This window comes from Phocoena phocoena, chromosome 4 (assembly GCF_963924675.1).
Source record: "Phocoena phocoena chromosome 4, mPhoPho1.1, whole genome shotgun sequence".
Classification (NCBI taxonomy): Eukaryota; Metazoa; Chordata; class Mammalia; order Artiodactyla; family Phocoenidae; genus Phocoena; species Phocoena phocoena.
Window position 1 is genome coordinate 23766489 of NC_089222.1, and position 71329 is coordinate 23837817.

At 48.1% G+C, this 71329-nt stretch overlaps 1 protein-coding gene across 1 annotated transcript; it reads left to right on the forward strand.

Annotated features, from left to right (window-relative positions):
* Positions 1 to 12868: 12868 nt before the first annotated feature.
* Positions 12869 to 43310, forward strand: PXYLP1 (2-phosphoxylose phosphatase 1). Its single transcript, XM_065875797.1, has 5 exons — positions 12869 to 12947; positions 28075 to 28233; positions 29587 to 29713; positions 37532 to 37671; positions 42373 to 43310. The coding sequence occupies exons 1-5, from the start codon at positions 12869 to 12871 to the stop codon at positions 43308 to 43310; spliced, it is 1443 nt and encodes a 480-aa protein (XP_065731869.1).
* The last annotated feature ends 28019 nt before the right edge of the window (positions 43311 to 71329 follow it).

The following is a 71329-nucleotide window of genomic DNA, read 5'->3' on the forward strand; positions in this document are numbered from 1 at the left end:
TTGACACTGATGCTGCCAGCCTCCCACTGACTCACCCAGCAGTTTTCTGAAAGTTTTTTTAGAGGCATGGAGTTCCTGCCCACCAGCACTGGCAGTGATGTTGACACACAGAGGACCTGGGGCCCCACGCCTCGTCATGACCGAGTCACGGGATGGGCCAGCAGTGAGCACAGGTTTTGTCAAAGCTTTGTAGGTGAGTGTGCTCCCAGCCTGAAAAAGGCCTCCCTGGGAGAAAAGCCTTGATCCGTTGCATGGATGAGCGCTCCATTCATGTATCCACCCAGAGCAAAATTCTATTTCCACGTAGTACTGTTAACATAGAACAAATGCAGCTTTCAGAAAGCATAAGTGGCCTTGGCAACCTGCACTTTCAGGCGTGCCTGGTTCACTTTGGACAGCTGAGATTCTCAGGACAGTGTGAGCTTTTTTTTTTTTTGTCCTTTAAAATTTTGACTTCATCACTGAAATCTTCAATTGTACATCACTTATAGTTCCAGTTTTACAGCCCTGCCTATTTAATCCTTTTGTGCTTTCCTTGACATTTTAAGAAACTTTTAATTGACACAGTTTGCTTGCAAAATAAAAAGAATCAGCTGTATTTTTTTAAGTGGCTTTGTGGTGAGTAAGGCATGCCAACTGCGTGTTCTCCCTTTTCTGTTGAGGTACTTATCGTTGCTCTTGACATTCTAAAATAAGAATGCCAGTTTCAGATGTGACGCTTCTAAAACTTAAGAAAGAGCAAAGCAGCCAAGTTGGCTGGCACCCAGACTTCTCGCCAAATGTCAGGAAAAAAATCACTGAAGAGTACATAAAAGTGAAAATCCTGGCTTGCTGAATTATTTATTTCAGTCTCCTCTGGTCCTGAGAAACGATCAGTAGCCCTGACAAGCTTATCCTTTATCGAGCTGGAAAAAACCTCAAAGGGAAGAATGGTGGACATGTGTAGCTCACAAATGCAGGGCAAAAAAACCACTTCATTATTTCAGGGATTTAAAAATACTAAGTCTGCAGATTTATCTGCCTAAAAATCCTTTTTGGAAAGAAACGATAGTTAAATACTTCATGCTGCATATTTCAGCACGTGTGAAATATGGAAAAAAAGTCTTGTCAGTAGAATATGTAGTCAGTAGTCTGAGGGATGCCGCTCTGCTGGTTGTACCCAAGCAAACTGATGCTCGTTAAACATATAATTATAACGACATGTGCTTTGATTGCTAGATCTGAAAAGGGCTGGTACTGTCATCAGATGACTGGGTTTGAGAATAATTTTTTAGAGTCATTGTGTGTGTGTGTGTGTGTGTGTGTGTGTGTGTGTGAGTGTGTGTGTGTGTTGTCAAATCTGCTCCAGCTGTGGGTTGTTACAGGCATCCCCTCCCTCCCTCAGTCCTAACAGAACTCCGATTCTGTTCACCATCTCCCTCCCTGCATGGGCCTCCGCCAGGAGGTGAATCCTGATTGGTTTCACCCAGTCTCGGCGGTCCATTCGTGGTGCTGGTGGTCAGTTTGGGACATGGGCATGTGACACAGTTCTGGCTGTTAGATGTTTGGGGAAGTCCGCTGGAGGGTTTCTGGGAAAGGCATCCTGGTGTCCAGTAGAAACGTGCAGGATCATCCCTTCTGCCTCTGCATATTGCCAAGGGTGATGCCTGGAGAGTGGTCACCATTTGTGATCCTTGGGTGGAGCCATCCTAGGGACACGACAAACACAGAGGATGGCAGAGAGCCCGGAGATGGAAAGATCCTGACTTCCTGATGATGCCTTTGAGTTGCTGAATTAAGCAACCCTGCTGCAGCAGTTCCTAGCACTGTGACTCATGTGAGAATGTCGATGGGTCCCTTTGCGTTAGCAGGGTTTTCTATTACCTGCAGCCAAGCCATCTTCCTAGATATATGAATTGTTTGAGATAAAACAAAAAATATAACTCAGAAAGAACAAAGGGGGGCTTCCCTGGTGGCGCAGTGGTTGAGGGTCCGCCTGCCGATGCAGGGGACACGGGTTCGTGCCCCGGTCCGGGAAGATCCGACATGCCGTGGAGCGGCCATGGCCATGAGCCATGGCCGCTGAGCCTGCGCATCCGGAGCCTGTGCTCCGCAACGGGAGAGGCCACAACGGTGAGAGGCCCGCGTACTGCAAAAAAGAAAAAAAAAGAACAGAGGTTACCCCAGCCATGTCTCATTTATATCACGTCTAGCAGTGATGTTCAGCCTGGTCAGTGACGAGCCTGATGCGGTTAATCAGGAGTGTGTGTGCTTATTCATCACACCCGCCAGAGGGAGCCCGCATGGAGAGGACCCACGTTCTTTAGAGCTAGTGGTGAGTTCTAGTTAGGGGATTGCTCTGGCTGCTTTAACAGAAATGACAATGACTTTCTTTTTCTTTTTAATTTTTATTTTATATTGGAGTATAGTTGATTTACAATGTTGTGTTTGTCTTGGGTGTACAGCAGCCTGGTTCAGTTATACATGTCCATGTATCCATCCTTTTTCACATTCTTTTCCCATATAGGTTATTACAGAAATAACAATGACTTTAAAAGACTGTGAGATTGATTTTTCTCTCCCAAAACAGTTTGAGCTGGTAGGCAGTTAAGGAGATGGATGACCCGTGGGGTCATCCAGGGTTCTTCTCTGTCATCTACAAGGTTGTTGTCTCCATGGGCATCGAGAAAGCTGGCTCACCACCATGCCAGGGTGGGGGGTGGGGGGAAGGAGGAAGGGCAGAGTCGGGTAGTGTAGGCAGCCTCCTTTTGACCCAGCATTGCACGTATCACCTCCAGTCACAACTCATTGACCAGAACCTGGTCACGTGATGACAGCTAATTGCAAGGGAGTCTGGGAAATAGCTCTCTCTAGCTGGGTGGCCACGTGTCCAGCTAAAACCTAGAGGATTCTGCTAGTAAGAAGGCGAGAATAGATACTGGGCGACAGGAGTGTCTGCCACATGTGTGCCCTCTGCGGTGAATAGGAAGAAAGTGACCAAGGCAGAGTGCTGGCGGCCACTCTCTGGTTGTGAGGCAGGGGTGCGTGCCAGGAGGGCCAGGCTCCCTGGGCAGCCTGGAGCCTTGTGCTGGTTGTGACCTGCCCTTGGCCTGTCTTCCGGTCAAACAGGGGACTTGAACCAGGTGGTGTTTAAAACCTCTTCAGACTGACCTGGTCTGTCTGCCGCATTGCAGGCGTTTATCTCTAGAGTGGGCACGGAGACAGGCGGCAGCAGGGTGAGGACCCCACGTGTGGGTGGTGGGTATTAAAGCCATAAGAGAAGTCACTGCTGACATTTACTGAGAGCTTATTAGGAGCCCGAAACTGGGCTGTGTCCCTTACAAGGATTAACCCCATGAGCCTTACACACCCTATGGGATGGATTGTTCCCATTTCATAGATGGGGCAGCTGTGGCTCAGGAAGTGTTAGAGCAGGGCTCTAAACCTGGCCAACTGACCCCGGAGCCCACATACGTAACTCCACGTCGTGGGAAGGAGGACTGAGGCCTGCAGTGGGACTTGTGGGGTGTGGCCAGGTCACAGTGAGCCCGGAAAGCAGGGCCAGAGAGCGCTGGGCCTGATGCAGCCCTTATCCAGGGCCAGCTTCGGGCGTGATCTGCAGCATTGATTGCTCCCCGCCCCCGACTGGTGACCCCGTAGCCAAGGAGGTGGGTGTTGCCACTCCGTGTCACATCTGGGCATGACGCTGTCTTGGGTTACGCCACCCCTTCCCAGCCCGAGGTAGAAGACAGGCTGTGCTTCAGGAGGAGAGCAATGTGGGTGAGAGAGGCGTCCGGGAGGGTTGGTGTGAGGCACAGCGCAGAATGCTCCAGGGGCGGCACGTTGCGTGGCTCTCAAGCATCCTTTAAAGTGTCACCCCTGCTGAGAGGGGCAGGGAGGCCTCAGGGCCTGCTCCTGTCCTGTACTCCCCGCAGAGGCTGGGAAGTGGGCATCAGTGGGTGAGCAGTCCAGTCCCTTGGTGGTGGGATTCCTTGGGCTCCATTGATAGGTGGGCCTAGGTGGGGGGAGTGAGGCTCTTGTAGCCACCCGCCTGTCGGCGCCGGGTCACAGGCCAGCTCCCCGTGGAGGAGCAGACCCAGGTGAGGTGAGGGCTTCCTGGCCCAGCCCTGGTGGGGCCTCTGGGCAGCCGGCTGTCCCCGGGTGCGGCAGACTCACTGCAGGTGCAGCTGTGGGGTGGTGCCCGGACTAATCCGCCTCCCCGCTCTGGCTCCTCTCACACACAGAGATACAAACCCTCCTAGAGTCAGGACAGTCTTCCTTAGTGCAGTTTCTTTGGTTCGTTCCTAAAACGCACATGTTTTCCTAAAATGCAGTTGTGAACCCGTCAGCTCCAATCTGCTCTTGAAGATTGAGCTCAGGAAACAGTACCACCCGCTCTGGGCCTAGGTGGGTCCCCTCCCCTCCCCCGCTCTGCTCCCCAATCATGGTACTGGTTTCACAGGCCAGATGTTCTATTTACTCATTGCTCCACTGACCAGACTGTGAGCTTCCCTTTTTTTTTTTTTAACACTTAAATTTTTTTTTAACCTCAAACATACACAGAAGCACGGAGGATCATATGATGTGCCCTTAGGATTCATCACCCAGCTTCAGCAATTGTCAGCAGTTTGCCAATCTTGTTTCAGTAATTCCTCCTTGACTTTCCCCCGCCGCTCCCCCTTCCAGAGTATTTTAAAGCAATTCCTAGATCTCATATCCTTTCTCTCATAAGTACATTTCAGCTGTGAGCTTCAAGATGGCAGAAACTGTGTCCTGTATCCTGTGTCCTCAGCACTTTCAATGGTGCTCAACACATATTGGCTTTGAGGAAATATGTTGTTTTGAATCAACGGATTGACTGGATGAGTGAATCGGCTTCGGCCTTTAGAACCCAGCCTGCAGGTTAGCTGGAATTTGAATAACTGGAATGTGAATGGCTGCTGGGAGCTCACAGCCCCCTTGGTGCTGTCCAGGAGGTCTGGAATCTATCAGGCTCTCACTCATCAGACTTTAAGGTTGGTTTATTCTTAGCCAAGCGTCTTTGATTTTGCAATTAGACTCCACTTTGAGGGGACCTTGGAGAGGGAGGATTACGAAGATGTAGCTTTTACCTTTGCTTGGTTCATATTTAGTTCACAATTATAGACTTGAGGGCTTTTTTGTTCATTATAATGCTGGATTTACTTAGGCCAAAATGATTAAGACCGAAAAAAAATATACCAAAGTATAGAATATATCTAAAGCATTTTCTTTCATACCGTCTTTCTATTCCTCGTAATGGTATTTTAACTACACATATGAGATAATTGAATGCATATTTTTCTTTCAAATGGTCATGGTCACGTTTCAAACCCCGAATTCTGTACACTTTGAAGGAGTCACCAGACGTGGCATTTCCAGCTTTTACAAGGTGAAAATCAGGCCAGGGCTTGGGCTTTGGCAGTCTCTGGTGGTAGAATGGTAGCTTGTAAAAAGGCCTTTGATATATTCCTTTTTCCTCTTAATTCGGAAATGCTATTTCCCATAATACAATAATGGGAACTGCCTATTTACTGGTGCTTTTTTTTCAAAATTACATTCTAAAATATTTTCTTTCACTATTCAAATCTGTTGTAAAGTTGAATTAAGTTAACTGAGTTTTCTGTTTGCTTATTTGTTTTCTTTCTCGCTGCTTCATCAGGGATTCCGAGTAATAATTCTATTTCTGGATTTCAGATATTTTCACCATGTGGGTTTAGCAGTGGGACCTAAGGCTGGGCCCAGTAGACATTTGATGATTGGTAACTGTTAATGTGTTCAGCCTGCAGCATGAAACAGTGGTTTCCACGGAAGTCTTTACAGGGATTGGATTTGCTCATGATGTCAAGAGCATCTTGCATGGAAGGTGATGGGGACTTGAGAGATGTTTGACGGTTAGGAGAGGTGGGAGCTGTACTGAAGTAGGTCGCCATCCCGCAGCATCTCACCCTGCCGATGTGGCAGTGACTCTTCCTGTGGACTTTGCTTTCTGGGCTGTGAGCAGGCTGTGGGGTTTCTGCTGTGGGCCCAGTCCTGGCTGTCTCTTGGCATGACTTGGACAAGTTCAATGGGTTATCTGGAGGAGCTGCAGTAGATCCCAGGGGTGTGCCTGCTCCGAACTCCTGTGGAGGGAAAATGCAGGAATATGACCGGAAGGAGACCCAAGGAATGCTTGATGTCTTGAGTGGCTGAGAGCCTCCTCGCTAGGGATGGGAAAGGAGAAAGGGTCTCTGGAGAATGGGGCTGGAGCTTGGGCCAGAGAGACAGAGAGAGCCCGTTGGCTGGTAATCCTGTCTTCTTAGGATGGGGCCCAACGGAAGCTGAGACAGATGTTCCAGGCTGGAAAACCTGTGGCAGGGCGGGGCACCACAGCTGAGTCAGCCCCAGGGAAGGCCGGCATGGTGGGGCGGGCCAGGAACGGGCTGCAAACGTGGCCGGCCGCCCGCCCTGACGGATGGGGCTGGGCTCGTGAATAAGGCAGTGACCCGTGGCCAGGGTTTGGAAGGGGAGCCACGGCATGGGGCAGAACAGCAGCTCCGGGAACGGTTGACTGTGTTTAGTTGGTGGGCAGAGGTCTGTGTGACTCCTCCAGAGCTGGGGGTCACACACAGCACATCCTTACTGTGTGCCAGGTGCTCTGCGTGTTATGATATTTACTCCTGCTCTTTATTTTATTTTATTTTTTTAATAAATTTATTTATTTGTTTGTTTATTTTTGGCTGCATTGGGTCTTTCTTGCTGTGCGTGGGCTTTCTCTAGTTGCGGCGAGCGGGGGCTACTCTTCGTTGCGGTGCGCAGGCTTCTCATTGCGGTGGCTTCCCTTGTTGTGGAGCACGGGCTTTAGGCGCACGGGCTTCAGTAGTTGTGGCTCACAGGCTCAGTAGTTGTGGCTCGTGGGCTCTAGAGCGCAGGCTCGGTAGTTGTGGCGCACGGGCTTAGTTGCTCTGCGTCATGTAGGATCTTCCCAGACCGGGGCTCAAACCCGTGTCTCCTGCGTTGGCAGATGGATTCTCAACCACTGCGCCACCAGGGAAGTCCTACTCCTGCTCTTTTATGCTCTTATCCCTAATCTTACTTAAAGATCAGGATCCTGAAACTCGGCAAAGTGAAGTTGTCAGGAGGACACAGAAGAAAATAGCGGCAGAGCAGGGAATTGACACAGATATGCTGGTCTCTGAAGCCTCATGTTTTCCACTATATCAGGGCTCCCCGGATCTCTTCCACTGAAGAAGTGAAGAAACACCCCAGGGCGGAGCCATGCACCGGGTTCTCACATTGGGGTCCTAGCTCCAGCTGCAAATGCAAACTTCAAAGCCATGTAATTATATCGTTATTCTTCAGCCGTTTTAAAAAAAAAAGAACAGAGCGTGACCTTCCTTTCCAAGTGTTCTAGGAAAATTAGCTCCAGGAGAAGGCATGTATGTGTTTATCCCAGGTTCGGTGTTAATGTGCTGCCCCCTTCCCCCTCCCCCCGGCCCCTAGGCTTTGTGCCACCAGGCTGGTCCTAGCACAGTGGCAGTAATGAGATTCTGACCATTATTTACCATTTGCAGTCTGCCAAGGGAGAGTCAGAAGATAGGGGCACCAGAAGCCCAGAACATATCAAGGGGAAACGGTGCGTGTCCTTCGATGGAGGCCTGTGTCATCAAATGAAAAGCCACAGATAACGTGGAGACGTCAGTAGCCCAAAAACTAAAAGCACTACGGCAGTCATATGATCCCAGCCATCTGGTTAACCCAACATATCCTCGGTATTTTAAATCTGGAGCTAAATATAGCTCCTTTTCCCAAAAGCCCTCAGCATATTGAAGAATGTAGATGAGATGAAGCTTTTGTATGTGGTGCCTGCAAAAAAAAGATGAGGATATAGGGATCTAGACCCTGGCTTAGAATTTCCTGGTAAAAACCCAAGGTATTTTCTCTTTATTGGATCAGTTAGCTTTTGCTTTACAGGTCTCAAGCTCCCCAAACTTAGTGGCTTAAAACCTTTACATATTTGCTGTGATCTGGGGGTTGGCTGTGCAGTTCTTTTAGGCTGGGCTGACTCTCCCGATCTGCATCTACAGGTGGTAAGGCTGGGCTGGATGGTCTCGGATGGCCTTGCTCACATGTGTGGTGATTGGCAGGCTGGTGGTCTGAAGAGAGCCTCAGCCAGGACTGCTTGCCTTGGCCCCATGTGGTCTCTCATCATCCAACAGCTCGCCTGGGTGTCTTCACACGGTGGTCTTGGTGTTCTAAAAGCAGCCAAGGAGGACAAGCCCTAATGCATAAGTACTTTTCATGCCTCTATTTGCAGCTCATTTGCTGTCGTCCCATTGGCCAAAGCATATACCTTGTCCAAGCTTAGAGTCGGTTTGGGAGGCATCTACACAAGGCCGTGGACACAGAAAGGCATGAACAGACTGGGGGCCGTCACCGCAACAAATCAAACCTGTCTATAAGCCTGAGATTTAACTTAGCAAAAGCAGTTATTTCCACCTGATGCCCACCTGAAGACGACTCTGAACTAGGCTGTGACTCACCCTCATGTAAAGAGGCAGTTCTAGTGGCCTCATCTGTCAGTAAGTGTGGTGGAAAATCTCTCAAGAGCCTGGAGGCAGGAAGTGCTTAAAGGTCAGACCCAGCCCAGCACCAGAAGAAAGTTCTCACCACCCACACCCAAATGCAGGGCAACCAAGAGGCAAGTCTGGTTCCCGAGCTGCTAAAGCAAGAGACACCACCAGGCTCAGAAATCAGTGGTGGGTGGTTTCCCCCAGGCAGCAAGGCTGCATCCCAGGCCCACAGTGAGAGGCTGAAGATGGCATCTGAACCAGAGCGAGCGACAGAGGGACGGGGGGGGATGAGAACAGGTGACCATTTTAGCACTCACATAGCTGGAGGAGCCAGCAAACAGGTTAAGAAACTCTTCCTCTTTCCCAGGAGGAGGGAGGAAGCAGCAGAGTGAACTGACAGAAGATCAGTAGGTAACGAAGCCATTTTCGTTACCATTTACTTTCTTTTTAAAAAATTTATTTATTTTTGGCTGCATTGGGTCTTTCTTGCTGTGCGTGGGCTTCCTCTAGTTGTGGCGAGCGGGGGCTACTCTTCGTTGCGGTGCACAGGCTTCTCATTGCAGTGGCTTCTCTTGTTCCAGAGCACAGGCTCTAGGCGCACGGGCTTCAGTAGTTGTGGCTCACAGGCTCTAGAGCGCAGGCTCAATAGTTGTGGCGCACGGGCTTAGTTGCTCCGCGGCATGTGGGATCTTCCCAGACCAGAGCTCGAACCCATGTCCCCTGCATTGGCAGGCGGATTCTTAACCACTGCACCACCAGGGAAGCCCACCATTTTCTTTTAATTTTTATTTATTTATTTATTTATTTCCTTATGTTTTTTGGCTGCGTGGGGTCTTAGTTGTGGCACATGGGATCTTTGTTGAGGCAAGAGGGATCTTTTCGTTAGAGTGCGCGGTCTGCTCAGGTTTCTCTCTAGCTGTGGCGTGCGGGTCTTTCTCTCTCTAGTCATGGCCGCGGGCTCCAGAGCGCATGGGCTCTCTAGTTGGTGGCACGCGGGCTCTCTCGTTGAGGTGTGCGAGCTCAGTAGTTGCGGCGCGCAGGCTTAGTTGCCCTGCGGCTTGTGGGATCCTAGTTCCCCGACCAGGGATCGAACCCGCATCCCCTGCATTGCAAGGAGGATTCTCTACCACTGGACCACCAGGGAAGTTCCTGACAGCCATTTTCTTTTGAGCGTCTACCATACGCTGGGGATTGTACTTAGCCTCGCAACACCCCGGGTAATTAGTCCCAATTTACAGATGAGGAAACTGAGTCTCGGAGAGATTAAGTAACTTGGCCCACGGTCGCCGAGCTCGAGGGTCTGACCCAGCTCTGTCTGCCTCCAGGGTGCCGTGTGCCCTTTCTCTGCACGTGCTGCTGATGTGGTCCCACAGAGAGGCATCTTCAGGCAGCAAGAAAAGCAGAACCCTCCTAACAGAACTCTGAAAGGCCCCAAAGGCCATCTGCTGGGCAGGAACACTTGAAGATGCTCGTGTAAAGGAAATGGAGCCCTTCCAAAGGTGGTATTAGCCTCAAAAGAAGGTGGTAGCATAACAGAAGGGACAGGAAAGCATGAAGGAAAGCCCCAGGATATTTATTTTGGGGGGAACAGGGACACCCAAAAGGAGACATTGCTCTGAACCTTCTCCACATTCTGTGATCTAATCTCCATCCACACACCCCACTCACCTTCCCCAAATTAAAAGGATCCCCTTATAAGAAGGTCATTGTAAAGTAGAATAAATCCAATCGGGAACAACTGCGTTAGTGAGAGAGTTCTGAAATCCACAGGCTGGTGAGCCGGAAGCAGCCAGCCGTCCTCAGGTAGCTAAGAAGCTGGCACATGCCAAGAGTTAACTTGTTCTGCGTAGATACACGGGTTGCAACTAGAATCAGTATGTGGACATGTGGGGATGACACTGTAAGGCATAAGAAAGAGCTTTAGAGGCACAGATCTCATTTCGTATCTTGTCATCACCACTTAATAACCTCATACCCTTGAGCTTCGATTTTCTGCTTGCATGTTAGAAATTACCAAGCCTGTCCTCAGAGCATGTCACGGGAATCCTAAGGGAATGGATGGTTTTGAGAAGTTAGAAGTTCCTGGTTCCCGGAGGAGTGGAGCAAAGGTTGGAAGCTGCCCAGGGGAGGCTGCTCCGAGGGAACGCTGACATTCCACCCGGGTGGGGTATATTTTGGAAATACTGGCCAGTGTTTGCAGCTGAATGTCGGTGCCTTCCGTGCTCATCCCTGCGGAGCTTGGCCAGGCAGCAGAACCTGTCCAGGGTGAGGGGTAGAGAGACTGTGACTTGGATTTGACTTAGGTTGTTTTCCTTTGGTCGGGGAGGGGGACGGTTGCTGTTGAACCATCAGATGAGCATTGCCGAGGACACCCCCAAGGTCGAGGATATGAGAGAGTAGACTATGACGACTCCCAGACAGCCCAGGCAAGGAACTCGCCAGCCTGGATCAGCGGCCCAGAGCCACCCAGGCTTGACGCTTTACATCTGGGATTGGGGTTTGTCCACATGAAGGCTTCACCCTCTTTGTTGCCTCAAGAGGGAACAGCTACAGGGCTACAGTCAGATGGACCCACATCCTGTCTCTCACTGTGACCTCAGCTACCTTGGGGGTTCAGTGCAGAAGTCCTGGCCTTGACCTCTCACCAAGTGTAGATTCTGGTGAGCTGCTTTCAGGGTCTGTGGGTGTCCTTGCAAACACCCCCAGGGGGAGGCCATGGGGAGTTTGAGTTTTGGAAACAGAAAACATTTATTTGGGGTCCTAAATATATTAAATCCTGGGTGGGATCAACCAGGGTTGTGTGTTGTTTTAGCCAGAAACGCCAGAGAGCTTGTGGGGCTTTTGAGTCCCCACCAGGGCAGGGAGGTGAGTGTCCCCAGGAGGATAGATCACCTTGGGACATGAAGTACTGGCCCCTGGATAGGAGCGGTGACTAAAGGGACAGAAGCAGTGCTCATTTGAAGGTATAAATTGGGATCCATTTGTTAACAGAGTTGCTGGACGCTGGACGTACAGGCTCAACTGTGAGGTGCAAGGGTATTTTCGTCAGTCTTTTAGCCACTGTTCTCTTGTGATAGAAAGTCTGACAGGTCTTTTAAAGGAGTGGTTTCTCAAACTCCCTTGTAGGGCTCTGGGTGTGGAGGTGGGTGAGTTGGGGGAGGGCAGCTGGGAAGCAAGAGACCCCAGGGCTCTGGCTCCTGCATCGTTCCCTGCACATGTGCTCTTTTTTTTTTTTTTTAACAGCTTTGTTGAGGTATAATTCACATACCAAACAACTCACCTGAAGGGTATAATTCAGTAGCTTTTAATATATTCATAGAGGTGTACAGTCCTCACCGCATTAGCAGGTGAGCTTTTATCTGATTGCTTTTCTATTGTATTTGAAGGAGAAAAAGATTCTGCCACTAAAATCAGGTTTGAAATAACTGTTATAATCTTGCTGTGGTTAAGAACCTTTTGTGAAGAGGCTGTGCTTTTCAAGTTCTATTTTAAACCCCAATGAGAATCAGGAAATAAATTTGGTATCTAAGACTGATGGGGTAAAACCCATAGCAACCATTCACTTTTTTCACAGGACGGACATTTAGAGCCTCATTCAGCGTTTTTTAAAAGTCCTTTTGCACAGTTCTAACATGGTCAGAGAAAATTAGAATGGTGAGTGGGGCTGCAGGGAGACCCATGGATGCAGCTGAAATAGGCCCAGTGGTCCAGGATCGGGGGAGGTCTCTAATTAGCAGATGTTCCTACTTGGCGTAGGAACAGATCCTCGACACAGCCCAGCTGTCCCTAAAGGCATTAAAGTGGGGCATGAGGCAGTGATTGACATTCAGGGTAACGATAGAAGTTAAAGAAGCAGGATCATCGTAGCAAAGTGTTCATCAGAAACGGTTGAAGATTTAGAAGTCGGGGGTCAGAATGGGGTGAGCATTTGCTGGTCCTTGTAAAGACTTCATGCGTCTGGCACACTGTAAGTGCTCAATAAACATCCTGTCCGTTTTTCTTTGGAAGGGCCATCCTGTAAAATCTCCTTCTCTCTTGAGGTCAGATAAACGAAGCATTCACAGACTGTTCCCACCTGTTAATTTGAAGGGCACCTTCTCAGCTGGGCTAGTTTGGGGGCGAAGACATCAGCAACAGTGCAGGAATGTTCTCCGAAGGGGATTCACGCTTCCCCGCCGGAGGATGGGGCTAATTAGATTATTTCCGGTTGGCAAACTTGGTTTTCCACCTTGGAACACGTGTTTCTTACCTCTCCTCTCTTCACAGGATGTGTTCCTGATTCGAGGTGAAACCATGAAGAGAAGATAAAACAAATAATAATGCTTTTCCGCAATCGCTTCGTGCTGCTGCTGGCCCTGGCTGCGCTGCTGGCCTTCGTGAGCCTCAGCCTTCAGTTCTGTGAGTGTGGCTGGGCTGGCGGGTCCCGGCCGGGGGAGTGCTTCTCTCTGAAATAGAAGGCCCCATGGGGAGGAAGCACATAGGTCCCAAAGCCTTTGTTCTTGCAGTGAACAGTGAGGTTTCAAACACCCCAGTCTTTTTATTGTTGGCCCTAGTGGTGGGAGGCTGTGATTCTGTGCCTGTGAGGAACAAGAGCAATCACTAAGCCTCGTGACGCGTTTTTGGCTTCTCCCTGGATTCCTAAACTCCCTGGTTATTCCTGGATCTTTAGTTCAGGTTCCCAAGGCGAAGACAGTGAGTGGTCAGCTCGTGTCCTCGTGCAGGTCGCACAGCAGAGGTGCCTGGCCCACCAGCTGGTTCTTTGGGGGTTGGGTGTTCGTTATTAGGGAGGGTAGGGGGATTAGGTCCCAGTACCAAACGCAGCCCCTGGGCAGCAGGGACCGTGCATGGGAAACCCCACATGGCAAGCACAGCTGAGGAAGCCAGTCCATGGGCCTCACCACCTGTACTCTGCCCTTCACTGGGAGCCTGTGCTCAGGCTGGGCCCCAAATCTATATGCCCCACTGCTCCCTGAGGGAGTTTGTCCTCAAATAACAGATCTGGTCTGGTACCTTGTTGGTTGTAACCCTTCAGTGGTGGGTCCCCGGGAGGCCCCTTGCCTTCATGGGGCCCCTCTCTCACCTTGAACTTTACGCCATAGGCTTGTCGAGTGGCTTGGCATTCTCTCCACATGCAGGTTGTGCTCTGTGCCCAGATCCTGCCGGCCCCTCTGCCTGGCCTGTCCTCCTCACCTTCCTTCCATCTTCTCCTCCACATGGTTCACTCAGCCCTTTCTTTTTCAGGAATGTTCCGTGACTCCCTAACTGGGTCTGGGCTTCCTGGCTGTACTTCCGGGGTGCCCCGAACCTGCTCCCCTCCTACACTAGCCGTGCGGCATCATACTTCTTAGTTCTTGTGTCTTTTCCATCTCCAAGACCGTCTGCTCTTCGAGAGCAGCACCCACATCTGTTTCCCTCTTTATCACGGGAACCGGCATTGCCAGCCACACGGGAGGTGTCTCAGGAATGTTTACGTGAATGGATGAACCTACACCTGCTCTGGAAAGCAGGCTGACCCTAATTCCCTGTCCTTCTGGTGCTGTGTACTTGAAGCCGAGAAAATATCTGGGCAATGCTGGCAATTGTGTTTTTGCTGCCATCTACCTGCCCTCCACTTCCCCCCTCACCCCGATGGGTGGGAAACAAGGGCTTGGCCTCCATCACTGCCTGGGGCATCTCTGTGAGGAGGTGGCGTGGCCGTCACTGTCTGCCTGATGGAAGGAAGGGCAGGTGGCCGTGAGAGCAGGATGTTCTCAGTGTGCTGGGGGACGTGGGAAAGACCTGGCATTTGGAATAAGTGGTTTGAAGGCAAGAGGCTTTGAGCAAGTTTCTCCGTTTCACCTCCAATCTGTGACATATTCCATGCACACATCTAGTGCATATGACAGGTACTTCTAACAGTAAAGAGAATTAAAAATACTCACTTTGTCCTTCCAGAATAGGGAAAGAGGTCAAGAGAAGATACTTGTGTAAAGTGTAAAGGTTCTCCAGATGGTTAATAAACTGTTTAAAAACAAAGAAAAGAATCTTTTCCAGAAAGTGTGTTAGGACTGTCATTCATTTAGTTGTTTATAACTTTTCATTAAAAACTTTCCATCCTGTCACTGGAGAGGTAGGATGTTACCATCAACCTCGATTGTTATTCTGAGACCCTGACAGGTTCTGAGACGTGAACGTGGGTTACTTGTGTTTGCTGGCTTTCTCTTGCATGAGGTGGTTCCCGCATCACTCAGTTGGCCCGTGTGTTTCGCTTATATAACTCTTCTGAAAGTACCTTCTGTTTTAGGAGAGCCGCTTTTCAGCCGTACTGTTTTTCGGGAAAATTTTGCAGGGTAAATTGGCCTGCCTGGGTCTGAGGTCTTTATTCTTGAATATATTGGAGTTCGGGAAGACGTTAAGACATGAACATTCTTTCTGCTCTTCTGCTTCTAGGTAAACTGTAACTTTGGAATTTATTTTCGTGTGGAAATTGAGTTACATTGCTTTATTTTTTAGTTGCTTTATTGGTTGCTAATTATTATGGTGTAAGAAACTGCACTAATTCGTAATACAAAGGTGTCTGCTTAAGTAACGCTTATATTTTCATCCTTACCCTGAAATATATGGACTTTTTTCTTTACCATTTCTTTTGACTTATTTTTGAATACCGGATTAGCACATATAATTGTCTTAGGTGATATATTTGAGACAATCAAATAGAACTTGGTTTTCTCATGTTTTAAATGAACAATATTGTTTTATTTGTTTTCTGAAATGATTGTATATTTTATTTTGTCTTGTTGATAGTTTTCTTTTTCTGATGTTTTGAATATGAGAAAGTTATGACCCAGGTTACAATGAAAAAAATCAGGTTGTTTAAAAAAAAAAACATTTCTTCCTCTCGGTACAGAAAGTGTGTATGTGAACCCACATATATTTATTAAGTGCTTATGTGTGTTAGATATTTTTCTACACTGTCGGGGTAGAGGTGGTAGGGAAAGGATACAAAAAAGATTAAAATACAGTTCATAGTTTCTCAAACTACGTTTATTTTAAATGGTAGTGATGACTCCCTGTATGGTAGTAGACACTAATGAAAATCATTCATTTTGTGTTTTCAAGTCCTTGATGTTTTTGACTTTGGAAATAGAGGGATTCTGAAATTCCCGATATTCAAATCGAGGAAGGGAACAAGTAAGGTATATACATCATTAGTTATTCTAGTTAAAATGTGTACAAGTGGAAAAATAACTTCTCAAATTGAGGGACTCCTTCAGTGCGACAGGAAAAGACCACTGGGTTATGAAAACCTGTGGATGATTCGTTATTTTGCTGCTTTTTCTGCTCGTTTGTAATTGTCCATTTTCTGCTGCGACCCACCCTTTCCTTCATGCTTATCCTGTGCTCATTTCACCACGTTCCAACCACCATTCCCAAAATGGCAGCGTGGCAGGAGCTCAGCCCGCAGACCCTGGAACCACAGCCTTGGGTTTGAATGCCGCTCTGCCACTTAGCAGCTGTGTGCCCTCGGCAGGTGTGGCCTCCTGGAGCCTCTATTCCTTCTTCTGTAAAATGGAGTTCATTGTTGCTACTTTGAAACCTTGGCGTGAGAACGGAGATTTTGTGGGAAACCCCTTGGCTCGGGGAAGCACAGTCAGTGTAAACAGTAGAGTCCTGTCATGATATATCATCACCAGAATCCAGGGCTCTTGGTGTCCCAAAGGCTGCTTCAGCCACTTGTGGAGAGAGCTTTTGAAACAGTATATCATGCATTTCTTTCTTTTTGATCAGAGTTCATTGGCCGTGATAGGAGTCAGTCTACACTGGGCACGTGTATCTTGGGCAGGGCCCTGGTTGACCAGAGCACGTTTCTAAGGGAGATGTCCAAGGTGGACTGGAAACGCAGATCCCCAGGTAGAAGAGGGGAGGGTTAACCTGCCAAAGTGAAAGCCAGAGTGAAGGCTGTCTTCAGTATTTGCAGAGCCCTATCTCTATCCAGTATCTGCAAGAGGAGTGAGACCAGCTCTGTGTGGCCTGGTGGCCAGGGAGACACATTTTAGTTAAGCATCAAGCGAAGCTTCCCGAACGTCATCGTCTGGCGGAGGTGGAGCGGGCTGTGTGCACACCCGGGAGCATCGCTCTGTGAAGAATAGGACAGTAGGCAGGTCCCTGGACCTGATCCCATTTAAAACCTCTTCAGACTCTGAGGTTTTGGGAATTGTATCTTTCCTTGTTGATCCAGTGCCATGAGTTTGCATAACTTTGTCCTTCAGCAAACGTTCCACTGTGTGCCGGGCCAGGGCTGGGCGTTTCATCTCCTAGGAGCCACAGGAGCTCTCTGTCTGGTGGAGGAGAATCCCGAGCAGATACTTGGAACACAGTGTACAATATGCTAGGACAGGAAAGAGGCAGCCCCACGAGGAAGTGGGAAAGAACGTGGACTCCAGAGCCAGACTGCCTGGGTCGAGTCCCTGTCCTGCCACCTACCAGCTGTGTGAGGTCAGGCACGTTACCTACCCTCTCCGTGCCTCGGTTTCCTCATCTGTAAAATGGGGATAACGAGAGTTCCTATTTCATTGGGTTGGTAAAGGATATTTATAACACACCTAGAACAGTTCCTGGCACATAATAATCACTCTATGCGTGTTTGTTAAATAACATGAATGAGAGATGACTCGTGACAGGGCGACATGGGCAGAGGAGGGACAAGAAGCTGATCCAGCGTAGGAGGTCAGGGAAGACTCATTCCCGGAGGAGGTGACATCCGAGCTTCAGCCTTGAGGGATGAGTTGGAGTTGTCCAAAAAGGAAGCTGGGAAGGGCATTCCTGGCAGATGGAGGTGGGTGTGCAAAGGCAGGGCAGGAGAGAGCAGGACCAGGTTAGTCACCGGTGGGTAGCTGTGAAGCTGGGCAAAGGCCTAGGCCACCTCCATCACCGTGTTATATCCTGAAAGTATGGGGAGCCACTGAAGCAGGGGAGACAGCATATCATTAGATTTGTCTGGGAAAGACCACAGTCTGGTACAGTGTTTGCAGAAGAGCGGTCTCCTGAGCCCCTTGATTACAGCAGCCCTGGGCGTCTGTTAAAACGCGTGTTCCAAAACCAGAAAGAGAGCACATTTGTGCCCCTCCCCAGAGAATCAGAATTGTGGGAGGAGAACTCCCTGGGGCTTCTAATGTACACAAAATGTGGGTGCTGCCCGTTCAGGGGCCGGTGGGAGGCTGATAACTGAGAGACAACTCGGGGCCACCTTCCTCCTCCAGTTAAAGGCTGGGAGTGGCTCCGATGAAGGTGTTGGCCCCGAAAGGGAGGAGCAAAGCTGAGAGCATCGGGATTCTGTGGACTTTGAGCTAAACCATCGGGCGGTGCAGCGGGGCCCGGGGTGAAGAAAGAGAAGGGAAGGCTCTGCCACGCCGTGTAGGGCTCAGGTGGTCCAGTGGGTGCTGCCTTCATTCACACATCCACGCAGCCGCTCACACAGACGGCCCCTCCACCTGGCTTAAGTGTGCCGAAGGCCGAAGGCAGTACCCAGCGCACATTCTGGGAGGTCGCCCGTGTGGAGCTGTTGGCGGTGGGTGAGGAGGCCCGGGGAGAGCAGTCTGAACAAGCGGAGGAGCAGGGCAAGCCCAGGCAGCTAGGTGGGAGCGGAGCAGGCGAAGAGCTGGGGCCTCCGCCTGCTGCCCTTCGAGCTCGGCTGTTGGCATTTGCGGCTCCAGCTCTTCGTGGGCCCCCCCGAAGGTCCATGGCGTATGGTGGCGGGCACAAATACACATAATCATAGCTGTGAGTGGGCACCTTGGGCTGGTCCTGCGTCCCGCCCTGCAAAGCTGCGGGGCTTTGTCATTCTCTCTTCTCTGTCCTGTGTACATTTTATGGAGGAAAGCATGTGTCCGGGTGATGTGTGTAAATTTGGGGATCCATGAAGATCTTGATATGTTTTGGTGGCAAAGGTTTGGGGATGCAACCCTTAGGATGCCAAGGCTCTAATGTACTGCGTATTTAAAAAACACAGTAAGATTCCTGCTGGGTTTTTATTTTGGTGAGTCGGAGTCCAAAAAATGAGAAATTTAAAAGGAGGGCTTGCATTTTTAACCTAAGGGTTCATAGGTTCTAAATAAATTCTTTATTTAGTATTTTTTAAATTAATCTTGATCCTTTTCTTGGAGATTTATTTTCTTTGATTTCTGAGAGTTTTAATGTCGCTTTTTCTTTGAATGTTTCATGCCCAGCTACCACATAGAGTTAAATATCTTTGGGTAGGAAAAATTCTGTAGGTAAATGACAAAATTAAGTCTGACAAATCAGCTTTTATCATAACATCTTAAGCTCATGTCATGGTTATTAGTGGAGGAGGTGAGAGTATCATGTACCACGCAGGCCCTTCCACGAACTAAAAATGGGACACATTTATGTCCGTGGGTTCTTTCTAGTTTTCTTCCAGGGTGGAAACATTGTTTCTGTCTCTCTCTCTCTCTTTTTCTTTCTCCCCCCCTGCTTCCCCCTCTCTCCCTCACCCTCCCTCTCTCCCTCCCTTCCTTTCTTCCTTCTTTCCTTCCCTCCTTCCTTGTTTCTGATCTTAGAGAATTTCTCCTAAGAATAGATGGAGGACAGAGATGTATGCTCAAAGATGTTTATTGCATCACTGCTTATAATAGGAAAAAGGGGTAGACAACCAAAGTGTCCAACAGGAAATACTGCTGCATCCATTATACCATGTTTACATAGACCTGTCTATATTGACTTAGAAGGTTGTCCATAATATATCTACTAACAGGGCATGTGGTACTTTTATGTGTGTGTGTGTGTGTGTGTGTGTGTGTGTGTGTGTGTGTAGTTAGCAATATTGATAAGAAGGGGACTCTCCCATTTTAGAGGAGAGGAAACTAAACTATCCAGGCTAGTTAGTAAAACTAGGAAGTGTTAGTAAAATGAGTCAGTGAATTCAGGAGAACATGTGCCAATCGCCAAGACTGTATGAGGAGAGAGACAAAGTAGGAAAGGAAGCTGCATGATGTTGACATTGGAGTACCCACTGAGTGGAGCTGAGCCAGGGATGCAGTGGGAGTCTGCCCAGGTAGTTTGCACTGATCAGCTTGGGCCCCACTCCTGTTGTCTTGGCAACAGGCCTCCAAGCTGTTGACATTAAACAAAAAGAAACTTGAAGTGAGGTAAGTGGTAATCAGAGGCAGAGCCCTGTGATCTTGGTAGCATCCCACCAGGGGGAAGGGGTTGGAGGGGGAGCTTTTTGAGACTGATCAGCAATGAGGTCTTGGGGGACAGAATCTGAACCCCAAATAAGAAGGTGAAGTCGGGAATGCACACAGAGGGAGCTCTGGAACAGTCTCACCATCCTTCCTGCCAGTGTGGCCCCGGCACACGACACCTCACTGAGGCCCGGCAGAGCCAGGCCGCCCGGAGTGGGAGGGACAGGGAGTTCGCCACAATGCAGGGCCCTCTCTGAATTAACTGTTTTGGGCTCCGGCATCACCTCTTGCCCTCCCTGTCTCCTTCCCTCTTTTTTCTGTATCATCTGAGGGGCTGGACCCCACTGGCCAGGGGTTTTACCTCTTGGGGAACCTGGAACCCCGCTCCGCTTCTCCCCAGTCTCAGGTATCTAGCAGAGAGTGAGATGGCCAGTCTTCACAGCGTCCAGATACCTGAGGCCCCCTTGCCCCCCGCAGTGCGTGTCTCTCACTGAGGTGGCCTCCCCAAGGCTCTCCCACCCACCTGACGGCTCTTCCCTTTGACCCTTTTCACAGGAGCGAATGACCAGCCTTGACCCACCTTTCTGAGCAGGTGGTTTGGTGGCCTCAGTGGGGTGCAGACCTTTGAGACACAGAAAACTTTTTGCTCTTGGGGAAGGGGGAGCAGTGTCCTTGGGCCACAGTGACCCTGTCGCCATTCCCACCGGAGCAGGGACAGGAGCACAGTTTCACCTCTGGCAGGACATCCAGCCACACACACACTGCACCATTCACTGTGGGTTCTCTGGGTGGGAAGAATATGTGTGACTCACTTCTTTTTATACCTTAGTATCGATGGCTATTTTAGGATGAACATGTGTTTATATGAATTATAAAGATCCCTTTTCATTTTGTAAAAAGATAAAAAAATCTCTTCTCGAGGGCGTTGACATTGGAAACCTACTTCCAGGTACACTGAGTTCTTAGCCTGAGTTCATGGACATCTGCATTGTCTCACATGGCTTCAGGGGTGCTGTGAACCCCCAGAAATCAAATTTAAAAGTAAGTGTATGCAGTCCCTTTTCAAGGGTGAAGATCATCGGTAGCTCTTATCAGATTCTCAAAGGTAAGGTAGAGGGGATCCAGCCCCTGAGATGGGTAAGGTTGTCTGAGGTTCTTTTCGTAGCTCTTTTTGGGGACCTGTCTTGAGCGTCTCTCTGATTTCTAGTCTCTGTCATGATTTGGAGTCCTTGGTGCTCGCAACATCTACCCCAAGGGACCCGGTTAGGTCAAGGCCAGTTACCAGTGGTCCCATAGGAGTGTGAGGTTTCCTGCCTCCTCCAGGAGTCCGCAGCTGGGCTCAGGCTCGGGTCGCAGTGGGTCTCCTGCCCCTGCAGTCTGGCCGTCCTGTGGACTTGGGTCTCAGTTGTCAGAAGGAGGTCAGGCAGGGAGGAGATAAGAGCTCGCAGACAGCCTAGGACAGGAACTGAGTCCTCAGCCGCATGAGGCCCCACCCTGTTGTGGACTCTGGTGGTGTAGTTCTGGTTTTTATCTGAGAATTACACACATTTTTATATTCAGTGCAGGCTGGAGACAGAAGGGGCATTAAAGACGCCTTAGTGGATTGAGGAACACAAAGGGAATTGTGGGAATTACCTGTCAGAGCAAATCATTCTTCTTTGGCAGGCCAGTGAAGGAGAGAATTCAAGAGCCTTTTGGACTATTGGGAGGAAGAAATCGGAGACATCAGGTGACAGGACTAGGGGTGTTTAACTTATGAGAAGGCACCATCTTGGATAAGCAGAATTATTTAAGGGAGTTGTGGCCCCAGGGCTGACTGAGGACAGACTTGAGTGGCACAAGGAAGAGGTGACTCTAGTCCCCTAGGGAGGTGACCAGCCCGGGGCTGAGGTCCCAGCAGGCGTGAGGCAGGCTGTGGAGCTAGGAAGGTGAAAAGCAGGTGCTGGGGCCACGCGTCGGCCCCAACAGGTTCTTTGCCGGCGCAGTCAGTGGTGAGACCTCTGGGGCAGCTGAGCGCACAGCCGTGGAGACAGAGGTCAGCCAACACTTGCCCACCTGCCCTGGGACACCTGTGGATCCCTGACACCTGTCTGCAACCTGCCAGGGTGTCTGTGTAATCAGAGGAAGAGCTGACAACTAAACAACAGCAGAATAACTAAACAACTAAGGCAGGGATGGCAGGAGGTGCCGGTTCTGAGGTCACCTGACTCCCTGTAAAACTGACTCTTCCACATGGGGACGTTCTCTCTCCTGGAAAGGGCCTTTATTGGCACAGTGGGCTAGTTGCCAGGTCCCATCCCTGGGGCTGTCAGGATATCAAGGGGAGGGTCCTGGACGAGGGGCATGACCGCGCCCACCACAGCACAGGATTGGCATGGGAGAGGAGCCACCCACTGAAGGGAAGGAGGGGCGGTGCTCTGACCCAGGCGTGGGCCCATGGTGCTCCGTCAAAATCTCCTTCCTGTAAAGGCCTGCATACAGCGGGTTCTTCAGGCTAGAGCTGCTGGGAGAAGGTCAGGAAGCAGGTGGATTCTTGTCCTCTGCGCTGGGCCAGAGCCCCCATGTGGAGTGAAGAGCTGGAGGCCGTGGGCACCGGCTTAGTGCCCTGGAGGAGAGGCACTGGCCTGTCTTCGTGCAAGTCAGAGTGACTCCCAGGGAATGAGCTGGCTGCACACACCTGGCTGTACCATGACCCGCTGACTGTGTGCATCGCTGGGCATCTGGAAGTAAATAAGGGGGCGTGAGGCCCGAGGCCAGACAGGAAGGAGCCCTCTGCCTAGCGGCCTGTGCTAATTAAGTCATGATCTGACCCTGACCCTGGACTCTGTGTTTCTCTCCTTTCCTCTCTTCCGTGGGGCCATCAATAGAATAAATAAAAATTAAAAGAAGCAAATCATCATTGGCTGAAACATCTCTGTCCAGACACGTTCATAGCATTGGCTGCTAAGCAGAGACTTGCTGGTAGGCCGTATTCACCTGAGGCTCTTCTCGAGCACTCTTAACACCCTCCCCAACTGGACCGTAAGCTCCTGCAGAAGGGCAGAGACCTTAGCCTTCTGTTCTCTGAAGAATTCCCAGCAGGTGCTCCATAAATGCTGGATGGCTGGATGGAAGATGCATAAACACCCGGCCTGGCAGGTCAGCAGGCCTGGCTTACGGGCTGTGGAACCCCAGGCCAGTCCCTTGACCTGCCTCTGCGTGAGGTCCATTGCCTGGTTGATGGTTGCTCTTCCTTGATGAGGTCCAAGGCTGGAAAAGGCAGCGTGGGCCAGTTGGCTCGAATTCTAGTCACAGCTACAGGGATGTCTGCTAATGAGGCACATGGATCCATCCTCTGTACATTGGGGAGGGTGCGGGTGAGACGGGGAGGGCCTGCGTGAGACAGCACGTGAGTGTTTTACTCTGTGCTTCTAAGAAGGTTGCTAGTTGCCTTTACGAGTGAGGGGGCCCAGGGAACTGCTTTAGAGGTCATGTTCTCTGCCATTATTTGACATTGAGACCTCGCTGGCATCTTCATATACAAGAAGGTTTATGGATGTGAGACAGGATGAAAATGACTGTAGGTGAGATGAGCAGGTAAAGCAGACATAAACGGGAGAGACTCGTATCCACGGGGTGGCTTATGAAGTGTTCTCTTCTGCTGGGAAATCGCACCACAAAGAAATTGCGTGCCCATTGGTGCCGAGTTAATTACCAATTAAAGGCGTCTCCTATTCTGTAATTCATGTTGGCCACAGTGATACTGGGGTCCCAGGGCACTCATCTAGGTTCATGGGGTTTTTTACACCTACATGATGAAACTTGTTATCCTTCCATCTCTTCGCCTGCCCGCTGTTCCTTCTGACGCTCCCACAGTCCTTTTATATTCTGAGCTGCTGTCATCTGCGTGGGATCAGCAGAGCTCCTGATTGTCCTGAGGGCATTGGAGGAGCTGGGGAGGCCTGCCAGGAGAAGCAGTATCCTGCAGCACCAGGCCCCAGGTGTGGAATCTGCTCCCCAGCCCCCGAGTCTGCCCCACAGCCCCTCTGAGATGAACAAGGCAAGCCCAGGACTCCTAATGGGCAAGTCAGGCAGCAGCCGGGGCAGAGGTGCCTCCAGCCCAGGTCTGCTCCTTTGCAGCCGACCTTTCCCCGGATCCCTGCGCGTCAGCCGTGGTGGGACCAACTGGACCGGGCTTCAGAGGTATCTCGATCCAGCCTCCTGCCTCTTGTCTGCTGTGTTTGTCCTCCCTCCTCCTCCTCTCCTCTTCCCCGTGTTGCCAGCTTAATTTCTGCCTTTCAGTCCCAGCTTGGGTGTCTTCTCGAGGAAACCTGCTTGGACGATCCCCAGCCCCCGGGCTGGTCAGGTGACTGCTTTCCCTTAGTGTTCCCACATGAGGATTCAAGAAGGTATTTCACCAGAAGCATGGAGCACAGTGCCTGGCTCAGGGCAGACCTTTAATTCAACAAGTATTTATGGAGGGCCTTCCCTGTGCTGGTTGCTGGGGGAATATAAACTTGAAAGAGACATAGTTCTGGCCCTCTGGACATTTGGGTTGGCGACTTGATAAACCGTGGACACCTCTGCTTACATGTACTGTAGTGTGAGCTAGGAGGGCAGCAAGAACCAGGTGGGCTCATAGAAGTGGGATGTCCAAACTACTTGGGGATTCGGGGTGGGCTTCCTGGAGGAGGTGACCCCTGGGATGAGTTATGGAGTTGGCCAGATCTGGGAAACAGAAGTTGGGGTGAGGTTCGAGGCATAAGCAAGAGGAGGGAAACATCCTGAAAAGCATCCTGTGGGAATAGGGGCAGCTCTGAGCAGTTCAGGACAATGAGAACCAAGGTAGGGGAGGGGACGTAGGGAGATGGAGCTGGGGAGACGTCTCACCCCGTGGCCTCTATGCATCAGAACTTCCCCTGATTGTCTGGCATCTGGAGGACCCTTCAAAGGACCCCACATGGACTCACGCTGTGTCCTCGTGACTCAGGAAGGTGCGAAACAGTGGAAGGTAATTTTAACAGCTAGTGGGCGAGGTTGACAGGCCCAGGTGCCAGAGGAAGCAGCAGATAAAAACTTTCTGGATGGAAGGTTTCTTTACCTGTGGCTTTCAAACCATTGCTTCCTTGAGTTGTGGGTGGTTCCTATCTTAGTCTGTTGGGCTGCCAAATAAAAATACCGTAAACTGGCTGGCTTATAAACAACAGAAGTTCTCACAGTTCTCGAGACTGGGTAGTCTAAGATCAAAGCACTGGCAGATTTGGTGTCTAGTGAGAGCCCACTTCCTAGAAGGTATCTTTTTGCTGTAACCTCACATGGCAGAAATGGGGGTGGGGGTCTCTTTTATAAGGGCACTAATCCCATTCATGAGGGCTCCACCCTCTTGACCATATCACTCCCAAAGGCCTCACCTCCAAATACCATCACCTTGGTAGTTAGGATTCAACATGTGAATCTGGGGGGACATAAACATGCAACTTATAGCAGTTCCCAGGCGGCAGCCCCAACAAGCCTAACCCCATGTGCTCTCAGATAAGCCAGCAAACTGTGGGGACTCTGGGATGTGCAGGGACCCATGCCCCTCTGTCCCTGTGTCACTCATATTATTATCATGTCTCCTTAGCTTCGCTTTTCCCTGGCCCAGACTCAAAGGGAGTCTGCCCGCAGGCATGGCCAAGGGGCCAGAACCTGGTACCACTTTATAACAGAGCAGAGTAAGGGATTGAGGGGTGCAGTACAGCCGGAAGGGCTGGGTCATTGACGTACTGCCTTACATTACATCTACTTCTCATCATTCTCTTGATCTGGCGCGAGTCCTCCCATGGTAAATGACCTCTGGACACCAGAGCTATGTATGAGCAGTTCTGGGGCCTTCTAGCTGTTAGGAAGAAAGTGGCTCTAGGACCGGTCAAAGGGCTAATTTGAGTTGGTGAAGGGCCAACTCTAGCTCTGTGGTTGTTGTTTTATCATAAGTAATGAACGAAAATATGCTTATTGAAAAAAAAAGTATATCTAGACATTATAGAAATATGCATATATTTCTATACCTATAGAATATATGTAACATATGCTTATTGTTAATCCATATCTACATATGTACGTGCGTGGATTTGTAAAACAATATAGACAGTTATAGAAAAACAAGTGAAAATACTTCTTCACACCCCATTCTACCCATTCCCCAAAGGCATTGTGATGGATGTCCTTGTAGACATTTTTCTGTTCATTTACATAATAAGAGTGCCTGTGTATTCATACGTTTATGGTTAATGTTTTCTTTCCACAAAAAGGCTTATATAGATATCCAGTGACTTGGTTTATTCACTGCATTTATCTTTGATTCTTTTTCATTCTTTTTAACTGTGGCAGAATATTCCACTGTGGATGTAACATTCTGTTCTGCTGATGAAAGATATTTAGGTCATTTCCCTTTTTTTGTTGTTGTTATAAACAGCGCTGCAGTGAATCTCTTTGGCCATACGTCTTGGTGATGGGAATTGATATCTTTGTCGAATAGATTCCAAGAGGTAGAATAATGGGGTCATGGATAAAGCACATGTAACATTTTAGTGGCGACTGCCAAATACTCCTTCCGAAAAGTCCTTCCGGTTTCCTCTCTCACTTGCAGTATATGGAAATGTAGGTTTCACACCCTTGCCAGTACTGAGATTATTGTTAAAATGTGAATTTTTAGTCTGGTGAGGTGGGGGTGAATCATATCCTATTGTTTTATTTTGTATTTCTTTAAGTATGTATAATGTTGAACATTTTTTTCATGTGTTTATTGCCACTGGTATTTATTTTTCTTTAATTAGCCTGCTTATATCCTTTATTGATTTTTCAGTTGTAGGAGATCTGTGCACTTTGGATATTAATAATTTGTAATATAGGTTGCCAATATTTCCCTCTCAGGGGATTGCTTATCTTTTACTTTTGTTTATGACATCTGTTTGCCAAAGGGAAGTTTTAAATATTTACAGAAGAATTTGTAGGAGTAGCTGGGAGTTTAAGTGGACTTAGACTGGGGATTGGGCCCTGTTTTAGCTGTTGTTCAAATGTATGCGTATATATCATACGATGATTAATAAGCCTTTTAGAAGTTAAATGATTCATGGGCACACCTATTTCTGTGTATTTCCTCAGTTGGCGATGCTAAAAATCCAACTGTTATTTTGTACGGAGTTCCAAATTGGGAACTCTTAGAAAGACTGGGGACCACTGACCCAGAAGATGGACTTACATCTGCTTATAAATAATTGGTAAAGTGTATGAACCAGGACTCATTTCGTTGAAAGTAACAGAAACCCAACTCAAACTAGCTGAAATAAGATGACTTTCTCGACTTACAGAACGGGAACATCTAATGGACACTTTGACCACCTCTGGACCCAGGGGCTCGAAGGGTGGACGTCCTCAGGTCTTCCTTCCTCTTTCTGACAACTCTCTTCATTTGTTGGTCTGGCTCATCTCTACTTAGCCTCATTTTCTTCCACTGCAGAGGCTGCCCATGAGCGACAGATGGTTGGGGCAGCCCCAGGTTTCCATTCTTAGAGATCAGCGTCCAGGAGAAAAGGAGCCCCTTTCCCCGTGTCTGTAGTGTACCTCTCTCAAGGAGGCAGGACGGTGTGATTGACAGTTCAGCCGAACCACATGCAAGGGAAGGAGTGGTTCACCAACAGAAAGAGCAGTAGATAGACAAACAGAACAGACTGCAGGTCCAGCAGACAGTGGGGGAGAACCTGGTCTGGAGGCAGGGGGGTGAGCTTGAGATGGCTTTCCATCCACCATGTACACCTTGGGCAGCTGCCTCAGCCTCCCCTTGGATCCCTGGCTCTCTGCTCTGTAAAATGGTCTCTTGAGGATTAATGAGCGGACGCCTGTGCTTGGGCTCAGGGGCCCACAAAGTGCAAAGCAGATGACATTAAATGAGATACGTCAGACACCTGTCCGGCACTTTGTAGGCACTCAATAGGTGATGGTTTTCCTCCTTAGTATTTGCCAGAATTCAGAGGCTGTTCAGAACGAAGTAATCGGGTTGCATGAAGTTAGTGTGTCAGTTCTTCCTTTACCACCATGGGTGAGGCCCCCTCTCTCTGGGGGGCCCACCTGGTGTTGCGTAGATAATTATTGATAAGGAAAGGATAATGGCATTGAGAGAAAGAGGCAGGGCTTGGAGGGGGCTCAAGAAACAGTTGAAGCTGACTTTTTGCTACATTGAAGTCCAGCCTAATTCTCAGGGAGTCGATAGTTACGGTGAAAATCCAGCTGCCCTCTGGGCCCGTCTAGCTGGCCTGTGCACCCTATCCCCTACCCCCGCCCCCCGCCCAGGACCATGTGTGTCGTGACCTGCTTTGCTTTCTCTGCAGTCCACCTGATCCCAGTGTCGGCAGCTAAGAATGGAGTGACTAGCAAGAATCGAAAGAGGATCATGCCTGACCCGGCGACGGAGCCCCCCGTGACGGACCCCGTTTACGAAGCCCTTTTGTACTGCAACATTCCACGTGTGGCCGAGCGCAGCATGGAAGGTAGGCCTGGCCGCGCTGCCCAGCGTGGTACCATCTTCAGCCAGCATCTAAGGAGCTAGACGGCTACGGCCCGAAGCTTGCAGTTGCCACCAGGCTGTGTCCTTGAGTGAGTTTCCAGGTCTTAGTTTCCTTGTCTGTAAAATGGGCCTAACTTGCCGTCCCTACTCACGGGGCTGCTGGGAGGGTTAGCTGACCTCTGAGCGGCACGAGGCTCCTGATGAGCCCTCCACAAATGTTTGCCATCATCCTGATGATCAGCGAGACAGCAGTGGGATGGAAAGGTGGCCTTGGCTGGCCCTAGGGTGTCATCCTCAGCTAACTCCTTTCCCGGGCGGGCTCTCTCTAGGCTTAGGACCTCCACAGCATGCCCTGCTGGTGTCCTGAAGTGAAAGTGTAGGAAAATATGATTTCTATGTTGAGTTTTGCCTTTTTGAAAGCGTGTCAAAGAATGATGGTGAATATTTATCTGTTTGTGCCCTGCTGTGTTTCACGAGAGGGAGATTTAAAGCAGAAGTCGTTGTTTCCGGTACTTCTGTGGGCCTCCCCTAGTCTGTGGATGTGCGTGAGGCTACATGAATAGCCTTTTTTCTGCTTTACAATGTTGTGTTAGTTTCTGCTGTATCACAAAGTGAATCGGCTATATGTATACACATGTCCCCATATCTCCTCCCTCTTGCGTCTCCCTCCCACCCTCCCTATCCCACCCCTCTAGGTGGTCACAAAGCACCGAGCTGATCTCCCTGTGCTATGCGGCTGCTTCCCACTAGCTATCTATTTTACGTTTGGTAGTGTATATATGTCCATGCCACTCTCTCGCTTTGTCGCAGCTTACCCTTCCCCCTCCCCATATCCTCAAGTCCATTCTCTAGTAGGTCTGTGTCTTTATTCCTGTCTTACCCCTAGGTTCTTCATGACATTTTTTTTTCTTAAATTCCATATATATGTGTTAGCATACAGTATTTGTCTTTCTCTTTCTGACTCACTTCACTCTGTATGACAGACTCTAGGTCCATCCACCTCATTACAGATAGCTCAGTTTCGTTCCTTTTTATGGCTGAGTAATATTCCATTGTATACACGTGCCACATCTGTATCCATTACATGAATAGTCTTGCCCACGTTTCACTGGAGGTCAGGTGACCCCCACCACACCCCAGAGCCTCCCCGTGACTTCCAGGGGGCTGGGGCGTAAGCAGCCCTCTCACGTTCCTGTGCCCTGCCCTGTGAGGCTGGTCAGGGGCCTCCCACCCAGCACAGCACCCTTCCCCCACGGCCACCCCTCCCCTCCTCTGCGAGGTCAAAGCGATGGACATCTCCTGGGCGACAACCAGACAGTGTGCTTCTCTCTTGCAGGTCATGCTCCGCATCATTTTAAGCTGGTCTCAGTGCATGTGTTCATTCGACATGGGGACAGGTACCCACTGTATGTCATTCCCAAAACGAAGCGCCCAGAAATTGACTGCACTCTGGTGGCTAACAGGTAAATTGCAGTTTTCCTAAAAGTCATTTTCAAGAATCTGTTGCCTCTGTTGAAATTAAAAGGCTGACCGGAGAATTACAGGATCGGGCAGTGGCCTACACTTGTCCAGTGAGTACTGCTTGCCAGGAGTCTGATCGTCAGAACAATCCTGCAGGGGAATCCCATTTCACAGTTGAGAGGACAGAGGCCCAGAGAGGTGAGAACACCTGCCTAAGGCCACACAGCAGATAAACTGAGATTTCAGCCCAGGCCAGCCTGCTATCTGCAGTCTCCCACCCTGCTATTCTTCAGTTTGAGAAACAACTGGGACGGGGTGCAGTAAGCACTGGGTTAGGAGTCCTCGGACCCTGGCGTGGCTGTCCCATTGAGGGGAGCAGGTAAGTCCCTTAGGCTCTCTGAGCCTCGGCCTTCTGTCTCTAAAATGGGGATGACGCTGCTGACCGGACAGGGATGGGCTGAGGAATAAGTGGGATGATGAGGAGATGCACATTACCAGTTGAAGAGCCACAACCGGAAGACATTTACTTCAACCTTTTCATTCTTCACAGGAGTAGAGACAGCCTGCCCTTGGTTGAGAGCCCTTACGATGAAAAATACTTGAAAAGAGAGTAGAAATTGTGCATGTGGACATGGCATGGCTCTAAGATGAGAGGCACAGTTAGCAATAAAGTGATGGGCCAGGCCTCAGCAAATGTGTCAGGGGACGCATAACCTCCCAAGCAGAGTTTACTGAATGAAGAGAGGAGGCGGGGGAAGTGCTCTGTGGGGATGACGTTCTTTTGATGGAATGCCTTGGGTGCCAGCCCGCCCCGGGCAGCGCCAGCCTGGTGGAACCATGGATTGCCTCCCTGCAGCCAAGGCTGTCCCTTCACAGTGGACTGCAGTGTGGACCCGGGAATTCCAGGTTAACCCTTTGCATCTCAGCCTTCTTACTGTCTAATATCAAGGGGAAGATGAAGTGAACCATTTTATGTAAAAACATCACGAAATACCATGTGACTCTAGGCTTTCATTTCCTGCTGGAGGCCACGAACCTCACAGCCTGGGGATTTACGTCTTCTTTTCTGTGTTCAGCAAGTACGGATGCATGTCCTTGTGTCCCATGGGCTGGGAAACACCCTGGATGGAGTCCAGCCCGTGTCAGGGCACCGGGCAGTCCCTGGCTTTCTTCCTCATCTCTAGCCCTCTGTGCTGGCCTTTCTGCTGGGACCCTCGGCCCCTGCCAACCACTGCCTGCCAGCCCCTCACCCTTCAGGCCTTTGCACCTGCCGTTTGGCTTGCTGGCCCCCTTCCAAAGCTCCTTCAAGGCCCCCTGAGATGGTACGCCTTCTAGGAGACCTCTCCCAGTGCGTCAGCAGGGATTCTCTGCTTGTATCAGGCACCGCCACTGCCTCAGTCAACCTGAGAAAGGGGGACGTAGGGAAGAATCTCAGAACAGGATACAGAATACTTAACGACCAGACCTTAACTGGCTTAGGACTAGGCAAGGGTGGAGGCCACTTGCTGTGCTGGGTATTAACCCTTTAGTTTCTGGGCTGGAGCATCCAGGGTGGCGGGAGGACACAGGGAGGGCAGCTGGGGGGAGTGGCTTTGCTCCTTCGGGCGTAGCAGAGTGTCAGTGTCCTGCCGTTGTACAGGACTTTGAACAGCCCAGGGACAGGCGGGCCACTAGGCCGCTGAGCTGGCCGGACCCAGAGCAGCCTCAAGGGCTTTTTGGGAGGTACCACGCTTCAGCCGGCAGCTCGCAGCTTCTACTCCCCTTTCTCTGGCTGGGCTTCAGGTACCCAGGCGTGAGAATGAGTCTGCCCCCCCAGGCCAGTCTGCTGTTGCCGGAGAGGTCCCTGAGCACTGCGAGGCCTTGAGGGCCACCTGGCTCTTCCCAGGGAAGGGCCCAGTGGGCAGGGCCGCCGGGCGGCGGTGCAGGCCTCCAGTGGGCCTGCCGGTGCTCTATGACTTGTCCTCTCAGCGTCGTTGTCTGTGCTGTGCCTGCACCACCGGCCCCTCAGGGCACTGAGTCTTATACCTTCCATATCACTGGTGCCCAGCCCGAGCCTGGCATGTGATAGTTGTTGGTTGCAGAAGGAATTCAGGAGCCCAGTGAGAATCACGGGTCATCATTGCCTATCATGTATCTGTCATAGGAGATTTGAGTCTTGACCATGAAATCCTCTGAGGCCCTTGTCACCGGTTTGATGGAGGGCAAATCCCCTCACCTCTCTGAGCCTCAGTATTCTGTCTGAGAGGGTGTGGATAGTAATACGGTAAGTCCCCTGCATACAAACAAGTTCCATTCTGAGAACGCGTGTGTAAGTCCGGTTTGTTCGTAAGGCCAACAGAGTTAGCCGAGGTACCCAAGTTTTACAGATGACACCAGACACGTGAACTAACTTACGTGATCGGACATGCGAACGTACGTTCGCGTCTTCGAAAGCTTTGGCGGTTCGTATGTAGGGCACTTACCGTACCTCCCCTAAAACATCCTCGTGAAGTCTACTAAGGTGATGGAGTAAAGCGCTGAGAGCCTGGTTCCCACCGAGAGCTTGAGAAATGGTGTTTCATTTACCAAAGCAGCCTGGAATCTCCCAGGCCCGGCCTCTTTTCCTCTCTGAGTGGTCGTGGTCACAGGGCCAGGTCGGGTCCCGGGGTCCCTCGTTCTGCCACTGCCCTGACGGGGCCACTTCTGGAGCTCCCAGCTGAGAGGTGCAGTTCCTGGGAACCGGCTGCCCCCGCTGCCTCTGCCTCGTTTCCCCCTGGCCTGGTCATTTGGTCTAGTTCTATTTCATACAAATACATTCTGTAGTTGTAGGAGCTACTTTGAGTCGTTTATAGAAAGTGGGTGGAGTATGCATGTTTAATTAATTAATGGCATTTAATGAATTCCATCTTTTATAACAATAAAAGTTGACTTGTCGTTATAAACGCACATTTAGTGTAAGAGTGAGCAGGACCCCCAGCTAAGGGGACCCACTCTGGGCCTCTGAACCCCCTGGGACTGTGGTATCTGGGTCACCAGCTGTGCCTGCTGCCTTCCCAGGTGCCAGTTCGGCTTCACGAATTATTAATTTTTATGGCCTCCTCAAAGGCGGAGCGTCCTGAATTGTGCCCATTACTCCCGTCTGGTGAAGGACACTGTCTGGGCTGGCGGCGGGCGTGCAGTGAGCTGAACCAGCAGGAGCCGGACACCCCAGTGTTTCCCTTCCTAAGGACACCTTCCACGACTCTCAGAGTCTTTGTAGTGGAAGCTGCCTCCTCGTGAGTAGTCGTGGGGCTCAGGAACGTTGTCTGGCCGGGAGGTAGAGGTTGACTTGAGAGTTTAGCATGTAGATGGCAGCCGAAGCTGTGGACTTGAACGGTATCACATACAGAGCCTCTGGAGTGAGGTAAGGGCCAAAAACAGAGCCCTATACGAGCACCAGCCAATTACAGCACGGAGAGAAAGGAGGGTCCCAGGAGGAGATGGAGAAGTTGCAGCGGGAAGGTGGCAGGAGAGTGATGTTATGAGAGCTGAGGAAGCAGAGTTTCAGGAAGGGGGAGGGGGTGGGTAATCACCTCAAACAGAGCGAAAAGGTCCAGAAAGCTAAAGACTGAGAAAAGTATACTAAGTTTATCTTTTTAGAATTTCGTTTTATTAATAATATAAAATAATAAATTCTTTAATTAGCATAAATTATAAAAATCCATGCTATGAACTTGTTATGGTTTCTAGCCATATAAGCTTTTTTGAATTGTGTTTCCTGGTAACAGTGTCACTGGTCTTATACCTCTTCTCTGCTCGTCTTAATGATCTGTACAGAACTCAGTAGTTGCTCAGATTATGGCTAAAGCACAATAAGTTTTCTTACAGGTGTGTAGATGAGCCTTGGGGTTCCATGTATGCTTTGTGGCATAAATAGGTGTGAAAATGCATATAAAAATGCAAACAAGACCTCTGAAGTGAATGGTTTGAAGGCTTAAGATGGTAGCACTGCTGGTTCTTTCCATTTTCAATATGAAAATAGATTTCCAATGAGAATACAGTAACGTGGGTTTTTCCTGAAGAAAAATTCATCATCACAGATATAATCATTTCTGTGTTGGTCAGGGTAAGGCTAGGCTGCCTGCTGTTATAATAAAGAGAACCAAGGAGGAATTCCCTGGTGGTCCAGTGGTTAGGACTCGGCGTTTTCACTGCCGTGGGCCTGGATTCAGTCCCTGGTCCGTGAACCATAAGCCGTGTGGTGCGCCCAAAAAAATAGAACAGAGAACCAAGAATGCATTGCCTTAGATAATAGAAATTTATCTCTTGCGTGAAGGTCTGAGATGAGTGTTCCAGGTTGTATAACTTGGCTTTGCCTGGTCATTCAGGGCCCCAGGTTCCTTCCAGGTTGTTGCTCCCACCGTGCCCTAGGCATGTCTACGTGACTGAACCTGGGTTACTACAATGCCTGAATAGTGGCCAGAGGGAAGGGAGAGAGGGTGAAGGGGCCACGCCCGTGATCTGAAAGCCTAAACGCAGACTGGCATACATCCTTCCATTCCACTGGAGAATACTTAGTCACGTGGCTCCACCTGACCACTAGGACTTCAGAAATGGGCTCTAACCAAGTTCCCAAGAAGAGGAGAACAGATTCCGTTACATAGCTGTTAAAGAATAAACAGAGCCAGAGAACAGGTAAAGTAGTAAAAACAGATCTTATTCAGGAGTTAATGCAGAAGGGTAGAACTGGACTCAGTTCCAAATACAGCACGGACAAGTGGGGTTTTATAGCCCAGGAGCAGGGTGTGGGTCAGTGGATGGGGAATTACTATGAGGAGACATCAGGGGTCAGGGGGTTCCGGCTAAACTCACTCCATGGGACTCTTGCTGAAGGCAGACCAGGGTGATCAGATACCACCGGGGGTGAGGAATTTGATCACGTATCAAGGGTGATCAGATATCAAAAGTGGGAGAGTCTGGCTAAACAGACTTAGCAGGATTTTTGCTGAAAATGGGCAATGCAAAGACAGATATAAATCCAAAGAAAATGCAAGTCCAGAGGTCAAGGCTTGGATGGGAAGAGGGTTCAGAGGAGATGAAAATTTGGTCAAAGAGAGTCTGTTACCAGTAACAGTCTCACTCACAACAGCCTTTACTTTTAATATTTCCATCAAAATCTGGATACTTTAATAAACACTATGGGAACTTGCCATATTCGTTGCTACAGATTAAGAAGGCTTGGACTTCTCTTGAAGCATCGAAAGTTGGGGCACTTCCCAGTTGAAATCATTTCCGTGTGCTTCTGAGGTATTTACCATGCACTGGGTACCCTCTCCACTGCAGGGATGGAGCAGGAGATGCAGTAGGCGGGACTAATCTCGGGTGGTTTTGGCTGTGTCAGCTTGAAGTGGGAATCTCAGTTGTCTGACCGGGGATCGAACCCAGGCCACAGTGCTGCCCTGGCCTGCTTTGAAGAGAGAAATCAGCAAAGAGACAAAAAGTAGTGAGGCAAGTAAAGTGTTTATTAGGAGAGAAGATACGTGCGGAGAAAGCACGGGCGGGCTCAGAGAGAGAGAAAGAGAGCCGTGGGCTTTTGGGGTGGGTTAAACCACTTATATGGAGGCAGTTCTGCGTTTCCAGTCATCTTGCTTTGTCTGGCTTGGAGTCCATATCTCGTCTGGCTCAGGGCCCTGCCCTGGGTGCACGTGCATCTTTTAGCCAAGATGGACTCGGGCGCTGGGTTCCCTGAGACGTTGACAGAACACCTTACAGTCTAGCACCCCCTCCCCTGAGGATCCTTTCTGTACATGCGTAGCTTGGGGGTCTCCTTGACCTCCAGAATGAGAAATATGTGGTCTCTTTATCTTTGATCTCGGCAGGACTCAGCTCCTCCTGGCTCCCGCCATTGTCTTTATCTTGGAGTATCTGTCCACAGGGGACAGACTTCAGCTGCTCAGCCTGGGGCCCGTCTGTCTCCTGCCTCAGGGTCTGGTCATTCAGATCCAGGACAGGCCCAGGGACTCAGGTTACCTGGTCCTCTTCCTGATTAAAAGTCTTTTGTTCTTCTCTTCCGTAAGTGAAGTTTTTCTTCCACGAATCGTCATCTTTCCATATCAAAAACACGTTTCCATGAATACAGTTAGATATTAATGCACCATTAAGGAGTCAGATTCCCTGAAAACTTTCAGTAGTGAAATTTCATTTCTAAAACTGGTAGCAAAGCTTTTCTTAGATCCTCACACATCACCAACCTGAGATAATGGCCCGGAGCAGAACATTTGACTCCTGTTGAGGGATAGCCTTTGTTTATGTGGATTTGTTTTGGCGGCCTCATTATCAGACTGGACATTTTATTTCACAGTTTGCAAATATTCATGTGTTTTAGCCTCAGGGAGAATAAATAACACATTCTCTGTTTTTATGGAAAGCCATAATGCCCTATAGCAATCCAGGGTGATTTATTAGACTATATACTGTATGTCAGGATTTGCATCCTCTAATTTTAAAACCTATTTCTAGAATGGATTTTTTTCTTTTTAGCTTTATGTTTTTGAAAGATAAACCCATTTTGGCAGCCATTGTAAAAGCACTGCCAAAGTTAATTAGGCTTTCAGACAGCGGGGGTCTGCCATTAAACAATTTATCTTTGCTTCTTTTCGTGCTCATTTAGTTTAGTCGGGAACTACTCTATCTGTCCACCTCTGTTCAGCTGGAAATGTATAAACGTTCATAGGCCATTTCATTATTTAAAGAAAAGGTGTGTGTACTCATAGGTCATCTCATTATTCAGAGAAAATGTGTATGTATTCATGGGTCATTTCATTATTCAGGGAAATGGTGTATTAGTGACTAGAACAATAGATCTTGATTTACCATGTGTACTTCATGGCAGAAACATAAGTAATGTCAGATCTCATAAATAACCTGGTGTGTTGTTTTTTTTTTTCACTATTCATCCCCACCCGACATGCAGTGAGATTACCGTATGTGCAAAATGCATAGTGAGCTGTAGAGATCTGGGTTATCTTAATCAGTTGATTTTCTTCACAGGAGATTTTCCAGAGGTCATATAAGTTAAGGATTAAGGGTTACCCCGGTGAAGGTCAGGATGCATTTTCTAGGAGGAAGAGGCAGCATGTGGAAAGTCTTGGAAGCATGAAAGAACAGGTGTGCAGGGCCCACAGAAGGCAGATGCCGTGCGTGGCCAGAGCACAGCACTAGGGAACCCTGGGCCTCAACGTGAGGCAGGGCCAGAGTAGACTGACGGCTGTGCGTGGCTTCTTGGGAAGGTGGCACCGTGGAAGAGCAGTGACAGTCGGGGTTGCCTTCTACGTCGACCTCACTGGCTGTGGAGGAGGCAAGATGTGACTGCACAGGCCAAGGAGGGGCCCATGCCATCCAGACAGAAGCTGACTGAGGCAGACCCTGCTCAGGGACACAGGGATACGGGAGAGAGGGGCAGAGAAGCCCAGGAGACACATGTGCAGGGCGCAGGGGAGGGAGAAATCGAGGAGGACCCACAGCCTCGGCTTGGCTGCCTCGGGTCGGGGGGTTGGTGGCCTCCTGGAGGGAGAGACAAGAGTGGGGCGGCCTGGGGAACCGGGTGGATGAGGTCAATGCTGACCTCCACGGTGGTGAGGATGATGGGCACTTCGGTGGAGGGCGGGGTCTCAGGCTGGCCTTTCGGAGTGGGGATTTTATGTGTAGGTGGCAGCGGGCAGGTAATCTTGAAACTGGACTGGACTGTTATTGTGGGTGAGAAAGGTCTTGGCTCACTTGGGATCCTGCTTGCTGAGGCTGAAATCATCACGGACAGTTTTGGAGCACGCTAACCACTAACTCTCTCTGTGTTGCCTCTTTAGGAAACCGTATCACCCTAAACTGGAGGCTTTCGTGAGTCACATGTCCAAAGGATCCGGAGCCTCTTTCGAAAGCCCCCTGCACTCCCTGCCTCTTTATCCCAGCCACCAGCTGTGTGAGATGGGAGAGCTCACGCAGACAGGTATGTGGGGCTGCCCCTCCCCTACTCAGTCTCCCACCCGCTCTTGTATTTGGCGGACGCGTGTATCGGGGCCTCCTGGGAAAGACACTGTGGGCGCAGAGGTGAGTAGGGCCAGCACCTCAAGTAGCTGTGTGCCCACCAAGGTATCTGATTCAACATGTGAATTCTAAATATTAAAAATAACCTTTTGGGCTTCCCTGGTGGCGCAGTGGTTGAGAGTCCGCCTGCCGATGCAGGGGACGCAGGTTCGTGCCCCGGTCCGGGAAGATCCCACATGCCGCGGAGCGGCTGGGCCCGTGAGCCATGGCCACTGAGCCTGTGCGTCCGGAGCCTGTGCTCCGCAGCGGGAGAGGCCACAACAGTGAGAGGCCCGCGTACCGCAAAAAAAAAAAAAAACAACCTTTTTTCTTATTACAAAAACTGTATATGTTCATGGAAGAGAAAGCAGGAAAGACAATTAAACAAAAGGAAGAAAATTTAAAGCACTCATAATCCCACCAAAGAAATGAATCATCTTTCTTCCTGTGTTTATATCTGCATGCACTCGTGGGCGTGCACACACACACACACACACACTCATTCTCACAGGTGGTATCTTCCTAAACAGTTGTGTAACCTACTTTTTCAGTTAACAATATGCTGAGATCATCTTTCCCTATCAATCAATGTCCATCAACAACGTCATTTCCGACAGCTTCCTATTATTCCACTGTGAATGGGCCATGACTCATGTAACCAGTCCCATGTTCTTAGCTACTTCAGACAAAACAGCTGAAAGGTTTTAATGCAGCAGATCTCAGGGAGACACGCATATGGCAGAGCCCCACTGTGCGTGGAGTTTGTCTGGCTTGTGTGTTCCTCGCAGAAGCCCATCTCTCCCTCCGCAGCCCTGTTCATACCGCTGTGTTGCCAGTCCACTGTCAGCGTAGGTTGGTGATTTAACAGTGGGGTCACCTTTGTCGGTACGAGAAGGAACTGGTGGTCCCCTCAGAGGTTCCAGCTTCCTACTTCCTCAGTCTGGGACCTTAAAGGACTCTTGTGTGGCCACCAGCCTTTCTGGAGGAATCAAGGCGACCGATTGGCCACGTTCTGTTTCTTGACCCACCAGCATCTTAGGACCTCAGCTTTGATGGAAGGAAGGTCTCTGTCCTGTACTTGGCCCTGTTGGTTTCGCCATGTTTTGAAAGCCATTATTATTGGGGATACAGAGTGACAGAGTGGGGCAAGCTTAAGTCTCTGGAGGACTAGCCTTGAATAAGGAGTTTTGTCAAAAGCTTTTCCTAATTAGTTCACGTGCACAAGCTCTGCATTAGTTTAAAACAGGAGTTCTCCTCCTACCAGATCCAGCACCCCCTTTTATTAACAAGTGTTTTGTGGTGCTCCCTGAACTATCCTAAAGTGAAATTCGAGTATAACTTTTCTATATACATAATTTTCAAAAACAATTATGTCAGGCACCCTAATTGTAATATGAAGTAGAAACAACAGGAAGCTAATTTATTATATAATTCTGTATATCTCAGTATAAATGCCTGAGCGCACCTTTGTTAGAAAATAGGATGAAATAATCAATTGCTTGCACTTCAGTGTAGGTTGATGTGTGTCACAGCTACAAATGCAGACTGATCAAGGGATGTGTATTGGTGACCCTACTACTCCGTGTCAGGACATGATTTTTTTTGACAAGTTGTGATCAAAACAAACGACACGTGTCCCTTAATTTATATTGCATTTCTGGAAAATTCAGTGGATGTTAATGTTATGCAAAAATGGTTTTGTGTTTATAGACACAAACAACCAGATTTGAGATTGAAGTATTTAAACAGGGTTTTCACATGAGGGAATGTCTTATACACTCAAAAGTTACGTGGAACAGAAAACAGTTCCTTGTGAAGACTGTCTGGCCCTTGGACCCCACCCACGAGGGATCGGAAACGTGCTTCCCCATATTATTGTGACAACCCAAACCCTCCCTGAGGGCAGAACCGTGCTTGCCTAGAACCACTGATTGCAAGTAATAGAAACCAACTCAAGCGGAAAAAGGACATTTATTATAAGGATTCAGGGTGACTCACAGACTCTTAAGGGCAAGAATATGACCAGACCTCCAGAAACTGGTACCAGCAATAAAGAAGCTGTCTGTCCCTACCTCTGTGGTTTTGCTGTGTGTCTGTCAACAGAGACAGTCCTAGCCACGTGTAGAGATGAATTTACACGTTCAAGTTCCTGAGGGAATCTGACGGGGTCCTTGAGGGTCAGTGTCTGTCAGCTGGCTAGGAAGTCAGGGTAACTGCATCGAGCATCTATTCATTCTAACCTTTCTTCCCCATTGACCTGTGATCATCATCATTTTCTAAATTAGTACTACCCTAGAAATCATTTTTGCGGTTGTTTGCTCCTATTCCCGCTTTCTCTTTTAGTGGTCACTTTTATCTTCTATTTGAAATTTCACATCGCTGTTAGAATCATCATTTGTAAATGGCACACACTTCGGGCACCCCACAGGAGCTGTGTAAGATGTGACTGTTCATAAGTGCCTACTCTGTCCCAGATGCTTCGACAGCTGCCACATGTAGGGAAGGGGCGGTGGCTGGATGACTGAGATGCTGTCCTAAAGGAACCTGCAGCTGCAGTGGTACAGCGCATGGAGACCCCTGAGGGTGTTGCTGCAAGTCGCAGGCTCTTACAGAGTAAACACGGGTTTTGGAGTAGACAGACCTGTGAAACGGGGCTCATAACATCTTCCCGACAGCACTGGTGGCAAGCTGCAGTAGACAGCATGTGTAAAGCGCCCAGCACAGTGCTAGCATATGCTAGGCTCAATGTATGCAGCTGTTGCCTTAGCGGTCCAGTGGCCTGTGCAAACAGGAGGGAATGATTAATTGGACCTCTGGGGAGCGGGGGAGGAGGAGGGAGACAGAGAAGGTAGTATTGGAGCCAGGATGAGGATTTCACTGGGAAGAGAAAGGGAAGGGCGTGAACAGAGGCATGCAGATGCAGGCCGTGTTTGGAGAGAAGGAGAAGCCCTGAATGGGTAGTGTTTCTACAGGAACATGTAGGGAGGAGGTGATGTGAGCACAAGGTTGGGCCAGGGCAGGGGCTGGAGTTCTGCTCGGCCACGTCCTAACTGTGAATGGCTTGGGCCTCAGTTTCCTCACCTGTAAAATAAGGAAAAGGGGGATAATGATAATATGCCTTCTTCGCTGGGTTTTCGTGAGGATTGAAGGAGAAAGGTTGGCACACAGTAAGCGCGCCAACCTTAACGTACATAGCCTCAGAATACAGGGTAGGCCCAGAGGGGAACGGGGGTAGACACACATTCTGGATGTTTGTCACTCATGGCTGGTCCCTTCGTGCGGGTCATTTGGAAATGCGAAGACCTGCCCCAGCCCAGATCTCTCAGGGAATTCTGTCAATACTCTTCATTCAAAGTAGGACCTAGACATCCTTCTTTTTATTTTTTCCTGAGCTATTCCCCTTCCTGGGCCAACACCGTTCCCTCTGTCTCACGCATTTCAGCCTGAAGTCGTCTCATCTTTGTGGTGGGGCTTTTCAAACCATTCGGGCATCTGAGTAAGTGGCATTACTGGTCATAGGGCCTGCCTGTGGTTGACACTCTCAGAGAATGCAGATCTTGCACTGAAATTCCATCCCAACATCCTGTTGGCTGCAGGGTGAGCTTGCTTTCATCTTGGACCACCTTCTCCTGCTTGAAGATAAGACATTTGCAGTTTTTTTCCTTTTCTTTTTTCAAGATACTATACTGTGGTATAGTTCCTGTGTGTAGTTCGAAACTATGACAACTAAAGGGTAAACTTAAAATTCACGCTCCTACCCATGTTCCACCTCCCCCCCCATTTCTGTGCCCCCATCATCCCCAGGTAACCATTGTGCATCCTCGCAAAATTTTTCTATGCAAAACACAGGCAGCTGCCAATACACGTTCTTATTTTCGCCTCATTTTTATTTAAAAGCAGCATAATCAACATACTGTTCTGCAGTTTGCTTTTTTTTTTCCCCCCAAATATTCTGAGTATCTGGGAGATCATTCCAGATCCATACAGAGACCGTATCCTTGCTGATGAGCAGGTAAAGCCCTAGCAGGATCGGGCAGAATGTACCCAGAAGGTGAGCAGAGAGCCTTCAGCTGGGACAGTAGGGAGGATGGTGTGAAGGAGGGGACGTCCTCAGAGTGAGGGGACTAGGCAGCCAGCAAGTGACTTGTTCTCCTTGCCTGACAGATTTCCATGAACTCCCCGGGCACATGGAATGTGAGGAATGATTTGTCCCAGCGCAGGAGGGAGAAAGCTCTCCTTAGGCCCCTGCCAGTTACCTCCTAGACGTCCACCAGTGCGATGGTTCCTACCCTCTGAGCCCCGCCAGTCACATCCCTCCTCCAGGGGAGGGACCAGTCAGAAGGGAGGAATCAAGGCAGATGAAGGGTCCTTGTGCTTCCCAGAAAGGTGTGGGTCCAGAGGACCGGGCCCCGCTCTGCTCGTCCCTTTGTGGATAACCCTGAGGGGCTCCCTTTGCACGCTGACGTGAGCCCGTTCTCGGGGCTTCTACGCACTGGGGGCCAGGCTCAAGGATGTAATCGTTCGCCGTCTGAAGCGTTCCAGAGTTGGACGGGCCTCGACTCCCCGTGCTGTTCCTCCTGCTAAGCTGGTAGCAAGGCAGGCGTGTGGCACTCTTGTGTTTCAGGGGTTGTGCAGCATCTGCAGAATGGCCAGCTGCTGAGGGACGTCTACCTGAAGAAACACAAACTCCTGCCCAGTGACTGGTCCACAGAGCAGCTTCGCTTAGAGACCACTGGCAAAAGCCGGACGCTGCAGAGTGGGCTGGCTCTGCTTTATGGCTTTCTCCCAGATTTTGACTGGAAGAAGATTTATTTCCGGCACCAGCCCAGCGCTCTGTTCTGCTCCGGGAACTGCTACTGCCCGCTGAGGAACCAGTACCTAGAAAAGGAGCAGCGTCGGCAGTACCTGTTGCGTTTGAAAAACAGGCAGCTGGAGAGGACCTACGAGGAGATGGCCAGGATCGTGGACACCTCCACCAAGCAGCTCCGGGCCGCCAACCCCATAGACGCCATGCTCTGCCTCTTCTGCCACAACGTCAGCTTCCCCTGCACCAGGAATGGCTGTGTTAACATGGAGCACTTCAAGGTGATCAAGAGGCATCAGATAGAGGACGAGAGCGAGAGGCGGGAGAAGAAACTGTATCTGGGGTACGCGCTCCTGGGCGCCCACCCCATCCTGAACCAGACCGTGGGCCGCATGCGGCGTGCGGCAGAGGGCCGGAAGGAAGAGCTCTTTGCTCTCTCCTCTGCTCACGACGTCACTCTGGCCCCGATTCTCAGTGCCTTGGGCCTTACAGAAGCCAGGTTCCCGAGGTTCGCGGCCAGGTTGATCTTTGAGCTCTGGCAAGACAGAGAGAAGCCCGGCGAGCACTCCGTCCGGATTCTCTACGACGGTGTCGATGTCACGTTCCACACCTCGTTCTGCCAGGATCACCACAAGCGGTCTCCCAGGCCCATGTGCCCCCTCGAAAACTTCGTCCGCTTTGTCAAAAGGGACATGTTCGTGGCCCTGGGTAGTGGTAGCACTAATTATTATGATGCGTGTCACAGGGAAGGATCCTAAAAGGTACGTGGTGCGGCGCTAACGGAATCTATGCCAATACAGAGGGATGGGAAAGGTCCGCTTCTAGTTCTTTTGGTTGCTAAGGGTACAAGGTGATTTTTAAAGGCCGGAAATCATGCTTGGGGGCCGCATAGATTTAGGGTTGAACAGTGAATATGTTGCTGTAATCGGGTACTTGAGTTACTTGGTACACAATGGCCAGTTCACAGAGAGAGGAAGGTACTTTATCATAGCCAGACTTTGCTTAGGGTGCCAGAACAATGCGTCAGTACCCAACGCCGCCAGTCCACTTATGTGTTCTTTTGATCTGCCTTGGTACTGTATGATGGAACCAGCAAACTTCAGCCAGAAGTTTCTTCATCTGGGACAGTCTTACCTTGTCCTTGTTCAGTGAACAATTTCCTGAAGTGATTTATCTAAAATAGGGGTAGGCAGACTTTTTCCGTAAAGGGCCAAATAGTAAATATTGTAGACATTGTGGACCCAGAGGCCACATATAGCATCTGTCACAGCTACTCGATTCTGCTCTTGTAACTTGAAAGCAGCGACAGACAGCACGTGAATGAATAAGCATGGCTGTGTTCATAGGCCGTACAGAGCAGGCACTGGGCCAGGTGTGGCCCGAGGGCTGTAGTTTGCTGATCCCTGTTCTAAAAGCTAGGCTCTACTACAATTGCACTTGCAGCACTTTGCCAGAGAACCAGTTGAATACCCAGAATTATTCAGTGGTGCCTCCAGTAACTTCTGCTAGAAACACAGAATCTGGTCTGTATCCGACATTATAACACAACCTGAGGGGAAGTAAACATTGAGTCAAGAGGAATCATAGAAAAACTATTAGAATATTACTTGATGTCCATGATGATTATGGTATAAGGTAGTTCTGAGTATGTCTTAAATATTTGTCTGCCGTAGTCTATTTGCTGTACATGCTGAAATTTTTGTATTCCGTTTAGTATTTTTATAATCTAGGGAAATATTTTCTAAGACGAGTTTGAGATGTGCTCTGATTCCTCTGACATATTCAGTTTACTGTATCTGCTTGGGGGTTAGAAGGGAGCCGGAAGCGGAATTCAGGCCCTTTCTTCCAGTACAACTAATCATGGCTCATTGCCTTCGACGAGCAGTAGAATTGGATCGATTTTTAAACCGTTTTCGTGTTTCAAATGGTACATTCGAATTGAGTTTTAAATAAGTTTTTGGAAGAAGTTTGTTACTAGATAGTTAAATAATCTTTATAAGGTATTTTATATATTAGAAGCAATTATAATTAAATCTGTGATTTCTGACTAAAATGGTGCTAGTTCTGTGTGAAGAAATATAAAGTGAGATTCCCCGATGTCGCTGGTATTCCAGCCTTTTCTGTTTGTTTTTTGTCCAGTGTTGCATTTGAATACATCCGTTTCTATTAATAAATTTTTGAAGATTACTCGTACACACAACTCATGGTTTGTACCTGTAAGTCACTCTGTCTCCTTTCAAGTGAGTTCATATGTTTTTTTAATTTATCTTTTTTTTAATAAACAAAAGCATTTTAAATTAGAAAGCTCTACAGCAGGAGTCCCCAACCCCCAGGCCACGGACCACAGCCTGTTAGGAACTGGCCACACAGCAGGAGGTGAGCTGCGGGAAGGCGAGTGAAGCTTCACCTGCCGCTCCCCATGGCTCCCCATCGCTCACATGACCGCCTGCACCATCCCCCATCCCCCCATCCTGTCCGTGGAAAAACTGTCTTCCACGAAACCAGTCCCTGGTGCTAAAAAGGTTGGGGACCGCTGCTCTACAGTACACGTGGGTAAGGGAGTGCCAGGCCCCAGCCTAGTGTGGCCAGCCACAGGCCAAGCTGGGCCCTCAGGGGTGATGGGAAAGGACAGCAGTCCTGCACTGGGCCACAGAGGGGCTGCAGCTTCCTTCTCTGACAGCAGCATCAGGGCTCGGTGGCCAAGAGGATGTGTCACAGCTGGTGGCCTTGGACTGGGTGAAAACTTATCCCCAGAGCTGCTTTTATTTTTTTTATTTTTTATTTTTTTTGCGGTATGCAGGCCTCTCACTGTTGTAGCCTCTCCCGTTGCGGAACACAGGCTCTGGATGCGCAGGCTCAGCGGCCATGGCTCACGGGCGCAGCCACTTCGCGGCATGTGGGATCTTCCCGGACCGGGGCACGAACCCGTGTCCCCTGCATCGGCAGGCAGACTCCCAACCACTGTGCCACCAGGGAAGCCCCCCAGAGCTGCTTTTATTGCTGAAAATTTTGTGTTATCTCTCGAGTATTTAAAGCCTAATCAGGTTTTTTTTGTTGTTGTTCCCACTCACAATCTATCTGAATCAGAACTGCTACACACAGCTTGAAGATTTAAAAATAAAGGTGAATCAGAAGATGTTTTAAAAGTCAGTTCGCAACATCTGTTGGTAAAGGTGGATATTTTGCATAAGAGCCAACATTAAAAGTGTAGATAGAGGTTTTGCCTCCCGAGACATTGGGTATGCATGGCATTAAAGTATCCTCCTCAATATCAACTTCTGAGACATTTCATTTCCATAAACAAACACTGAGCACCCAGCTGAGGTTTCCTTTAACAATATGTCTTTTAGATATATTTCTCATTAAGCTGCTTCCCATAACAGTATATCTTGGAGAGTTCCACATTGAGAGAGGGTGGTGGGGCAGGAGAGAGAGAGAGAAAGGGAGAGGGAGAGGGAGAGACGGTGGGGGGAGGAGGGGGGAAGAGAGAGAGAGGGAGAGAAAGGGGGGGAGAGGGGGGAGAGAGGGGGAGGGGGAGAGAGGGAGGGAAAGAGAGAGGGAGAGAAGAGAGAGAGAAAGAGCGAGAGGGAGAGAGAGGGAGAAAGGAGGGGGGAGAGAGAAAGAGAGGAGAGAGAGAAAGAAGGAAGGAAGAAAGAAAGAGGGAAAGAAAGAAAAAGGAAAAGAAAGAGAAAAGAAAGAAGGAAAGGAAGGAAGAAAGGGAAGGAAGGAGAAAGAAAGGTGGGCAACTCTGGGCAGCTCTTTTATAGCTATAGGCATAATTCATGATTTCATGATATAGATGAGACATATTTTTAAATTTTCATTAAAAATGCATGAAATTAAAATGTAACACCAAGGTACTGACGTAGGACTACAAGGCTTTTGAGGTACATGGAACAAAGTAGAGAGACCAGCAATTGTATGTGTTGATTAATATGACTAGAGTACATATTCTTTCTCTAAATTCACTTAGAAATAGAAATGAAGAACTTAAATGAAGAAATGAAGAACAGCAATCCTTAATTGCTGTTAAGCCTATTTGAGGGTCTTTGTAGCTATAGCAGAGTTAGATGTTTGAAAGATTTGAGTGATTCCTACTCACAGAGACTGACACGGGATAGGCAGGGATGCTTCCGTTTCTCTGAATCTTTAGAAAGCCTTCTGGACAGGTGGAGCTGTCTAAGCGTGTTTAAACACAACATATGTAGAAAGCGGAAGACAGCTGGGGTTCACGCTGCGGGTCGCGTTGATCGGGGCTCGCTCAGAGCTCCGGCCCGGGCACCAGTTAGCTACCATTGCTCGAGGCCCCTGAACTGAGCGCTGGGTTGCGCCCTGGAGAGTGCCTGCCCAGTGGCCAGCTCAGGCTCGACGCTTCATCAGAGCTTCCGGTCAGGCCTTCCGGGCCTGTGAAGCCCTACAGCCAGCTGAGAGTGGCCTTGATGAGAAGGTATCCCCGGGACAGCTCCTCCCAGGGCTGCAGAGCCCCTCACGGAGGGGTGGCCTGAGGCCTGGCTTCTGGAGAAAGTAGTAAAGGCAATATTTCTGGGGTCCTGCTTCCCTCGGGGGGGCACCCCACAAGCATCTCTCTATCAATCTAATTCTCCGAGGGAGGTCCTATTACTCCTAATTCAATGAGGAAACAGTCTCATCAGGGTGAAGTCACTTTTCAAAGGAAGAGCCAAAATGCAGATTCGAACCCAGGTTTACATGACATCAGTGAAACTTACAGCACATGGACGTGTCAGAGGTTTTCCTACACATTCAATCCTCCCAATAACCCTACAATATACCATATTTGCTGGCGAGTATCAGTGAGTACTAAAATACAGTGGGATTACAACAGCTATAAATTTAAATCTAAATGGTTAGGAGAATATTTCAACTCTGCTTCTGACCAAAAACTGGTTACAGTTTTTCTTAAGAAAAAACTACTTACATGAATAATTTTACAAACGCATTTTTGCAGTGATGTTATATTATACTCAGCCACTAGGGGGCAGCATCAAATAATTGTTAGACATCGTGACCCAGTCTTCCATTTGTAAAGGAGGTAGGTATTTCGGGAAATGTTTTAATAGGGTGACCAGCTGTCGTGGTTTGCCTGGGACTGTGGAGCTTCCCAGGATGTGGGAGTTTCAGTGCTAAAAGTGGGCAAGTTCCAAGCAAACAGGGACAAGTTGGTTACCCTAGTGTTACATGAGACATGCATTATTAGGTGGTACTGTCATTTCCACTTTTATAGAAAAAGGGAAGTGTGATGGAGTGAATTCTCTGAAGTTTCACACAGCTAGCTGTATGCAGCAGAGCTGAGGCTCAAAGCTGTCGTCCATTAACCCAAAGGCCCATGTCCTTAAGCAGAATATGATTACGCATCTCTGAACCATCCAGGACTGTTTGGTCACATGCAACAGAAAACTGTCTACAGTGGTTAAGCAAATAAAGCCTTCAGTGGCTTTATTTCTCCAGTGGCTCCACCACGTCATCAGGAACCCCGGCTGCTGTCTACATCTTACTGGCCAGAACGGGGTCCCGTAAGCCACTGCCACTGCAGAGAAGTCTAGGAAAGGGAGTATTTTTATTGGGCACATTGCTGTCTCAAGCAAATCAGGCCTTCTTAATAAGGAAGAAGGGGGAAAGTGGATACTGGTTAGAGAACCAGCAGTGACTGTCCCATTCTCCAAAGCCACCCCTTAGAACTGAAGTGTGGTGGATGCTATACCCTACCCAGATTCCCCACTTCAGGACTTCTTTCCCCAGTGGCTGGGAGTGTGCAGGCTGGCAGTGCCTCTTTCCCAGGCAGCCACACCCACTGACTGGGCAGGGCAGGGATTGAAAGACCTGGGGAAAACCCTGAAGGGCCATCCCAGCTTTGGTGCTCCCCACGGGGTCTGTTGAGGCCTTGGGACTGCACTGCAGCCCATTACTTCTGCCCCATCCTGCTTTCTTCCCCTCCTTCACAGTGTCGACCCCAAGAACACTCCCCAGTAAACTTCCTACATCTACATCTGTCTCAGAGTCTGCTTCCTGGGAACTGAGCTGCAGTGGAAGGCAAGCAAATCCTAGGGACTAAGGCCTCTGCTAGTCTGGGCAGTAAAGCTGGAGTCATTTATCTGAAAGACACGATGTAGCTATTGATCACAAGTTTCTTCCATCGCTGCCTATGAGAGGCTTACCATGTCATTGTGGAAGCTAAGTAAGCACATGTGAAGCAACAGGAGACACGGAGGGCTGTTACAGTAAAACTCAGCGTTTACTGAGTACATATTAGGGGCTGGACACTGGGCCAAGCACTCAACTGACAGAGTCTCTGTCTCAGAGTATGAGTAGGCATCTATGATCTCCGTTTTACAGGACAGGAACAGAGGCTCAGAGGCAGACACCTGCCTAGGATGGCGTAGCCACTAGTGAGTAGCAGACTCAGGACTGGGCTGGACTACAGAGCTCTCCCAGCTTCCTTAGCTCACCCCTTCCTCTACCCTCACACAAGTGAATAAGTAAAACTGGGAACTTGGGGTGTAGGCAAGAGTTTACCCAACCCCAGGGAATGATCGCTGCTCCAGATGTTCATGTTTCTAGCAGTTCCTAATGCAGCATTTCAAAGAAATTAGGATCATCTTATAATGGTTATCTTAGCCTGGGTTCCTTCGAAAAGCAGAGTCTGAGAAAAAAACCTTAAGTGTAGGTATTCAATAGGAAATGTGGTCCCCAGGAGCAAAGGTGAAGGACAGAGAGGGGGAAAAGGGAGGGGAAAGCCAGCGCGAGGATGCACACTGAGCTGACCATGGTGATAGGCCATCCAGCCGAGGGACCTCCCAGAAGCCCTGTGAAATGCACCTCCTCACTGGTCACCTGGGGGAAGGGGGGGTACAGTTATCCCTCAGCTCTGTCCGCAGCTGTCTCCCCCTCGCTTCTGGGTGGAACGTGCATGAGTGGGTCCACCTGAGCATCTGAGAAGCCCTCGGGCAGGAAGCAAGAGAAGGAGATGCTGCAGATCAAAGCCTGCAGGGCCTGGTGGTCACACAGTGGCTGGGAAAAGACACGAGGCCGAGAGGATTGGAACTGGAGCAGGCGATGCCCAGGGTGAGACAAGCCAACGTTCGCTGAGCGCTTTAACGTGCCAGGCGCTGTGCTGTGTTTCACAGGCATAACCTTGTTTCATCCTCACAGCAACCCTGTGGCTTAGAAATCATCGTTCTCATCTCTCATTTGTAAGAGGAGGAAAGAAACAGGGAAGAGGTCATTTGCCAAAGCCTCATCGGCAGGAAGTGACAGAACCGGGAGTCAAACCAGCCTGACCCCTGAGCCCTCGCTCAGGATCACTGTACCATTATATTAAACATTCCTCCTGGAGCCCCATGTGAAGTATGTGTGAGCGCTTACTGATATGAACTAAATACCTACTCAGTATTTCTGCCATATGTGGATTGTACCTTTGTGTCAGTGCAAATCAAATCATGCCACTCCTTGTTAAAAACCCTCCACTGCCTTCTAGAGAAAATCCAAGCTCCCTAAGGTGACTCACCAGGCCCTTCATGGTCTGGCTCCCACTTAGCACTTCAGCTTTATTACTTGCAATAGTACGTGACTGAAGGGCTTGTCCACAGAAGGTAGTTGTGATGTGTTTTTTTGCACACCTGAGAGAGAGAAAAAGGGTCTTTGTATCACCATGTGGGATGCCAGGTTTGCAGAGTCTCTGAAAGGCACAGTCCTGTCCAGAGCCACCCCCAGCAACTCTCCCTCAGGACCTAGCAACCCCCAGTCCTTCACCGTCCTCCCCTTCCCCGCCTGTGTCCCCTTCCCCAGATCCCAGAAAAGGAAAGCACTTTGGAACCACACAGACCGAGTTCAAACCCAGTTCTGTATCACTTCCCAGCTATGAGGGCTCAGGCAAGGTATCTAGTCTCTCTAGGCCTCAGGTGCCTCACCTGTAAACCAGGATGGCATCTCCCACGAGAGAGCGCAGGTAAAGCCCCGCGCACGTGGGTCACCTCCACAACGGAGCCTCCATTACTGCTCCCTTTTAACTGTGCAGAGTCACCGAAACCAGCTAGAACCAGAATGTTGTCCCTGCCCATTTTTTAAAGCCAGGAAGCCCACCTGGAGGCACAGCGTCACGCTCTACGCATAACTGGGAGATACAACTCCCTGAGCTCGTGTGCTTCTCTTTGGGAGAGGAAAGAACTTGAATCTTCTGAGTCCTGCCTTGGTGACAGTGTCGTATTTGGCACCTTATATAAACATCTCCATTATTTCTCAAGGGAAAGGAAGCTCACGGCTTGCCCTTTCCTCATGTTTCTGTCATCATCTATGTCTAACCTCCAGCCTCCTGCTTTAGTTAGAGTGGCTGTCCGTTACAGAAGCAGCAGCTGAGCACAGCGTTCAGCCAAGGAATGGCAGTCTGGAGGCTTTAGGCCATCGGTCGGGCCCCTCCATGGCCCCTCGGGGCACTGAAGGAGAAGCAGCCCGGGAAGCGACGTGCACCTCGACAGAAGACAGATCCTGCCCTGGGTGGCTCCGCTGTAGGAAGTTGCACCCGTCCCTGCTCCTGGGGCCTGCCAGTGAGGCACTCCTTCTCCATCCTCCCTCCTCCCCAGTGCTCAAGAACGGCAAGTCCTTTTCCTGGTGGGCAGCTGGCTGCTTCCTCCCAGCATAGAACCAAGTGTGTCTTGGCTAGGCACTCCCCACATGTTCAGGAGCCTTTCTTCAGAAGCTGGCCAGAGACGGGGTCTTCCACAAATGGTCAGGGGCACCCTGTGCCCGTGAAGGGGCGCCACAACGCCCTCTAGTGGCAACTCCGTCTGGCCCTGTTCTGCAGTTTTCCCTCTTTGCCAGCAAACTGAAGCTCCCTCTGGTGGCCTAGGAGTCAACTCTTCTCTCCACCTGTGTCCACAGTCTTCAAGATGTAAGTAGAGACACACTGTCTCCATATGGTCTCACCCCAACTGCCCTTTTGTCTAACTGATGAACCAGCTGTTTAGCAGTCTCATAACTGGCTCCCTGATGGACAACTGTCCATCTGAAAAATTAATCCTAACTGACTGGCTGGTTGGCTGATTAAGTTTCTAAGTCACAAATCATTTGATTGACCTACAGTCTAACTGACCTACTAAGCCTAAATAACTCAACACCACCTGATAAGCTTTTTTTTTTTTTTTTTTTTTTTTTTAAGGCCACACAGCTTGTGGGATCTTAGTTCCCGGACCAGGGATCAAACCCGGGCCCCCTGCAGTGGAAGCACAGAGTCCTAACCACTGGACCGCCAGAGAATTCCCTACACCTGATAAGCTTGAACTGCCTGCCTGGATGACTCACCCACTAACCAGCAGAGGACTGGCAAGACTGACGGCCTGGCTCTAACTAGGGCTAACACTTGGTTGGGAGGAGAGGCTGCCCCTTCCTCATACCTTGATTCCTCTTCGGGCTTGGAGGCCTACTCTTCTCCCTTCCAGAGCCACCTGAAGACTACAGAGGGGGCAACCAGGAAACTGACCTTCTGATCTACCTCTAGTGAGGTTCTTAACCAGGGCTCCACAGATGGGTTTCAATTCTGTTTTCCAAATAGCGTGGCTATAAAGATGTGTGCTATCTTGGAAGAGGGCTCACAGCTTTCACAGGATTCTCAAAAGAATCCAGCATACACAAATATCTTCAGAACTACTGCTCGGGGAAGATCCTCAGCAAACACATTCAGATAGGCAAAGCCCTTACCTAAATTCAAGCCCCATTTCTCTCTCACATCGGGCCAGGGTGGCAAGAAGGTAACTAGGAAGACTGGGAGAGTCATAGTGGACATGGATGTAGTAGGGTGGAAGAATAAAGGCTGAGCTGTGTGTGAATTTTCCAGAGAGAGGCCCAAGGATATCAATGTGTGTCCTTTTGGTTTGTAAGCTACCCTTAGCCCAAGATGCTGGGCACCCTTCGCTCTGGGCAGAGACTCTTTGAGCTGAGACAAAGGATACATTTACTAGAGCCTTTGTCTGGGGTAGGGAGCATGTGGGAGCGTGTGATTACGAGCTATGTGGCTGTGTGCATTTACACACCAGTGTGCTCACAGGGGTCGGCCTAACAGAGCCGTGTTTCTATGTGCGTGAATATCCTTTGGGTCAGGGTACATCTGAACAGTTTTGTGACTATCTACACATGTGTGCTCACTTGTGGACCCCCTCAAGCCTTTAAGGGAGGTTGAAACATTCTGGTAAGAATTTCACTAAGTGAGAATATCTACAGACACGCCAGCAGCCCACACCAGAAATCTGGGAATCCTCTACTCCTCCCCATCCTTGAACCCCCGTCATCCCCTCAGTCCACTGTCACCATCGGCCCCCATCACCTCTCCCTGGACTACTATTCGGTCTTCAATGCCCTCCCCTCGCCACTCCTCCGAACCGCAGCCACAGTGACCTTAAAAAATGAAGTTAGGATGGCAATGCGCCCCACCCGAAACCGACAACAGATTTACACTGTCGGGGGATAACGCCCATCTCCTCCGTGTGACTCGAGGGTCCCTGCATGGCCGTAGCCCTGCTCACTGGGAACTCTGCGCTCTCAGGCCCCGGGCTTTAGATGCGTCGCCCCTGGGCCTGGTCCTATGCCACACCCCGAGCTTTGGCCCTTAGGCCCTGCTCCTAACCCTCACATCGCGGAGATTATCACTTGCTGCTGCAACTGCCCAGTTACAATTGGCAACTGTAATTGACAGAGAACCCAAGTCTGTCTGTCACGTCCCACCTCGGGACCCCTACCCACAGGACAAAGCCTAAGCCGCCGTAGGTCGGAAGCCCACCACGCACAAGCGCACACGTCTCTCTCCCGCGCCGCGAAGCATTGGAAGCCGGGACGTGCAGACGGAAATGCGCGTGCGCATAAGGACCAGCAGGAACTACGACCCCCAGAATCCTCCTGACCAACACTCCATTTCCCACAAAGCCTCGCGGGGCCCACCCCGGAACTGCGCTCTTTTCCTGAAAGCGGAAGTTAGGGTGAGTCCGGCAGTGGAGTGGGTTTCGGAGGGAGTAGAACGGTGCGAGGTTTTGAGTATTGTCTACCTCCAGGGGTCGTTCGTGAGTCAGAGAAACCGGGACTTCAGAAGGAAAGGACCTGGCGAGATCCATCAGTGCATTGTTCCGTTCCCTCTGGCGCGCATGGTCAGGCCCGCTGCAGCCTTGCGCTCTGCACGCTGCGGCTTTGTCGCCCTCCCGCCGCTGCGTGCTCTCTTCCCACCTCTGGACGTCTCTGGGGATAGAGGCCGAAGGCTAGATGGTCTCAGGTACCCCTTATTCCCAATCCTGCATTGCCTATCTTGCACTGGGAAGAAGTGAAGACCTTGGCCGTAAGGGCATAACCCACAGGGCTCCCCTGTGGGTCCCACAGCTCTTTTGCTTCTTCCAGCAGTAGCTGCAGGAGTCGAAGCTGTGGGCAGTGGGGACAGGTGTGAACAGTGCGGGGGGGTGTGTGTGTGTGGAAATTTGTGGTTCCTGACCTGCTGTCCCGGTTCCCAAGAGGATAACTTTCCTGTGGACCCAGCCTTATGGCTATATAGGGTCCGTCCAGCACATGTCCTTAATTGCTTGGATTCTGGAGAAAGTCAGCCTCCTTCTTCAGATCCTCCAGTCCCAGCCTCATCCCTCAGACCCCAGCAACGCCTGTCTGGGCCCCACTGCGTTTTTCACCTTTTCGCATTTTCGAAAGTGTGACTGGAGCTAGACTGTCTGCTGCCAGGGTGGCACCCTCACATGGCTGTTGGCAGGAGACTCAGTTTGTCACCATGTGGACCTTTCCATAGGGCTTTGAGTATCCTCGCAACATGGCAGCTAGCTTCCCCCAGAGCAAGTGATCCAGGAGAGAGGGAGCAAGACAGAGGCATTGATGTCTTTTATGATCTACCCTTGTAAGTCACACTCTGTAATTTCTACCACATTCTATTTATTAGGAGTGAGTCATGTGTAAAGCCCATACTCAAGAAGAGGGAAATTAATCTCCACCTCCTAAAGGGAGGAGGACCAAATAATACGTGGACTTATTTTAATAGCACTACATTTAGTGAACCAATATTTTCCAAATGCCCAATGCATGATGTTACAAAACCATGATGCATGGGTAAAAAAAATCTATTTCAATTGCAAGATAGCCCAGCTGGTTTTTAATGTAACAGAGTATGAAAAGTTCATTGATGTAGCTACTAAGCTTTAAGAAGCTATCATTTGTTGAGTTTTGGTATAGTATCAAATAAGAATATCCAAAATTATCTGAAAAGGTTATTAAAATACTACCTTCATTTACAACTACTTATCTCTGTGAAGCCAAATTTTCTTCATATACTTCACCCAAAACAATATTAGAACAGACTGGAATGCAGAAGCAAGTATGAGAATCCAGCTGTCTTCTATTAGGCCAGACAAAAATGTAAAACAGTGCAGCCCTTCTCAGTAATTAATTTTTGTTTTGTTCTTAAAAAGTGAGTGTGTGTGTGTGTGTTTGCATTAACAAGTACTGGATTTATTATTGTAATTTTTAAATGATTTAAATATTTTAAAATCTTCTCAGTTTCAATTTCTAATATGGTCATTACTGATAGATGTAATCCATATAAACAGGGGACTTCCCTGGTGGTCCAGTGGTTAAGACTTGCCTTCCAATGCAGAGGGTGCGGGTTTGATCCCTGGTCAGGGAGCTAAGATACCACATGCCTTGCAGCCAAAAACCAAAACATAAAACAGAAGCAGTATTGTAACAAATTCAATAAAGACTTTAAAAATGGTCCACATCAAAAAAATCTTTTAAAAAAAATCCTTATAAACAAAAGCCTTTTGGCATCCTCAATAATTTTTAGAGTGTAATTTTGGCTCTGAGACCAAAAAGTTTGAAAACGACTGTCTAAGCAATCACAATGGTCCTGTCACCCTTGAAATGACATGTTTAAGTATGGGCACGTGGGGCAGTTCTGGCCGATGACACACGAAGTGAGGTGTAGGCATTGTGTTCAGTTTTCAGTTCAGGGTATTAAATGGAAACATACGTAGGGTCTTCAAAGGGATTGGTAATATTCTGTTTCTTATGCTAGATGATTGATATGTGGTATTTATTCACCTTCTTTATCTCTTACATATGAAATTATTTTGTATGTGAAATATTTTATAACAAAAAAATTTAAAGAACACGTGTAAGAGAAGATTCCTCTTCCTCTATGTAAGCATTGTGTCTGTTTTGCAGCACATTCATCTGGTATATTGGGCCCAAGTATGCACTGTTGGGCTCTGAAGAATTTTGTGTGTGTTTCATGGCTCTCCGAGCCTGTATCAACAACATATTTGTGATATTTGACTTGTAACCTGAGAGTCCCCAGGCCTCTCATCACATATGCAATCTCACCACATTCACAAGGCTGTCAGTTCAAGTTGTACAAAGTCCCTCATAAAAAGACCTTCCCTGCTCTGGTTTAGTCTCTTCTCCCCTGAGGTCAAGCAGGATACCAAGGTCTGTCATGCATCACATCTTTGCCAAGTTCTCTCACCTAAGGTGCTTACAAGAGTAGATATCAACTGGGCTTGCCAGCTCACCAGTTCTGCAAACTACCACACACTGAATCCACTTTAGACCCCTTTTAGAATTTGTATGAGCACCTTCTAAATGGAACCCACAACAGGTACAAAGGCAGGCTCACTACACCGTTGTTGAGTGAGTGGACCCTCTCCCAGTGTGGTCACCCATGTGGTTCCAGCAACCCGCAGTCACACTGAAGGACCTAGAGCTATGAAACCATGGTTTCTGGGTTTCTCCTACCCCTCCTCTTAATGTAACTTTCTCAGAAATTCATGAATCAAGTAGTAAATTAGAGAATTAAACAATCCTATTAGGTTTGAGGGGATACCTGAACGAAATCTGGGCTTGGCTATCATGGGTGAAGGGGGAATGCCTATTGGCCAGGTACAAAACATGTCTGCTACAATTGTCTACGTATATATGTATATTTTAAATCTTTCCACAATAAAGTGTATTGCTGTGTGACTAAAAAAGAAAATGAATAAAGGTAATGAATATGAAGGGGAAATAGACAAATAAAACAAAGAAATGCAGCCACATTTTGAGGTATTGAGACAGATACGCTTAGAGGAAGCAGACCCATTTGCTGAAACCCAATTTACTGATCAATGCACCATATTGCTGCTTTTGCCTGTTTATACAATTTACAGCAATTCATACTGGATGGAATTTTTTTGTTTTTTTGTGTGTGTGGTACGCGGGCCTCTCACTGCTGTGGCCTCTCCCGTTGCGGAGCACAGGCTCCGGACGCGCAGGCTCAGCGGCCATGGCTCACGGACCCAGCCGCTCCGCGGCATGTGGGATCTTCCCGGACCGGCGCACGAACCCGTGTCCCCTGCATCGGCAGGCGGACTCTCAGCCACTGCGCCACCAGGGAAGCCCTGGATGGAATTTTTAAAACAACCTTTGAACATTTCTAAGGTTTTGGAATACTGGCCAAAATCTAAGTAGGCCAGTATTCCATTATATCTGCATAACAGCACTTTAAGGGCTCTTCAGTCTGTCACAGCCCGGTTAGAAGAGAAGAGATGTCTAGGAGAAAGTATTCATGAGACATATAAAAGATAAAAGCCATAGCCCACATATGTAAATCGATAAGAAAAAGGCAACCTAGTTAAAAAATGGACAAAGAAGATAAACAGGCAATTCACAGATTCAGAAATACAGTTGACTGAAATACATTTGACAGGGTTTTCAACATTAGTAGTAGAAAATACGAGATAAACACAAGCTATGACAGCAGGAATATGCTTAATTTTACAACATATTACAGTTAAAAAGAGTAATAGGGTTGGTGAAGGTGTTTCTGACATCAAGAATTTTCATAGAGTTCAATGTTGATGTGAGTGAAAATTGGTACAGAATTTTTGGTAGGCAATTTGGCTGTAATCAAAACAGTATGGTACTGGCACAAAAACAGAAATATAGATCAATGGAACAGGATTGAAAGCCCAGAAATAAACTCACACAGCTATGGTCAATTAATACACATCAAAGGAGGCAAGACTATACAGTGGAGGAAAGACAATCTCTTCAATAAATGGTGCTGGGAAAACTGGACAGCTGCATGTAAAAAAAAATGAAATTAGAACATTCTTTAACACCATACACAAACTCAAAATTGGTTAAAGATCCTAATGTAAGACTGGATACTATAAAACTCTTAGAGGAAAACATAGGCAGAACACTCTGATATAAATTGTAGCAATAACTTTTTTGAGCCCTCTCCTAGAGTGATGGAAATAAAAACAAAAATAAACAAGTGGGACTGATTAAACTCAAAATGTTTTGCACAGCAAAGGAAACCATAAACAAAATGAAAAGACAACCCACAGAATGGGAGAAAATATTTTCAAATGATGCGACCGACAAGGGATTAGTCTCCAAAATTTACAAACAGCTCATGTGGCTCAATATCCAAAAAAAAACAAACAACCCAATCAAAAAATGGGCAGAAGACCTAAATAGATATTTCTCCAAAGAAGACACACAGATGGCAAAGAGGCACATGAAAAGATGCTCAATATCACTAATCATTAGAGACGTGCAAATCAAAACTACAGTGGGATATCACCTCACACCAGTCAGAATGGACATCATCAAAAAATCTATAAACAATAAAGGCTGGAGAGGGTGTGGAGAAAAGGGAACCCTCTTGCACTGTTGGTGGGAATGTAAATTGGTACAGCCACTGTGGAGAACAGTATGGAGGTTCCTTAAAAAACTAAAAATAGAGCTACCATATGATGCAGCAATCCCATTCCTGGGCATATATCTGGAGAAAAACATGGTTCAAAAGGATACATGCACCCCAGTGTTCGTGGCAGCACTGTTTACAATAGCAGAGACATGGAAGCAACCTAAATGTCCATTGACAGATGAATGGATAAAGAAGATGTAGCACATATATACAATGGAATATTACTCAGCCATTAAAAAGAATTAAATAATACTATTTGCAGCAACATGGGTGGACCTGGAGATTATCATACTAAGTGAAGTAAGTCAGACAGAGAAAGACAAATATCATATGATATCGCTTATATGTGGAATCTAAAAAAGAAAATGATACAAATGAACTTATGAAACAGAAAGAGACTCAGACTTAGAGAACGAACTTATGGTTACTAGGGGAAAGGATGAGGGAGAGGGATAGTTAGGGAGTTTGGCACTGACATGTACACACTGCTATGTTTAAAATAGATAGCCAACAGGGACCTACTGTATAGCACAGGGAGCTCTGCTCAATATTCTGTAATAACCTAAATGGGAAAAGAATTTGAAAAAGAATAGATACATGTTTACGTATAACTGAATCACTTTGCTGTACACCTGAAACTAACACAACATTGTTAATCAACTATACTCCAGTATAAAATAAAAATTTTTTTTTAAAAATTTAAAAATCACCATTAAAACACTTGTGTTTCCTTTGAGGTAGTAGGGGGAGCTAGGACAGAGTGGGTGAGGCTAAGGAATGACATAGTGGGAGGGGCTAAAGGACTGGAGTGTAAGGGGAGGGATCTGTGGGACTGGGAGTGATTTGGCCAGACTGGGATTGATGGGTGAGGGGGAAAGGGTCGAGGGTTTGGAGGAACCAAGACGTGCTTGAAGGGACTGGGGGAAGTGAGAACAAATGGCAGTGGGAGGACCGAGACGTATTAGAAACAACTGAAGAAACTTTAGTTTCTTCAGGGGAACGGCTGAAACTGGCAGGGACTAGGAAGGTAAAATGGAAACAACTGGCTTTCAGTGAATTGACCCAGAGCCACTGGCAAACAGGACCTGTTAACACTGAGCAAGACTCCTGTGGAAGAAGGAGGTTTGACGCAAACAGGAAACACTAATTTTCAGAATTCTACCAACTGTGCCTTGCAGAGTTCTTTTACTTCCTCTTGTCTTGGCTCTGTTATTACATTGTAGTTTGCCTCTAAATCAGCTGAGATCTTTGAAGACTCCTTTGTCTGACCGTCAAAGGTGTGACTCTTTCCCACGTGATCCTAGGTACAAAAGAGACATTTCAGCTGCAGAAACTTCCTCTGTCACTCTTAAAACTTGGGAAGTTGCTTTAGATCCTGGGAGGGCATGAATGAAGGCTCTCTCTGCAATTGAGTGTAGGTATGCATAAGGACGTGCAGATCTCTTTTTCTTCTCTCTTTGTTTGAGTCATGCATTCTTTTAACAAGTAGAGGGCCCTATGGTCACTGGCTTTCTCTGTGGTTCATGCTATTTTCCACACAGTGAATCACAGGGCAGCCAAACAGCAAGAATCTTCAGGGGGTGGAGGCGTGGGGTTATGGGCTGAATCATATCCTCCCAAATTTCATATGTTAAAACCCTAACACCTGTTACTTTATAATGTGACTATATTTGGAGATGGGGCCTTTAAAAAGGTGATTAAGTTAAATGAGCCCATTAGAGTGGGTCCTAATCCAATCTGACTGGTTTTATTATATAAGAAGAGTGAATTTGGACACACAAAAGACACACCAGGGATGTGCACACACAGAGCAAAGGACACAGCAAGAAGCTACCCATCTGGAGGCCTGAGTATAGATGGTCCTGAGCCTAAAGATGTGGATAGTGATATGGCCTTGCGAGGCTGAGAGAATGAAAAAAGGGGGAGACAACCTCAGACTAGGGAAAGGATGAGGGAGTAGGTGACAGCTTGTTCTGCTAGAAGGTTCTTTGAACCCTCGTATTCCAGAGAAACTAGCCAAACTCAGCAGACTCAAGGTTTTTTCTTTTTTATTGAAGTAAAGTAAAGTTGAATTACAATGTTGTGTTAATTACTGCTGTACAGCAAAGTGACTCAGTTATACATATATACACATTCTTTTTCATATTCTTTTCCATTTTGTTTATCACAGGATATTCAATCTAGTTTCCTGTGCTATACAGTAGGACCTTGTTGCTTATCCATTCTATATATACCAGTTTGCATCTGCTAATCCCAAACTCCCACTGCTACCCTCTCCCACCCACCTCCCCCTTGGCAACCACCAGTCTGTTCTCTATGTTCCTGATTTTGTTTCTGTTTCATAGATAGGTTCACATGTGTCATATTTTAGATTCCACATATAAGTGATATGTAGTATTTTTCTTTCTGACTTACTTCACTTAGTATGATAATCTCTAGTTGCATCCATTTGCTGCAAATGGTATCATTTTGTTCTTTTTTGTGGCTGAGTACTATTCCATTGTATATACGTACCACATCTTTATCCATTCATCTGTTGATGGACATTTAGGTTGTTTCCATGTCTCGGCTATTGTAAACACTGATGTGCATGTATCCTTTTGAACCATGTTTTTATCTGGATATATGCCCAGGAGTGGGATTGCTGGATCATATGGTGATTCTATTTTTAGTTTTCTGAGGAACTTCCATACTGTTTTCCACAGTGGCTGCATTAACTTACATTCCCACCAACAGTGTAGGAGGGTTTCCTTTTTTCCACACCATCTCCAACATTTGTTATTTGTAGACTTTTTAATGATGGCCATTCTGACTGTTGTGAAGTGGTACCTCATTGTAGTTTTGATTTGCATTTCTCTAATAATTAGTGATGTTGAGCATTTTTTCATGTGCCTCTCGGCCGTCTGTATGTCTTCTTTGGAGAAATGTCTATTTAGGTCTTCTGCCCATTTTTTGATTGGTTGTTTGTTTTTTTTGTTGCCGAGTTGTATGAGCTGTTTCTATATTTTGGAAATTAAGCCTTTGTCGGTCTCATCGTTTGCAAATATTTGGTCCCATTCTCAAATTTCAGCATTGCCTTTTTCTTTGTATAATGCCTACCCAAATTCCAGCCAATTGCTCATTGTGCCTCCAGCAGGCTCCTGAATTTCAAGCTTGAGCTAACTGCTATATCCTCAGCACCGTCATCTAGAACAGTGGTACTCAACAAGTATTCGCTGAATGGATCAATAGATGTATGTATGGGTAGATGAGTGTGTGTATGAATCTATCTGGGTCTAAGGTGCAGTACCTGCTCCTACTTCCCACAGCAATTTGTGATTCTCTTTGTGGTGGGTCCATTTCTCCTTCCACCTGCCCCCGATGGCTCTAAAAGCCCTTAGTCATTTGGCTCAAATGCCCTAGCTTTGGAGACCAGCTACTTATTAACTAAACCGTTGCACCACTCGCTCTTATAGCCTTAAATTAATTTGGGTTAATTCTTAACTGTTTCCTTTCTGTTCATGTGTCATTTAATGGTTTGCCTTTATCTGATTTTCCCCAATTTCCTGTGCATTTGTGGTTTTCTACAGGAGCTCTGTACCAGAGGCCTCATGCGGCCACACCAAACGAGTGTGGACACCTAAGGTTTCCAGGAGGGTTCCCCTGCTGCTCTGGGTCTCATCCAATTGGTGTCCATCCAAATATTCCCAGCCAAGGTTATTTATGCTAGAGGAGGAAGCATGCCCGCCCCAGAGCCAGTTCTTGGGGAAAAGAAGAATTCTTCATATAGCCTGAGCCCCCAAAGAAGAAAGATTTCTCTGCAACAGCTAAAGGTTGGTGACATACTTTTCCTCCAGCTCAGTGAAAGCTGTCCATGTTTGCTTTCTTTCCCATGCATTTCATTAGTGTGTTTTGTTCAAATGACCTTTGGAAGAAACAAGAAGAAAAAAAATTTAAATCAACAGAGTAAGCTTTATGGGGGACTGAGAGTTTATCCATCATTGATTCTCAACATCTAGCATAGCGCCAGACGGGCAGATACTTAATAAATGTTTGATGAAGGAAGGAGAGAAAGATAGGAGGGAAGGAGAGAAAAAGGAAAGGATTGGAGATTGCCATGAATGGAAAGAATGCTAATTTATTATTTAGAAATAATATGGTGATAACATAGTTGTGTTTTCAAAGCTAATTAGTTGCATTGTCACTGACACCTTGTATTTTATTGATTTTAGAATCAATAAAACAAATTAAATCACTTTACAAATTGAAGGATGTATTTGTAAAGATAAAATAAATAGTAGACAACCAGAATAGCAACAACAACAAAGTGCTCTTTGGAACTTAAGCATAAACAGCACGGCTCATATTTTAAGATAAATTCAAAACTCTGTAATGTAATAGCCATTTGTTCTGTCTATGCCCAATTCTCCAAAGCAAATTAAAACAATCAAGGACTTTATTTATGGATAAATGCAAGCCAATCATGGAGGTGAGAGAATTGACTGTAACTGGTCAGTATGGTATTTAGAAAAGGTCAACTAATCAGAAACTAATTGCACTAAATAAATTCACAAATATCTAGACTTCCTGCTGTTGAGAGGGATTAACCACTCAAAAGTATTTGCTTATGTGTCAAGGAAAAACATCTCAGTGCAGAAAAAGAAAAAGATTATGGAAATTAGCATTTTTTTTAGTATCAATCTTTCATTTATTTAAGATCATACAGGCTACAAAGTTCAGGTCCAGCAAAATAACTCTAAATGACACATACATGGCAAAAGAACACGCCACCGTGATGGAGGTAGAAGGGGACTAATTAAGCTATATCATTTTTATAAAATCAAGATCTCAAAAGGGATTGTTTCTTCAGCAATTCAGATAGTGACGTATATTAAAGTTCTCAATGTTAGGAAAAGTCACTATAATTTTATATCATTTTAATTTGGGGAAAATAAAATATAACATAGGAGAAAAATCTAAAAACGTTTCCAAAACAAATTCAGAGAAACATCCATTCTGATACCAGTCTTGCAAAGATTGTATTAATGAGGCATGTAATTTGTTTTGAAGGATTTGCCAGAGTGATTTAGACTACTATGATCAGCGCAACTGTATTATAAAAGAAAACTGTTGGTAATGTAGGTAGATGATGACTGGTGACTGCCAAAGAAAAAGAAAAAAAAAATATACTATCTTAGCTGCTGTGGGGTGTTCCCAAAGTTATAATAAGATGATTCAGGCTTTTGTGTCAATAAATTTCACCTGTGAAACTGATTCGTGCAAGAGTTCAGTGGGTCCCAAACTTCAGTCAGTGATCATTTTTGTCCTGTTTTTTTGCCACTCATACCGCCATTTAACATGTTTTTTTCCTTTAAATTAAATTATTTTTTAACTTAAATATATTTAAAAAGAAACTTAGTGGATATTACCACCTAATGTCAACTGTGATAGGCATTCTTTGGAAAACTCTTCAATAACAAAATAATTATTATTAATAATAATAATAATTTAAGACTATTTCAAAACTAACTCTATGAGATAGAGACATACTGGGAGAGAAGAAATTAGAATCCTTAGAACTCATGGGAGAGTTTGGATAGACCATATGCTCAGATTACAGTTTGCTTTTTGTGGCTTTATTTAAGAAGCAAGTTAATGTTTATATGACACTGAACTTCAAAGTCCAGGCAATAAGGAGGAAAACAGAGAGAGAGAAAAAAACAGTTGGCTTGTCACTTCTTGTTTTTCCTTACCCTGTGGCAAGGCCCCAGGGGGCAGCAGCACACAGACACTGGAGAGAAGCAAAGCAGGGGGATGCAGTCTTGTCTTACCAGAGTACAGTACTTTTCAATTAAATTATAAAAATTTATTATGCTAAGGTACAAGCGCTGTGTTTCCTGACTCACGTGGCACTTATTCTTGTTGGAGTTTCACTATGTCTTTAAATAATAATCTTCTTTTCTACAGTCTTGTAAAATTCTTTACCTTACCTCCTTTGTACGATGCAACCTCTGACCATGTTGTGTGTCTTTACTGTGATACTCTTGGTCTATAGACGTGAGTGCTGTTATTGTAACAAAGTAGGACTTTTTCTATATAATACAATGAAACAGGATAATTCTTTTCAAGTACTTCCTTTCTGATTCTTCCCTCTTGTGGGGGATTTTCACTTATTCTAGCCTTGTACGTAGAAATGTCAAGTCCTAGAAAAGGTCCCTTTAAAGTTGGACTCCATAGTTGACAGGTCTGTGTGCTCCTAAAAGAGTATCTGAAAGACAGGAAAGGAAGCTGAAGAGATTTTCTTCAAATGAAATGCAGGATGAGATTTCAAGAGCTAACTGTCTCGTCCCTCAAAGACAGGGAACATAACTCTGCACCCCTTAAGTGTGGGTTGCACAGCATGACTTCCTTCCAAAGAGCACAGTATGGAAGCGGGCAGGGAGTGACTTTACAGTGGAGAGCCCTGACAGACACAACCTCAGCCAGGTGACCAAGGTCAGCATAGGCAGTGACTAAATGTAATATGGTATCCTGAATGCTTCCCTAGAACCAAAAAAGGAGATTACCTACAAACTAAGGAATTCTGAATGAAGTATGGACTTCCGTTAATAATAATGTATCAGTATTGGTTCATTTGTTATGACAAATGTACCACACTAAGGTAAGGCGTTAACAGTAGGGGAAACTTGGGTGTTGGGTACATGGGAATTCTCTCTGCTATTGTATCAACTTTTCTCTAGACCTAAAACTATTCTAAAATAAAAAGTTTATTAAAAAAAAAAAAAGCTAACTAACTGGCAGAGAGACCACAGGTTGGAAAACTACTGAGACTCTTCCTGACTTCCAATATTTCCTGAAAATCCAAGAGAAACTTTGTAACCACATCAAGAATTAGGTGCTGCCTCTGGTGGCTGTTACCCCAGGATGAATGGGGACAGATTCTAGTTGTACAGTCTAGTGCTTGAAGTTACCTCGAGAGGGAGGAGCCAGGAAGAAAGGCAGGGATAAATCATTTAATATACACATTCATTCATTCATTCATTCGTTCGTTCACACACACACCCCTGTGATGAAACAGTGACACTCTCTTTCCTGGTCAACTCTCCCAGTCTCCATGGACTTCTCTGTGTCTATCCATCCTTACAGGTGGTGTTTCTCATACACTTTCATGTACCTACTGCCCTACATCTTTCTGTCCTCGGCTTCATCTACCACTTACTTGCCATAATTCTGTCACCTGCAAATAGATCCACCTGTCTAAAACGTCCCCACATGCACAGCACGCAGTGGTGCTCAGTGACCCTCAAAACTCGCTGAGCCTGTGCTCTTTTAATCCCTCTTTTTGTGAATGACGCCACCAACCCCTCAGGCACCCTGATCAGGAGCTCACGCTGTGCTGAGCTAGCCCACAAAGCCCCTCAGCTACTGAACTGTGCAGATTCTACCTCCTAAATGTTTCTCAGAGCTGAGCCCTTCTCTCCAACCTCAGAGCCTTAGCTCGGCTTCTTACCATGTCTCATCCCAGAGACAGCCTCCGTCCCCTAGCCAGACTTCCACCTCCAGCCCATCTACCCCTCACCCTGCCCACACAGGGGTGTCTCTAACACACAGACCTGACCGCGCCATTACCCTGCAGACGCCCTCCAAGATTACCTGTCACCCCTGGAATAAAGGCCAGATTCGTCAGCCCGGCACACAAGTCCCTTTGTGAATGACAACCCTCCTCTTGTCATTCTCCCCTCATCTCATGCCATGTTCCCAAACTCACCTTCTGCTTCCACCATATGACTGGGATTCTCTTGCCCAATTTCTTTCCCTGCCCTCCTCCTACTTGGGCTTCAATATCCGACCCAAATTCTCTTTGGCAACGTTCTCTGAGACTTCAAGCCTGAGGCAGGCGCCTTAAGGGCTCCTCCTTAGTGTTCTAAGTGCCCCCCTACCAATCCAGTCCCTATTCCGCCCCCCACTCCGCGCCCACTGTGCATAACTCAGACATCGAGCTCAGTCATTAATTCAGTAATTGGCTAAAGACTAAAACTACAGCAGTGAACAGAAAACAAAACAAAAAACCCTGTCTTCTTGGAGTGTTCACTCTTTGCACACTGCCTCTGATTTTCCTTCTCTCTAGGGAGATTTTGAAGGCGAGAACTGCTCTTATATGCATCTTAAATACTTAGCATAGTACGAGCAGATAATTGGTGCTCAAGAAACACAGATGAATAGTCCATGAATGGAGGCCCGTGATTTTGTTCCTCCCATCCTTCATGCCAACTCAAGGATAGGAGTTAGAGGAATGCCTTCATCGTGCCACGGAAAAACAACTTGAATGCCTCACTCCATCCCTTCCCCAATCCTCCCAATTAGTTCATTTCATTTCCCTTAGAGCAGCAGCTGTTTAGTGGCGCGTCTGCTTGTCCTTCTCTTAGGGTGTCCACTTGCCTCTGGAAGGAACAATTCCTACACAATCAGAATATCATAAATGCAGGTTGTTTTTAATTTTAAGAATCAAGCTCTAGATGAAGCACAAACAATTCTATTTCTAGAACAGAACAAAGACGTTTTAAACTTTGTTGCCACGGAGCCATGATAGTCTGGGGGCGGAGCTTAGGGATGGGGCGGAAGAGAGCAGAAGTGGAAGGACTGGCAAAGTGGGTTCGTTTCCTCGGCTACAAAAACAGAAGTGCGGAAGTGTCGTGAAGCTGCCTTGCACCGATGTGTCAAGAACTAGAAAATTATCCTTAAACCTCTGTTGCTTCTTTTTATTGGACAGCCTGTGGTACTGTTTGAGACTTTTTTTTTTTTTAATTAGGTGCACGCTATTATATTTGTAAATTTAGGAAACTAGTTGGATTAGCAAACCAGTGAAGGAATGGCATGCATATTGTGGAAGAGGCATGTATACTGTGTGTGTGGCATGCACAGTCACCAGGAGGGTGGTTTGTGTTCCCTCCTCGCGGGGACGGGCGTTGGGAGGTGAACGAGCCCAGTGTTGACTGCAGCCGGTGACCTCAGGGAGCCTTGGCCTTCCCATCAGTGCTGAGTCACTGGCTGAACTAAGACTGACATGCTGTCCTGACTTTAAGGCCACCATGGTGGCCTCCCCTCGGCCCCCAGAGCCTCAGGAACAGACTCCTAGGAATTCAGCAGAGGTGCTGGGAAGTCTAGCACAACCTTCCGGAAAGCCTTCCTCCACCCGATGGGGGATGCACGGTGCCGTCCTCCTTCCTCTTCGTCCTCTTTTCTGATGATGTCATTCTCGTCCATCCTCTGGAGCTGTGGGACAGAGCACAGCCTCTGCACCTGGAGGGCCAGGATGAATGGGGGGGCCACGTACCGCCTTGTCCGGGAACCCTGTGCAGGATACTCAACTCTATACCTCATTTCCCTCCCATCTTCCCCACATCTGTGGATTCTTGATTGTGTAGGGGACACAGAGGCAGGGAGAGCTGGCCAGACCAAATGTTTTACCATCAAGCTGTGCCTGGTGAGGGAGCATCTTAAACCGTCGTCCCCAGGGAAGTTTGTAGCATCAGGGCCCTTCCCTTAAGGCAGGCCGAGTGCAGCCTGCACCTTTCCAGGACCCATTCATCACTGTTGCTCATGTCTGCTCCAGGAATGCCTGTGTGTGCATGTCATGTGTGGATGTTTCACTGTGATGACCTTGGAGAGGCTTCAACATAAGGCTGTTCTTCTCTGAATCCCTTTGGCTGTGTGTCGTAAGCTGAGGCTATAAGCTGAGGCTGAGCTGGGAGAGAGTTTGGGGGCTCCGCATTCCTGGATTTGGGCAGAAAGAGGAAGGTCTGAGAAGCGCAGATCTACTGGGAAACTGTTCTCACTGGCCGCTGCACAAGTGCCTGGAGATCATGTGTTCTTACTGGAGAGGATTCTTCTGGGAAGGCCTGTGAGTCAAGACCCCTGGAGTCCTCAGCTGGGTGACTTCACATGAGTCACCACGCTGCTTGATGTCTGATGAATAAGTGGAGATAATGCATTTTGCCTTCACTGATCTCAAGGTGTGTGACTCTTTTGGGGGAGGGTCAGCAGCGGGAAATGTGTCATCGTTTCCCGTTGCTGACCGCTCTCTTTTCCTGCAGACCGTGTTAAACAGCACATCTGAGCAGCTCGATGTCTGATTCTTGCTCTTATCTTGTTTTTCTTTTTCCTAATGTTTTTTTTCTCCTAAGTTGAATCATTCACGGCTCTTCATGGCCTCTGAAGTGAGCTGAATTTTCCTGGCTTTTCATTCGAATTCTGCCTCCTTCCCATTTTCACATTCCAAACGCCCTGTTCTCCAACCAAATTCGTCAGCTAACCATTCCCTGGACACCTCACAGACATTTCCACCCTTGCCTGTGCCTCTTGTCTGGATGCACCCATCACTCCCACCCCTCAGATTTTACTTTCTCTTCTTATGTAAATACACAGAAACCCTGCCCAAGCCCCACCTGGTCTCTCCTCCCATCTCTGAGCCCGTAGCCCTAAGTGTACTTGTGACACCCTTGTACTGGGCCGGGTTGATGGCTGCTGACATCTGCCCTGCCTCCCCTTTGTGCTGGGGACAGGTCTTTCACTTTGCTGTGTTTCCAGAGCACTTCCAGAGCTTGGGGCAGGCTATAGTATGTCTATAATACGTAACGGGTGCTCCTTGATGTGCCTGAGATAAGGATGAAACAAGCTGCCGCCCTGAGCACTGCACCTAATGTTTGTTCCCAGGGCCCTTGGGTTTTAGGGGAGCCTGCAGCTGAGAGTAGGGGAGGGGCTCAGACAGAAGGAACCCAGAGCTAACTAGGCTTATAGCTCTTCTGTATGGAAGTTTCAAGTAGCATTAAAAAAAAAAATCTGCGCTGAAACTTTGAAAACCATTGCATCCCACTGTTATTATTTCCATGGCTTATGTGATAAACAGTGGGAAAAAAATTCATGCCCACCATTGAACAGTGCACCTGTAACACTGAGAAACCATCAGAAAAGGAAGGGTTTGGCCCAAAGAGTGGGCATGTTACACAGAACCAGGAAAAAAAAGTCTGACTTGTAAGAAAGAGACAAATGAACTTGCTGAGACCATCTAAATTCTAGAAGTTTGCATTTTGGGTCACCAGAGGTCACAAGTGATGGAAGCTCTGACAGGAATCATCCATGTGGTTATACCTGTCTCCTCCGTGCAGGCCTCTGAGGCCCCCAGGGGTCGGCGTGAAGCCAGGGCCGGTGAAGCCTTGGGTGGATGCGGGAGACAGAACGGAGAGGACCGGTCCAATGAGAGGGGCAGGTGGTGTGAGGCTCAGGGGAGGAAGGCTGGGACAGCCACCCACCCGCTTGGTTGTTCAGCTCAGCCTCCCTCAACCCCAGCTTCTCTCTGCCGGCCTCTGCTTGTCAGCCCTTCCTTGTCCTCGAGGTGACCACCAGCCCAGAGTCCTTGGGTCCTCCTGGGGCCAGAGCCTGCCGGCCCTCTGACCCACTGCCCCGCAGGTCACGTTGTAAGAGGGAGACCCTGGGGCTGACTGGGTCCAGCCGGCGCTGAGTGGAGGCGAGGGGTCGCCAGGGGGTCAGGCTGGCCACAGGAGGCCCAACAGGGCAAGCGTCCAGCAGACCCTGCGCTGTAGTTTGCAGGGGTTCTGAGCCCACATGTCCAGTGCGCGAGCACAGGGGTGTCGCAGGGGAGAATTGCACTGTCAGAATCCATCAACGACTGTGAGGTTCTTGCTTCCTCCGGAGGCTGCAGCCTCGTTTCCTCTCCCCCAGGGTGGACTTTGCAGCATGGGACAGGGTCTGGTTAACAAGCTTCTCAGCTTTGGCAGTAGAGGAAGTCAGAACACAGGAGGCCTTCCTGCACAGTGTGCTATCTTACATACAGGGCAGAGTCTGAAGCCAGCACATAAGATGAAAATACATGTCATCAAAACGTCTCTGGAAAACCTGTAAATCACCCATAAGGTATGGGACCCATACGTCTCTCAGCTAACCCGGCACAGCCGGTTTTTCCTTTAGCACCAGAGCAGACTGTGTTTTTTGGCTGACAACCAGGGGATGTGATTACTGTGCATTCAGAGAGCCATGTGTTATGAAAAAAAATCTCTAAATGTTAGATCCATTCTCAGCTAGAGAGCTCCATGGGCAAGTGCATGTTCTCTCTGAGGCATCTCCTCATAGGAATGCGGGGGGGGGAATACCTCACAACCTAAGGTCATCCCCTGTCCTTCCCTTCTCTTCCCCAACCTCCTCTCCCCTGGCTGCCCCTCCCTGCCTCCTGTCTTTCTTTCTTCCTCCCTCCCCCCCTCCCCCTCTCTCTTTCTGTCTTTCTTTCCTTCTTTCCCTCCCTTTCTCCCTCCCTCCCCCTGCCTCATTTCTTTCTTTCTTTCCTCCAAGGATATATTATGGTTACACTGACCTCAGTTATTTGTTCCTGGGATGGGATGTCGCTGTAAAAGTACAGTACCTCTATTTGTCCCCCATTTGGCGCTTGTCATCTTTTCTCCACACGGGGACAAGGTGCTTTCTGAGGCAGGAACAATATCTTGTAGTTTGCAGCATCTCCCCTGTACCTTCCCCAGCCCAGGCACCAGCAGCCCCGGCCATCTGCATGTACCTTGTCCTGCTTACATGTGCCTTGGTTAACTGGTTGATTCCACCCATGCTTAGTTCCTCTACCTGAGAAGTGAACGTTAACTAGGAAAGGGAAAAGGTACCTTAACACAAAACACGTAGCAGATTTTGAACAATTAGCTAACAATGGAAGGCTCACCCTTCAGGTCATTTCCCTAAAAATGAACAGATGTGCTGGATCGGTGGTCTTCAACTTGGCCATCCGTAAGAATCACTGGAGAGAAAAGATTCTGATTCAGTAGCCTGGGCAGGTCAAGAATCTGCATTTCTGACACCACGGCCGCTGCTGCCATGTCCCCCAGCCCAGTGCTGATGCAGGACCACACCTCACCGTCGCGGAGGGGGCTGTGATGGGAGAAACAGCCCCACATCCTCACGCGTGAACTGAGGATAATACTCTTCCCCAGGGCCTGGCATATAGGTTTGTTGTGAGGACAAAATGGCTTAACGTTCGTGAAG

Coding starts and splice junctions, on each gene's coding strand:
- PXYLP1 (XM_065875797.1), top strand. CDS start 12,869: ATGCTTTTCCGCAATCGCTTCGTGCTGCTGCTGGCCCTGGCTGCGCTG. Junction 12,948..28,074: donor GAGCCTCAGCCTTCAGTTCT/GTGAGTGTGGCT, acceptor CTTTCTCTGCAG/TCCACCTGATCCCAGTGTCG. Junction 29,714..37,531: donor TGCACTCTGGTGGCTAACAG/GTAAATTGCAGT, acceptor TTGCCTCTTTAG/GAAACCGTATCACCCTAAAC.